The sequence below is a fragment of the Glycine max genome, chromosome 3 (assembly GCF_000004515.6).
Source record: "Glycine max cultivar Williams 82 chromosome 3, Glycine_max_v4.0, whole genome shotgun sequence".
Lineage (NCBI taxonomy): Eukaryota > Viridiplantae > Streptophyta > Magnoliopsida > Fabales > Fabaceae > Glycine > Glycine max.
Window position 1 is genome coordinate 36,877,896 of NC_016090.4, and position 72,089 is coordinate 36,949,984.

A 72,089-nucleotide genomic window follows, 5' to 3' on the forward strand; every position below is an offset into this window, starting at 1 on the left:
AAAATTTATATTATACTTTACTAGTTCGAAACTGATATTTTGTATCTTTTGTTTTTTTTATAATTTGTGATTTTCTTGCCTGCATATTATATTTTATAAAAAAAATGAAAATCACATATTATAAAAAGTATAAAAATTTAAATAATCTTTTTTTTATTAAAACATAGAGATGTTAAAGACTATTTTTGAATATATATATATATATATATATATATATATATATATATATATATATATATATATATATATATATATATATATATACCAACAAGTATTCGAATTTTGTTTATACTCAAACTAATTCTCTCTCCCACAAGATTGGTCTGTTTCAAAGCAAAATGATATTTACAATTGTGATTCCATTTTCAGCTAGGAATAGAACCTTAGTCCTTATTCCAAAAAAAAATAATAATAATAAATCTTAATCCTTACTTAAATGTCAAATCACTCGAGTAAAAATTAAAGACTTAAAATACATTGTATTCTTAAAGTAATTAAGTGTATAACGTACGAACGGATTAATAACAGTTGCAAGCTAAGATGAACATTTAATTTTTCATTTTTACAACCTGGCTGACAGTGGTGAATACAGGAAAATGCCAAATTTGACAGCTTCTTTCTTAAGAGAATTACTTATTTTTAAAAAAATAACCACTGCTTTTAATTTTTTATGTATTTGTTTCAAAATAATCAGAAATGGAATGTAAAATCTTAATAAAATCAGAAGATATTTTGAATAACTTCTCATGAAATATTTTTTTAAACTAATTTTTATAATTGCAAACAAGCATAAATTAGTTTCCACTTTTGTTTAAAATTTCTATAAAAAAAAAACTCGGTTATTTTACATCAGAATCACTTCTTTTTTTTAATCTGTAACATATATGACGGCATCTGGGTGGCAATTAAATCTCGTACGAATGACATTCATGCGTGTTTTAAAAGAAGAAAACAACAAATTAAGGAGACTACGCTGTGTTTGTATAAGTAGACGTTTATTTTCATTGAACGTGAATGATGCTAGCTAGTAGCTGGAGACTTGTGTCTGTTTGTTTTTTTGTTCAACGTCCCCCAATCAAACAAACGTTTAAAGAGAAGTAATAATTCGTTGTTTCTCACAAAATGCGTGCCCACCAAATGAAACGATAAAACAAACATAGCCTCTGATTCACAAGTGCTTTGAAAAGTGAGAATAAACGTTTAATAAAACGGGCAAATAAACACATGCACTATCATTGTCTTTGCTGTTCCTTTTACTTTTTAAACCAAGATAAAAGGGTGAATATCTCAGCATAGGGTGGGAAAGAGAGGAGAGACAGATACAAATAATGTACTCTTCTTTTCTATTCTTAAGAAAAAATATTGATTTGGTTACTGTTCTATATGTACATCTCAATCCCTTACTTCATATAAACTACAAAATAAGAGTAACAACTGTTATTATTATTATTTTTTGGTGCAGCTTTTCTGGTCTTCTCAGACAATCAGACATCATCAACTGAGTCAGATCCTGGGAAGAAAACTCTACTCAGACTGCATATATAGATTAGTAAGTAGGAACAGTTAAGTATGCGTAAACTCATTTAAAAGTTTTCATTCTACGGAATTATTTTTCCCCGTTATGATAAGAGTTCAATTCATTTACACGCAAGAGAACAGACAGAAAGGCTAGTTATGACTAGTTAGATTTTTTTAGAGCAAATTATAATACCTCAGTTTCATATAATTACATAAGCATTCCTTGTGTTTTTAATCATATTATTTTTGCCTCCTCTGTAGGTGGTATTAGTATAAGGTTTGAGGGAATATTACTATTTTCAAACATAAAGGATAGTTAGAATAAGAAACTCAAATGGATGAAATTATGTGTAAACAAAAACTCAAGGAATATTATTATAATTTGTTTTTTTTTTAACACGATCTGTATCAGGAGAATATCCTTCAAAAAAAAGTATCAGGAGAATACAGAAACCTTACCCACTACAGCCATAGGTTTAGTGTGTGATTAATTGATATAATCTATATAACTATCAATGTTATTTAGCCCCAAAATTTTAGACCGAAGTTGTTAAAAACATTTCATAATTTGTCATAATTGAAGAGAAAAAGTGAAGAAGAAGACATATTTTAAAATAAAAGACTAAATGATAAAATGCAACCTTTTCCATTTTTCTTTTCAAACGTTGTTTTACCAAAAACACTTTTTTTAAATCTAAAACATGCAAGAAAGATAAAGGGGTTAGCAAGAACTAAGAAGATATATATAGTTGTAGATTTAAGATGAGGAATGTAGGATATATACCATGCATTAGGAAATGGAGAAAAACAAATGCTATATATATATATATATATATATATATATATATATATATATATATATATATATATATAATGAAGTGGATGACTTCATTTTATTTATATACCGATTGTTTGATTCATTTGGTTCAATGTAATGTATTTGTTAAATTTTGAACCAGCCCGAAACTTGAATAATCCACAAAATACTAAACGAAATATAAAGATAAACTGTTGGTTTTAATTGTTTTTCATTTTTATTAGCGTGGGTATATTGTTTGGCTACTACCCCAAATTTTATTTTGCCACTAACTTTTAGAGGTCAGGTTTTACTTCCAGTTATGTTCTAGTACACGAGATAGGAGCACATTCACACTGAAATTACAGGTTCAATGCATAAATTTATATTGAAAGGTGATGTACCTGAGGGTTTTACATGTATGTATAAATGATAGTTTGAATCCTTCTAAAAGTTAATGCCTATTATTTGAGAATTTAAGGGATTTAAATATATTTAATTATCGTTAAATTATCTAAAGGAGAATATGATGGTTGTGGAGGCATCCCTTTAAGTTGAGTTCATTGGCTGCTATGGGATAAAAATCACCTTTATTTAGGGCTTGGTATAGAAACACACCCTATGAAAAAGTAGAGGAGAAAATGAAATAGATTTTAATGAAGGAAAAAAAAAAAGAGAAAGGAAGGAGTTGATTTTCTTATTTGATTTGGTTGAAGGAAAGGGAAGGGGAAAGTCTCCTAGCTCGTTTGCTTAGTAAGGAGAAGGATAGAAAAATGATAGTAATCTTAACTATAAATAAAACTGTACATGCCCTAACCACATGGCAAATTTTCCAGTGTTTCATTGTCTGCATTTCAGTATCCCTGGTTTTTACAATTTTTCCTTCTTCTTTTTTTTTAAAAAAAAAAGAAAGAAAGAAAGGATCACAACTTGTTTTGACAAGTAGCTGTTTATTCAAATTATTTGTTCGCTTACTAAGTTATTTTCGTTGATATCTTTAGGATTTCTCATAGTTATAAACAAGAAAGCAAGAACAAGATGTTTCCAAACAATTATGATATTTCATCTGTTCAGCCTATTGTTGCTGCTTCTGAAGGAACCACAGTTTTTGGTGATCAGAGGAATGTTAGGGAAGAGCCCCGTACATATCTGGGAGTACAAAAGTATATATACCGTACTCTTTATATCTTTGCGTTTATATGTCTGCATTATATTATTCTTTATGTTATGCCTATGAAACTTGCTAATAATATGGATTTTATGGGAATTCAGGGTCACGGATAAACCAATCTATATAGGTCTAGTACGTGAGAATGATGCAACCAAGAGCGAGCGAACAAGTAATGTTTTATGTACATTAACTCAGAATTTTCATTCCCTGTATATTACTATTAATACATAATTTTTCAGGAATAAAAACTATTCACCACTTGATAGGTTCAAAATTCTAATATTGTTTACCTGTGTATCTTGCAGTATATCTTGGTGAGTGAAGCAGCATGCTCAAGTACTTTTTGATGACTTCAAAAGGGGAAGTACAATAATTAATTCAACTCTGATAACTTGACCTATCGTTTTTGAATGGAAACATTCAATAAAGTGAAAGTTGTTGATGAAAAAAGGTTTACATATTGGTCTATATAATCTAACTGAATATTTTGTTTATGGTGAAAAATAAGTAATTTTCTTATATTGTTATCTCCAAATGCAATTAATGATTTTTATTGCTATATGAATTATACTGGTGATTAAAATGTTTTTCCTTCATAGATTTGGTCATTATGCATATATGGGTGCTTCGACTGATAAATGATTTGAGCAGGTAAATTTGACAAGGAGGTAAATGCAGCAAGAGCTCATGACTTGGTGGCTCTGAAACGCGGGGGATCCAGTGCAAAAACAAATTTTCCAGTATGCTACGTTACTGTTAGATTTACGTGTCATAACTCATATATGCATGCATACACGAATATAGTACCATAAGAAAATAATCTTTAGGCAGTGCTTAATTGACAATAAGAGAAAAATAGAGAAATATAGATAAATATGATATATATATATATATATATATATATATATATATATATATATATATATATATATATATATATATATATATATATATATATATATATATATATATATATATATCTCTCTCTCTCTCTCTCTCTCTCACTCTCTCTCTCACTCTGATCTTTATATCAATCTGTGGTGGAATATATCTCCAACAAACTTGTGTTATAATAAATTGTGCTAGCTAGTCTTATTCTAACAATGTCATTCTATCTTCTAAATCTTTTATCTGTTCAATCATCTCCTCTGGCCTCCTAAAATATCCCATCAGGTTATGTTCCAAACAAAAATATTAGCAATCAATGATCGGGCACTTCTAACATGAAGTTCGTCCTTTCCTATGATTCTTTTAGTATATTGTTTTCTTGATTTTAGCTTTAACACAGGAAGGATAATATTTTAAAAATTCAGATTGATTTTAGAAGAGATTAACATTTGTTCTTGTACTGAGTGTAATGATACGCAAACACATTCACATACAGAAATTAATTTCTAGTTAATAATTTTGGAAAAGTTTTAGTGTAAGCTAACTCTTTTACTTTCAAGAGAATTCTAAAAAATCGCTGCATATTTGTATGGTTTAAGATGGAAACGTTGGCTCGACAATGTGGTCTGAATAGAATGTACAAAGAGTCTGAGTCTTGTTTCTCAAATATTATTAATTGATATTTCTTCTACCTTTTAATGAGCCATGTGATAGGTGAATCAAGATTTATTTTAGAGCAAAACCTGATTTTTTTTATGCATCAATTTTGTCCTATAATACCTTGTTGCTCCAGGAAAGTCACTACAAGACAGCATTGGAGGCTATGTCGACTGATATGACACAAACGGATGTTGTGGATTCTGTCAGAATGTAATATCAGAAAAAACCCGTTCATATCAGTGAACCACTTAATATTCCTAGTTTTCATTGTAGTTTTAACTCAATTAATTCATTTTCATTTTGAAGTGTCTCTTTTCCTAGTGAAGAATGCGTATTAATCAGATCATATATATCATTTGATATCCCTATGTATGTATAGGTTAAGTTACAGCTTTGTGAAGTTCATATCCAAGTATCGTGGAGTCATCAGGTATACACAAAAATAGTGTCTCTTACTTTCTAGCTATATATTCATCTCTCTCCCTCTCTCTCATTTTTACTTTATTTTTAAGCAGAGATTCATCTACTGCGAAATGGGAAGCAATTTTTGTTACAAGCAGCGACGACAACAAATCCCTTGGATTATTCGGTGAAGTCATTACCCCATATATTCTATGTAGTATTTTTAAAACATTTATCTATTATTTAAGCTATTTAAAGCATTGATTAGTTTCTGAGCTTTTAATTGTGATTTTTATAATGGATAAATATTAACTATTAATTAATTTATTAATTTTTATTAGTGAAAAAATTTAAAATCATGACCTATTCCTTTCTTCTTTCATCCTAACATTTATCATCAAGTTAATCATATATCTCCTTTTAATCATGTAAACAGACACAGAAGAGGAAGCAGCAAGGGCATATGATGTTGAAAGCATAAGGTTGAAAGGGTACGACGCCATTACCAACTTCAATATCAGGTTTTACAACGTTGAGGCCATTTTGAAAGGAGTAACTGATCCTGAAAAAGTAATATATCAGTCACAAGACACTGTCCCTGTGGAAGCAATGCAGCCTTTGGAAGTGCTTCAGAACATTATTGACCAAGGCTCCTCGAAAATGTTGTATGGTACTACTACTGATACCTTCGGAAGCAATGTATTTCAAAGGCCAATATCAGGAAACACAGAAGAACAGGAAAATTATGTGGCCTTTGCCTCACAAGGCCGTGAAAATGACCCTAATAGAAATTTGTCCTTAGTGACTGAGGGGCAACCTTTGGTCTATGGAAGAAGTGGTGAGGACGATGGTCAGGGAGGCTCATCAGCCAGCAGCATGTGTTTTGAGGATGAACTGACCAATGCTTATAAAAAATTCATAAAGAGGAGTTAAGTTTATAACCTCCTAGACCAAGTTGATGATGTTATATGGAGAAGTTCAGAATTATGGTTGTGAATTAGTTAGTTAATTCTCTGGATTGGATTTTTACCTTAATTTCAATATGTTGAACAGGTTTCACTGTCAAACAATTTATAGTCCATTGGTTGAAGTTAAACATTATTATAGCACCGTAGCTGTGGTGCAAATGCATGCTCTTTTTCTATGTTAGCTTGAACATTATACTTTCATATGGCAATCCTAGAGGGGATAGAGGGTCGTTAAAGCTTTGGCTTTCATTATTCAAGTTCGAGTGATTTCATTTAAAAAAAGAATATTCCTTAATTAGGCTGATTTGAACGCGGTGATCCTAGTGTTAATTTGCATGCTCTTAATTTTCTTAGTGGAATTTTGATTCCTGTTTGTATGTGGTAACATACTGGCTAAAGCTTAATTTGTTTTTCTCCACTTGAGGACACGTTGAAGACCAGCCCCCCTAACTCAAGAAAATCTCCCTACAACAATAAATAAATATATCTGGAATATGACTTACGTTACCTTGTGTCAAGTCATGCATCCAAATGCTACCAAGTATATATCGTGCCCCGAATATGAACATTGGCTCCAAAAAACACGAATTATATTGTTGTTGCAAACATTACACTATTGTTTGTTTCCATCATAGAAGGCCAATACATGCTCGGGGGTTCATACACCAAAGTGATAAAGGGTAATGATCAATCTCACCCAAGGCTCTAATCCACTGCCAAGAGGAAATCGTTATGGTTTCCAGAATTTTTTCCTCACCCTTAGTTGTAGCTGTGAAAATCAACGAATTGTGGGTCAAACATATTGCCCAAACCACTGCAAACCATATTGCCCGCAACACTTTCTCTTACTCCTATGAAAAAAAAAATGTGCACTATTGTGTATTATCGAACTGATACATCACCAATATAACAGGCCTTCCAATTTATCGAGGAGATTTGACATTCAAAAAACAAATTCCTTGTACTCTCATCTTCTCTTTCACAACCTTTAACATATGCTTTCTTCATGGTGGATTACATTTCTCTTCACCAATATTTGACGGGTCGTCGGAATTCAGTCCAAAACCATTTTCCAAGCACATATTTGTACCTTTGATAGTATACTTTTCACCCATATGCTTTTTAAAGAACTCTCTTGGAGCACCTATATGATTTTCTTAGTTTAGTGGCTAGAATTCTTTTAGCCTTCCAAAGTAACGGGGTTCAACTCCCATCAAGAATAGATCTCAAGACTTTTTGATAAAAATGAGTTATTTGGAGAAACTAAATACCTAACACAGCCACACTTTGTCTTCTTTATTTCTCTCCTTCCTCCCTTAACCAAACACAGCCTAAGTGTCAAGGAGGAGAAGTTAGTCCTGTCGGATGTACAAGTTTAAAGTGTATTTAAGTTTTTTTTATCAATATTAATTATTAGTTTATTAGATTTTATTAGTGGGAGGATTCAAACCCATAAATTATTTCTCCCTCCTTTCATCCATTATCACTAACCCAACCTTATTATATCTCCAAAGTGCATTTAAGTTACCAAATCGAACTAGCAAAAGATTTTTAGATGATGCTGGAAGTAAAAACTCATAAGCCTTTACCACAAGTGCTCAAGTTGAGTTCATAACTCCAATATATCCGTGAAAAGAATAGACCAAGGCAATATCAAGTTAAACAACAAATAACATTCAAATACGTAAGCTTTGTAAACTATAAAGAATTTGTATACAATTAACAACAAATAAATACTAAAATTTCTATTACAAATATATCTTGCATTCTAATTATAAAGCAGACACAAAGATGTAAACATTGAACATAACAAATTTTTTAATGCTACACTATAATGACTTATTTTTATATACAAAAAAATAAATCTGCAAGCTTAAGCTCTGCTATTGGTGAAGATTCTCTCAATATCTAAAATCTTTCTATTCCATTTCTTTTTAATTTTCTTTCAATTCACAATTCTTTGCAGCCAAATCTCTAACGTAGTATTCATTTTTCCCTTGGTAGGTGTAAACATGTGGAACTGACAAGGTTTACATGGACCAAACTTCACGTAGGAGTTGGTATCTAGCATTTGTGGTGGGGTTGCCACCTTGCTCTTTATGATTATTACCTTTTCCATTTTCAGTGACAGTTGGAGATGAAGGAAGCTTATCAATGATGAATGTAAGAGGGGAATCTAGTTCCTCTAGCTCCTCATCACTGGTATATCCTCTTCTTTGAACAGCTGATACATTTCTTGCCAAGTGAGACTTTCCTGCAGCCTCTGCAACTTTCTCTGCCACATTAGCAGAAGAGGGAGCCATATACACAACGGGCTCAGCCACATAGGGAAAGCTTCTTGCAGATTCTGCTGACAATCTTCGCTCTATAATAGTCTGAAAGATGAAGTTAAAAAAAAATCAATAAACTAGTTTCCAGAATTACTGCATTATTAAAGTAGAGCAGAAAGTTACAAAATATATGCTTCATGAAATTACATAAGGCAATATCAATTTTAGAATTTAAATAATTTAGAGTAAATTGCACTAATTGTCCTTGAGGTTTTCTTTAATTCCACAAACATCCCCTGCTTTTGTAACCATTACAGTCACCATCTTTGTAGGTGTTAATGTAACATATAAGGTGTATAATCTTTTCAAACATATAAGGGGAGGTCAATGTAATGTTTTCAAACATAAAAGGAGGTTAATGTAGGCATAGAAAAAATAGTAATGTTATGCATAATTTGAGAAAAATTCATGGGAATGCAAGTGTAGTTTGCTCAATAATTTATTATTATTTCCTTGCTAATGCAAATTAGTTATTATAGCCAAAGTATGATGAGAGAAACCAAAATTTAATAACCAGGTTGGTGTTCATAACAACATACCATAAAGTAACAAAATTTAATGTTCATTTTTTTCTTTTGGACCAACTCTTAAATTCTTCGAAGCTGTTAAATCTAGCAACAAATTGATGTATCCTCCTGAACAGCTTAAAAATGATAGTGATGTAAGGTATACCTCTGCATTCAGGGCCTCCAAGACAGTTCCTGGAACAGGATCTGGACAGAACTCATCCGGAGTGAAGTTACAGAGAACCCGTATAATCAATGAAAGATTGATGGTTGGACACACCTGTACAACAATAAAAGATATGGAATGAAGACAATGACAAACCAACCAAAAAAGTGAGGGTGGCATGCCACTGAAGAAAATCAGCATTTGATTCATGAAACTAACCTCATGTCTGATATTTCTATCTATAAGCATGTCTTTAGGTAGCATCAGAAGGTCACTCAAGTCATTAAGGAGAACAAAAGGTTTAGGTTCACTGTCTCTGCCCTGCTTTTCATCATTCTCACTGTTCTCCTGATCTTCTTGCAGCAGACAATCTTCAGCATCAATGCCAAACATGTCAGTAAGCAATCTAGACCAATTGCCAACCTGCAGTTCAAGTAGTTCTTCCATAAGCATAAACACATATAAACATAACTTTGCTACATGATGAATCCTTCATACTTCATAATAGTCACATTACTTATGCCAACTATGCTAATTGATAATCATATTATCATTTTTTTTTTCAATTATAACACTTTTAGTGGCTTACTTTGGACATTGGCACAAGAACAAGATCAATACCACAAGGCATCCGAAGAGTTCCCCACTCCCCAGTATAAAATCACAAATTCAAACCACATGATATCATCTAAGCAGATGGTTTTTTAAGATTATGTATGAAGTTAGACTATAAAGGGCGCTCAATACATCAACATATCATCGACAATCATCGTGCTTTTCTTTTCCAAAGAAAGAAAGCATATAAAGTAATCAATTAAACGCTAATCAGATCGGTTGAACAAGTAAACCAAACAGTATTTCTGAGAAACAAATTTTCTCATACACTACAAGCTTTAGTTTCAACACAAGCAGGTTGTCCAAGTTATACAAAGCAAACATGCTCCCATCAAGAACTGTCCCTCCGAGAAGTTGACACTATTTGATGATGAATGTTTACTATAGCCAGATAAGAAATTCAAATATTCAAATTCAACTTTTTAAACAATGTGTGTGAACACCAAAACCAGTGAAAGGGTTAAATACATACAGAATTTTTTAGCTGTGCACCAGACCCAAAGCTTAAATCTCCAGCTGGAATTGGCAAAACCTTTGAATCCACAATAGGGTCTGATATAGGATCAGTCGGGATATCAAGGGCCGACTCCCGAAGAAGAGCATTGAACATAGCAACATCTAGTCTAGCTATGCATTGTTCCATGACCTGGTAAAAGAATTTAAATCTACTTAATCCTGAGCAAAAGAAAAGGAAATTATAAACACTGCAAGAATGGAAGGATTAAGGATATCATTGATAATAATAAAAAGCACACCATTCTAGCCAATACAGGCAAACAACCACACTCATGCCCTCCTGCTCGAACAGGACAGAGTCGTTGAAAAGCATCTTGGAAAGCATTTCTCCAGAGATTGATGGAAAAGTTTCCTTGATTGTGATCACCAAGAGCAGGTCCCATCAGCTTCCCAATGGATTTATTTGAAGAGTTCCCAACTGGAGACTGCATGTAGGGAGTCAAAGCCTGAAAAAATAACATGCTTCTCAAGTTATCAAAAATACTGTGAAGAATGATACAAAGATCTACTGTATCAATAGCGTACTAGAGTATATGAATCATCAACCCTACTAATGATATATCAACTTTAGAACATATAATGATTAATTCCTATTTGGAGTTAAACCAGTAGATAAGCTAAACATGGGAATAAGATGGTTGGAATAGACAATGTACTCCTCCCACTGTACTGGACAATATGCAAGAATGATTATTTTCTTACATCAGTGAATGCATCAAATATCTAACACAAGAGACAACATCTACCTGCCACCACACTGACTCCACTATCCGAGAAAAGATCCACGATTCTACTCTTTCTAAAGCAAATGTAAAGGTTCCTGTCTCTTGCCAATCTTCAACAAGAGGCATAAAACCATTTCCTGCTTTACCACTGGAGCTACCTTTCCATTTCAGCGCCATAGACTTCCCATCGTTTCTCTTCCCAGCAGCATTTGACTCGGCCAACCTTTTAAGGGGACTAGCTTGACAGGAATTCCCAAAGGCTTGAGAAATTATCTCTCTCAGCACAATGGTATTTGACAGCCAGAAAGTTAACCTGAAACACAAATCAAGAAGAGAATATTTATTGTTCATATTCAAAATCAGTAAATGACAGAATTTGAATAAAGCACATGTGCATACCTTGAAACATCATTACCACAAGACCTGGCAACCAAAATAAGACCAGAAACAGTATTCTTGGCAATCGTTGCTCGCCTTTTCTGGGTCCAATGCTTACAAGCATGTATATAGAGCCTAGAAAGGCGTCGAGCAGGTGTGTGCACCTTGTGTGCTGAGCTTCCATGCTCTGGTGCAATGGAATAAAGTGACACTTCAAGAGCAGCAACTTCTCTAAGCTCCTCTTCGAGCTTTTCAATTCGTAATTCCATTTCTTCAATTTTTAATTCTGCAGCTGTATCATCCTCATGTTCACCATTTTCTTCAGCATTAACTGTTTCATGAATTTCATCTTCACTTCCTACACTCTGAGCACCATTGGAGGATCCATCCACAACATCAGGTTCCTTGACCTCTTGAACAGGTTTTTCATCTACACCTTCAGAAGATTCTGATGATACATTTACAGGAACTTTCACAGTCTTGGAATTGGTTGAGGGAGTATTTTTGTTTGTAACTTTGGAGGGCCCTTTATTTGAGTTCATAGGTTTCTTTTGATTGCTATTCGATACCTTCGATTGCAATTTATTAGTTTTTCTATCAGATCTCTCCTTTGATCCACGGTTGCTTTCTGAAGGATTCACTTTAACCTTACTTTTAGGATCTTTTGAAGCCTTTTCTGTTCTCTCATCCTCATTTGTGAAAGAATCACCTTGGGAAGATACTGAATCCTTTACTGTCTCAGTATCTGAGACTTCTTCATTCCCTTCCTTTTGCTCTTTCTCCAAATCACTGGAACGATCACCAGCCACTTCATTTTTGTTTTCATTAACTTTCATCTCGGCAAGTGCCTCCTCAGACCTGTTGACATCATCCACATAATGTATAACCACATTTTCATAAGTTTCTGAATTCTCTAAGGCCGTGTTTGAATCACTTAGAAAATTATTTGCAGTTGGTCTACTATCCTGGGGTGTCTTAGATTCAGTTCCTTTTTCATTCAATGTTTTGGAAGAATTATCTTGATGCAATTTATTCTCTCTCCTTTCGGTTCTTCTTGAACCCTTTGTCTGACTATTCCTTGAAGCTTTTCTCTTCTCAATTTCTTTCATGCTTTCAAATTCCTTCAAATATCAATCAAATAAAGATGATGTGATAGGGGGAAATGATAGCAGTAACTAACCTTAGCGAGCTCCTTAAGCCTTAGTTCTCAAATCCTAAAGTCTGTTTGTTTGTAATCACTAACAATACCTACTCCCTAGAATAGTGTTTTGGCTTCCACCACCAGAGAAGTGCTTGTAAAACCTCTCTATCTTTCCAGAGGCTCAAAACAACAATTGTCTACCTGCAAAAGTATTGGTAAAATAAGTGGCTTGATTCTCAGAGAATAATAGACAAAAATCGTATAAGGAAACCAATTTTGATTATCGGGATAAGAGGTGAAGTGAAGACATTTGAAACATTCATCACAAATCACAATGAGTGTCAAAGAAATGGAAAGCCCAGAAAGATGACTAGTGCAGAAAGTTCACTAATATAGCATACACAATTTGCAATAATTGAAAGGGAACCAAGTTCAATTTCAGGCCACAAAAATTATGCATAAAATAGATCAAGATCTCGTTTAGAAAGTATCTAATAACTCTTACTCCATGAGGGTAGGCAGCGGAAGAAATCAAAATGTGAACATATACTATAATAAATAATAATAAAAAATACAACATGAACAAAATTACAAAAGGCACGGATGGATTAGTTCGAGTTCTTTGATAAGAAATTCTGCATCCATTTTGATGTTGTCCACACTAGTGAAATTTTAGTAAGTTCCTAAAATTAAGCAAACATATGATATCATCACTTTTTTGTTTTTACTCTGTGCAGGAGCAAGACATGCGCCATTGCGGACAAAAAAAAACTTATTTTGTGGTACCAAGTCGAATTAGTATGGAGTGACAGGGACATAGTGGTACCCTGGAAAATATTCTCAGCAAAAAAGAAAAACAGCCAAACAAACAAGATGCGGCCACCAAGTTAGAGTAAAAAAATAAACAAACAAATGAATAAATAAATAAAAGAATCTCTCGATCGATTTGCGATAAACCAAGCATAACAGAGACCTAGAACAGAACTAGAGGGGGTTTAGAAAAACAAATATGATCACCAACGTCATCACAAATCACATACATCAAATATGCCAGCTGGCTATATTCCAATAATTTCAATGAAGACCCCTTATAACAACTGTCATTAATCAGTCTAAAAACGTTGTCTTTTTTTACTAACTATTAACTTTGACCAACCCAACCCATCAAGGAAAAAGAGTAAAATTAATAGTGGAAGAAGCTTAGGCATTCAACTGCTACGACATTTCCTTAATTTCCACCAAAACCAAAACCGAAGGAAAAGGAAGTTGCATCACAGTCACTATTTAATAAGCAGAAGCATAAATAAACAAACAAATAAATGAAAAAGGCAGAAAACGAATGAAGATTCAATGCATTAGGATTAAAGACAAGTGGGTTCTGAAGATTTTATATTAAAAGACACCTATAACCGTACCCAAAGAGATTCTACGTTTCTACATAGAGATAAGAACAAAAACAAAATCGTGAAAATGGGAAACGAAGAATTATAGAAAAGCCAAAGAGGGAAGTTGAGTAGAGAGAAGAAACGAGCACGATGTAGGAGGAGACAAGCGAAACAGGAAACGGGTGAGTGTGTAGTCAATTCGGGAGTTTTTCGTGACGGTATGATGTACTATCTCTCACGTGAAACGGACAGAGAAATGTAAAAAGAGAAAGAGAAAGAAAGCATAGAATAGAAGAAAAGAGAGAACAATAAGTAGCTGATCCGAGTCAATCTTTTAACATATTAATTTTTTAAGTAAGTTTTTAAGTGTGAATTTTATAAATAAGAAAAATATGATTGGAAGAGAAGATTTTCTTAAAAATATCAATTTTCCGTACAAATTATTCATTATTAAAACTAATTGATATTCCATATTAATGTTGATGAAAAAAAAAGGAGTAAAAAGCTGTAATGTAACCCTAATAATAAAGGATGATGGTATGGAACAGTTACAAAGGTTGAAACTTAACTTACCAGTGAGTCTCAAACACGCGGTTTTGTCTTGTTGAAGTGGTACGTACGCAAAAATGATGGCAGACAAAAGAATCCTTGGGAATAGCAACGTTGCAACTGTTGTTTTCTTTGTGTTGTTTTTGTTACATTCAAACGCTCGATGAGAGGTTCTGGAGAGTTGTGGGAGAAGAAGAAGAGAGTGCGGGAACGTGCACGCATTTTAAAACGGAACAGGGAGTCGTGGAGGGTAACCGGGAAAGGGTGTCGGTGACCGAAGTTCACTGGGTATAGCCGGTCATCATAGTCAACCTTTTCGTTATCTGAATGGGTGCGATGTGATCCTTGTGGGGGCCCTATTTTCCTAACACGCACCGCCCCTTCCCTCGTCCCATTCTCCATACTTTAATTACATGATTTAATTCCTCTTTCTTTTCTTAATCTCTTTAATAATTAGGTTTAGGACCCAGACATTACAACTTGTCAGTATAATTAAGCAGGAGTATATTTAATAATTTAAATTTAATTTTATTAAAAATCAATTTATTAAAAAATCGGTACTTTCAATACAGGTGTTCCTAAAAAAACTAATTCAGGAAATTAAAAGCAAAAGAAGTATACAAATATTACTATAAACATATTGTTTCGTAATTTTTTAGTACAATTTTTTTGTAATTTTCAATAAAAAAAATATTTGGTACTTAATTACTATTTTAACATATTAATTAGCAAGACAGTTGTTCAATTTCTTTTACCAAACTCAAGTTCTAGACATAGAGGCATCGTGCCTTTCAGTCAAAAAAAAGTAACACTTATTTTTTAAATTCCTTCAAAAAAAAAATATGATTACAAAGATATAGAGGCAGGTGATAATTTATAGTAGTATATTCTTTTGGCAATAAGGTGATAATTTATATATGATACTATTATGAAAATAGTAATTCTCAAATTTGTATTTTTTTTTTAAAAAATAAAGTCACTGATTACTTATTTCGTGATTTAAAGAAAATATAAAAATAATTAAAATTATAAATACTTCTTATTTTCTCATTATATAATTACAATTCACTTTCGATGATTTTTACCACTGTATATTTCACTAACGAAAATTAAAAACATAAAATTTGGCAGTGGCATTAGGCCATTAGCATTAGTGACTATATTTTGAGAGAAAAATATGTTCTAAAAATTAATATGAAGAAGGCTCAATTGTATTTATAAATTTCTCTACTATCTATAATAATTTTTAACTCCACAATATATAAATTTTCTTCATGAAATATTGTTTATTTGTAATTTTTGAATCCTCATTTTTCTCAAATACTTTAAAGTTTATGATGGATTTGGGATACGAAATGTTTTTAAATGTCGGGAAATGAATAAATATATATAATTTAAAATATTTTTCAGAAATTAAAATTAGAAATATGAAAAAAGAAGATGTTAGGTAAAATTTAATATTTCATTTCTAAATTTTAGAGAAAAAGAATTAAAATATTTTAAATGGTTCAATTTACAAAGGTTTTACATAGTAAAATAAAGTATTTCAACGTTCTGAGCAAATAAAAATTTGATAGAAGAGCTTAATTATATAAAAAAAAGGGTAAAAACTATTAAGAGAATTAAAATTGCACATTAATTACAAAAAAAATATATTAAACCTATTAAAATGATATCACACATAGTTAAGAAATATTTTCAACCAATTTCGTACGGCATTTATTCAGTGTTAATTTCCTTAAAACGATATGAAAAGGTTAATTAATTCCTTATGGTTCCATGGTCGTTTTCATTGGCTGCTCTCATGTTCCATTAGGCCCCAATAAGAACATAGGAAGTATCCCCTAACAAAAAATAAATAAAATCAAGGAAGTAGTTTAACTGCTGAAGGGTCAATTTAATCTCTTTATTTCTCCAACCAAAAAAACCCACGCATTACTGCTTAAACGTTAATTGCAGAATTTCTCACTTCATGTCAATACATAATTATGTGCTGTATATATGATTATTTTCTTATCATGGATGTATAATGTCATACTCCAAATTGAATTGAATAAGCTAGTCCTCTCTTTTTTTGCTACATTTTTATTATTTATTTATTTATTTTAATTAATTTTGTCAAGTTATTAGTTTAGTTACGATCAATATCGATCATAATTTACAAAAACATTACAACCAAACCAAATGACAAGTCAAAGAATCAAATAAATATGATCAAGTTAACTTAATCTATTTTTTTTCTTCAAATTTTGTTATATCTATTTTTAGTATTTATATATTATCATATAAAGTGGCACTTGGAATGTCAGGTATAACTAATTTAACATGTTAAAAATTATAAATCTCGTTATTCTATGTCAGCTAGCATTATTTTCTGCAAGTGCAATAGAGCAGTAATTAGCTATTTTTCGTTTTTTATTCGCATATTTTTGTGTTAATGTAAATCTATATATTTCTTTGATGAGAAAATAGGTTATGTACTTACACTTATTTAATTATAATTTATTATATATGATAAATTTATTGGTTTTTATAATAATAACTTTAAAAGTCATATGATAATTTATAATTTAACAAAAAGTATATAATTATTTTACATTATAAGTGGAAGATCATTATTTTTTTATATTTTTATCCCACTTCATTCACCCATTAACTTTTTGTTAGGAGTTTTTTAAATGCATCCAGGTGCTTTTATGTTCTTTGATCTCTCTTTACTACATTTTGTATAATTATATATTTATATTTAACGAAAAGGGGGAACTGAAGAAGCATGCATGTTTTAGCAAGCAAAAACAAAAGCAGCTTTTTTGTGGAGGAAATAAAAGACTATTGTGAGTTGGTTTTATATGATTTTTTGGAAATATATATCAAAAAATAACGAGTTGCCTGCTCTGAGATAACGTACAATTCTCAGTTCCTCATTGTTTCATTGTGCTGATAAATAGATAAAAGAAAAACACATTCTTTCAATGTATTCATTCTTCCTTTTCTTAAATTCTGGTTAGACTATATATATACAGTAATATTAATTTGAAATATTTAATAATTTCAAATAATTTGTTTAATTGACTTAATTTTTTTTGTCAAACTAAAATTAATCTAATTGAAATCCTTTAATTTTTTTTTAAAAAAAAATTACCTTTTCTAACTTGAATTAATTTGATCCATTAATTTTTTATTTTTTATTTTTTATTTTAAAAGTTATATTTTTAATTTTTTCGCATGTAGTATTTGTCTTTAGAGACAATCTTATTCAAGACGTAGAACACTAAACATAAGTACACCTCTAAACAAACATTCTAAAAATTTATACATTTTAGACTTTAATATTCAAAATTTTCTCTTATTTTAGTTTTTTTTTTCATTTGTATTGATATTTCTGTCTAATGTTGTTAATAAGGTAAGAGGCTTAAAATTTATACATTGCACAGGTTTACTAAAATTCTAGTCAAATTTAAATATATATATATATATATATATATATATATATATATATATATATATATATAATCATTATTTAATCATAGTGGAATTACTATTTGAAAAGAATTTAATTTACCAAAAAAAAATATTGTTAGTAATAAGAAAAATAATTTATTGGTAAAATAAGAAGGAAACAAGTTTTTTGAAGCTGAAGAAAGAAATTATAAAATGTATTTAAATTAAGATATAATATTTTTGTATTTGTTAATTATATGTGATATACTAATATTTAAAATTTAAATTTCAACTTATATTAATTAATTTTAAAATATATTATCTGAGAGGAATTAAATCATATATATAAAGAGAGAGAAGAAACAGTAACAGAAACATGAAGAGGAGTTAAGTTATTCTAGGAATAACTCTTGATAAAGTTATACCTTTTAATAACACTTTGTATATATTAAATTATTAATTAATTCGGTAATGATAAAAAAAATTACTAATTCAGCTGTTGAATTATTTTTATTAATTCAACCATGATTCACATCAAATTTTAAATAAATTGTTCATTTGAAGTGATGCAATTTTATAGTTAATATTTACTTAAATTTTAAAATACATATTATATGTTAATTTGAATTAATTTAATGACATGTATAAAAATTATAAATGTTATAAAAGTTGTGTATTTGATCTACTTATATAACTTACATCAATTCTTCAATATTAATATACAATATGATTTTCACTGAGTCAATGTTGATTTTATATATATATTGATTTTTCATGCCACATTTTACAAGAAAATGAACAATAATATAAATATATTCAAAATATTATATTTATATATATATATATATATATATATATATATATTAAAAGTATATACATATTAATTTAATTTTAAGGTATATAAATGAAATATTAAATAATTTTAAATTAATATAAAATTTTATGTATATAATATATGTGAAATAAAATTTCAACTTCATAATAAATTTTAAAATAAAATTATTGAATTTTAAAGAAACAGTATTACAAATTACACCCGTATAGTATGATTTGTCATAAGAATGGTAGGTATATAATGTTTTTATGGGATTGGTAGGTATAGTGGAATCGTATTATATGAACAAAAAAGTAGAAAGCCAGGTTCTAAAGAGATAGAAAATCAGTAGGTAAACAAAATAAAATCCAAGGATTTTGTCATTTTGTGTGAATGTTTATGTTTATTGTAAAGTCTAAAATCTGCTAATGATATTTCACCATAATTTTCTCTCATATTTTAAAATAGAAAAAGGTGTCTTCAACTATAAATTTTTAGATTATATCAAATAATTCTTCAACATTAACTATTATCTTGATAAAAGACCAAATATTAAAAATTAAAAATATGTGAGTATTTCAATAAATTAATATGTATTTTAATTTTATAAATACAATTAAATTTATTTCTATATAAATTAGAAATCTATTTACTCTTTTAAATAATAATAGAAAAAGATATATATAAAAAAGAGTGAAAAAACCATGGGGCTCATTTCAATAATTTGGAAGGGTTAATGAAAATGGGTGGGTTGATGGGACCACACCACACTTCAACACCAAATGCTATAATCAAATGCTGTCAGGTGAAAATGAGATCAACGCGGGCCCCTTAAGGAAAATAGAACTCTCTTAACTCTTATTCAGCATTTATAAGACTAATGATATAGAGAGACTTGTTATTCTGTTTATTGATATTTTTTTTCTATTTTCTTTTTGTCACGTTATAGTATTTATTACTACACTAGATGGGTAATATATATAATATTTTTTAGTTCTTATAATTTTTTTGTTTTTCTTTTTTATATAAAAAAATTAATCCTTAAAACACTTTAAATAATAACAAAAAAGTGTTATCTAAAATATTATAAAAACAAAAAAATAAAATAAACATAATTTATAAAATCTAAAAATAAAAAATAAAAAATTTTAAGAACTAAAAAAGATGGTGGCTTTATGTTTTTTTTTTTTATACATATACTTTTCTCGGGTCATTGCTTAGTGGATGTTATACTAGTTTGAGTTTTTGTTGATCAGGGATGGTGCGTATGTTTAAACCAAATGTGCTTGGGGCTTTGACGATGGATGGAAACTATGTCGTGCTCATGAGTTATCCTTTGTGTTCATAATTTGGTAGAGAAGCACAAGGAAAGGTTAATGATAATTTTGCATATTCTTTTATTTTAGTTTTAACATATTCATTTAAAATACTATTCAAAAATATTTAATTAATTAAAATGTAAGAAAAAATAAATATAGACTAAATTTAGAATTTAATCAAAATCATAAAATTTTAGAAAATTAAAAGACTAATTATTTCTATTTTAAAATGAAATGACTAACATTAAGAATTTTAAAAAATAGATAGATCAAAATTATATCAGAATTATCGAATGATGATTCTGAAATAATGATATGCATTTCGAAATTCAGTAATTGAACAAAAATAGCTATGTGATTTTAGAACAAGCGTGTAAAAAAGGTATGAATAGTAAAGTGAGATTGATGCAGGGTGTGGTGGGAGCACAAAGAGTGGACCAAAGCTGTGAAGCGGAAAAAGAAAAGAAGGGAAGTTCCACCGACAGGCATATATGGCACTTGAGAGTTGAGACAAACAATAGAAGATCACAAAGGAGATCATGCTGTTTGTGTTTGTGTCACCATAAACATCTGGCAATGCGCCTTTAGATCTCATCTATTATCTATTATAGATTTATAGTATAGTACTACATGTGATATGTAACCACATACATAAATAAAAATAAGATTATTTTTAAAATATTTTTTCTTAAAATTTGATATTATGAATAAAAATAGTCATTAAAAATAAAATTGTAATTAAATAAAAGATATTTTAAAAAAGATAACGTTAAATAAAACGAAATTAATTATATTTACTTAAATTTAATATATCAGATGACTTTTTTTATTTATATATAAATATAGAGGAAGTATATGATTTAATAAAAGCACGGGTGTACGGTTTTCTTCTAAAAATACTTATAGGCTTATTATAGGTAGCACCGATGAGATATTAGAAAAAGTATAAATGGCCTAGTTTACATTTCATTTTGGGGTGTTTGGTTGCCACATAATTTGGCTGTCTCTGTTTTTGCTTGACCAGACAGTGACATATCATAGGAGGGGTGTGCTTCATAATTCACTGTTAGCTAGGTTAACTAGGTTAGGGTTGAGTATTTGAGTAATGTATTGACTATCTCAATATTAAATATAAAATCTATCTTTAATTCAAGTACCTGTAAAGTAGAAGAGCTACATGAGTAGGGTGATGTCAGACCAAAACAGTGAATCCTTTACTTTTCAGTAAAAAAACTTTTTGTACTAAATTTTATATTAGTTCTATTAATAAAGAGTGAATTAAGTTATTTACAAGAATCAAAATGTAAGTTCATTAAAAATAAAGTATTACAAATATAATGTATATTATTACTACATTTGTCTAAAATATATATTGTTCTTATTCAAAAACATATCCTTAGAACCTATTTGGTTGTCCAACAAATTTGATTGCCCAAATAATGACGAGATTTGATTTTTTTTTTTTTATTGTCAAGATTACTTATGTGATCAATTGATTTTGAAAGATGTAAAATTTATAAACTCTAAGAGTAGATTGATTCTAAATGTAAGAGTTATCAGTCTTATTAAAGCATGCTCATATTTACATTTTCAAAGTTATTCTTTATTTAAAATAATTTTTTAAATTAAATTTTAAAACATTATTTTAAAACATAATTAAATTTTCAAAACCAATCCTTTTAAAATCATTTTCAAGAATTTATTAAAATTTAAAAGGAACCTAACTTTAATTTCGGACAAACTGCTTTTTACTCTCTTTTTTTCCCCTTCTCCATTACAGCAAGCTGCTTTTTTACTTAACAGATCTAGTTAGCGAACGATTTCCACACGATGCTGATCAAAGGCCTTCCCGTTTGGATGTTGAAATTGGGCTTTGGTGGGAGGCTGATCCACCTATTATAAGAACAGTGATTTGTGTTGGGCTTGCGTCGGCCGAGTTGTCCAGCAGTTGGGCTCTGCTCACTCCAGTTGGCAAATTTAGGGCCGTTGCTTCCTGCACCTCTTATCTTTTTTGGTTTCAAGAATCGTCAATCCAGAATATAAATACACTTTTTTTTTTTTTTTTTCTAGAATGACCAATCCTAAAGATATGAAAAAAATATTCTGAAAATGCCCTACTGACATCGACCATCCTTGGGGCTTTAACAGTCCGATAATTAAAGGATGATTAAGCATTAGCCTTCTGGAGTGCTCACTGCTCATAACATAAATTCTTATTTTAATGTTGAAGTATGTATATAAATTTTTAATGTACTTGACCTATATTTTTAAAAAAAAAATAGAAACATGAATTTTATGAAATAATTCAAAAATAAATATTATCTTTGTATTATTTAATTAGAAGACAAATATTATGATATTTTAGAAAAAAACGAACCTTATAATTATAATTAATTAAAGAAAAAAATGTGTTTTTAGTTACTGTACTTTATAAAATTCTTAATTTGTCCTAAGAAATGTCAAGAACCCTACTAAAAATATCGTGAAATCTGTTTCTTAATTTTATAGTTCTTCAAATTAATTTGATACCCAACCATCAATTACTAACAAATAGTGGTATATTACAAAATGTGAAGGCACGAAGAAGCCTACTTAATACGTACCATTTTTTCTTAAAAAGTTAGATAATTAAATATACTAATAAAAAAAGGTCTTGATATTTTATAAATTTATATTATTATTAATTTAATTATAATTTATTATTTTGATGATAAACTAATGTCTTCAGTCAAAATTTTAATATTTTATCCAAGTATATGATTAAGAAATAAACTACCTGGCTTTTGAATAAAAAGTTTCTATAATCGATTAAATCAATCCAAATTTCACAAATCAATGACATTCATATTACAGATGCAGAAAGTGAAGCACTAGAACAAGATTTAACAATTGATCTCTCTCTCTCTAATTTTTTTATAGTGCAGAACAAATGCTCCTCCCTTCTTTTGAACTGTTCCCCCGTTCCCTTGATGGTTAAGCAAGCAGCCAAAGATTTGGACATTCTCCCTTTGCAGACCCAAAGTTTATAACTTGATTTACTATTTGTATACGAACCAGAATTAAAATTAAGGAAAGAGATGTTATTCACAGTAGATGGCCTAAACTCTAGAGGATTATTCCACTGCTCTAGTTGACTGTTTGACCATCTCATTTCAACTTTTTTCACCTCAAGCCCTTCAATGTGCTCCATCATCATCCCTGCAGTCCTGTGTTTTATCAACTCTTGGCATCCTGGCCTATATAGTCCAATAACCCACCAGCATAATTGGTGAACCTTCTGTAAGTGATGTCCATGTTGATGAATCTCAAATTTCTTAACAATCCTCTCTTTGAACCAGACAGGAAGATGCCATTTTCAGAATTTGCAGTAATGTTAATGAAAACTATATTTGAGATTGAAGCCTCCTTTCAGGTTGAGTCTCGTGGGCAACTCGTGACATAGATAGACTCCGCTCTCCCCCAATGGATCATAGTATCTTGTGCTGATTCATGTTTGAGAATACAATGTCACTTACATTTCCTGCACAAGGAAGTTGAAACACTTCAAATCTATGTTTTAAGGCTAGGTCTTTATAAGCACAACACAAGTTAGTATAATAAAAGCGCTCATACTAATCAGGCTCAATAGAAGTAAGAGGCTTACTAAGTCAAGAACAAGTTACAAAAATGTTCCAAGAGAAAATAAACACTGTGACACAAGGTTTCAATGCTTGTTATTTGTTGAAATATAGGGTGAGACCTACTAAATCGAGAGTAGGAACCATTACATAGGAAGTGGGACTCCCATAAATTTCAATCAATAACAAGAAAAAGTATATCAAAGAATCCATTAGTAACATTCCTCAAATGTTCAATTACAATTAAGAGATTAAGAATATGTTTGAAGAGATATTAACACAAGTTAGAAAGTCTTGTTTCATAACGAACCAAGTTAGTGTTATAGATACATGCTTTGCATTCAACATTTGGAGACAAGAAAAAATAGCATTCACATAACAAAGCAATAGTTTCTGATGCAATCATTCATCCGGAAGAGAAGTAAGAAGAAACATGTTACCTCCATCACGGATCTGGAATCCAATCCCTCTATGAGAATCAACAATAGCGATATTGTCAAACACAAAATGCTTGAAATCAAACCAACTAGCACTGCCGAGTTTAATTGCAGTCGGTGACTGTAAGGTTGTAAACAGGGCCCGTGTACTACTTTGGACAGATTGCATCATCCCCGGTATCGATGTATCCTAGATTTAACTTGATGTATCCTAAATTTAATGACATCAGACCAGATTATTTGTTTAATCTATTTGTTAAAATTAATTTTACAAAAAATTAAAAAAATTAAAATTTGTAGATTTTAATAGATTCTCTTATATTACAACACATTTTGTTTCTTTTAATACTAAGTTTCTTAAAAATGAAATTTTTTAGGAGATATATAAGATAAGTTTCGAAAATGAATTTGTAGTAAGAGTCGAGTCTTTTATTACAAATTATCAATAATTACTTTTTATCAAAAATATTTTTTCATATCTATAATCTAGGTATTTTATTGGTGATGGATTCAAATCGAATAGAAATAAGGAGATTAAGAGTGTATTTGATTTGTATTTTTATTTTTAATTTTTATTTTTTGTTTTTATTTTCTGAAAACTATTTTTATTTTTAAAAGATTAAAATTTTAAAAATATGTTTGGTTTGATTTCTTGTGCTTTCAAGAAATAAAAACACTTAAAATTCAGATTTGCTTAAAATTATATTTCTTACCACCGTCTTTTTATTATTTTATTATTTTCAACGGTTGGAAATGAGATTTTATTATTTTCAATATCTAATTTATTTGAAAAAATATTTTCACTGAAAATGAAAACAAAAATTCAACCAAACATATTTTTATCACTATTTTCTATTTCCAGTAAAAATGAAAACAGAAAACAACTAAATCAAATACCCTAATGTTTTTATTTTAAAAAATTACATTGAAGCCCAAATTTTAGTAAATCTTACACAGTGAAGCTGTAAGTTTGGATGAGGAATAAGGAGGAGCAGGAATCAGAATTTGATTAAATGAAGATGCAATATTAGTAAGAAATACGAAACAGCAATAAGCAGGTTGATTGAGAGTAATGTTAGAGAGTTCAACATTGTTGCAATCGAGAAAACCGATGAGCCTAGGTCCGCATTCATCTCCTGAGCAAGCCCCAGTTTCGTTCCAACTAACCATAATGTTCTTCCTCGGATTTTCCTTCACCACGACTCCTCGGGGTATTCCTCCAGCCTCGTGCCGCCCAGGATGGTGGCCCCAGCCTCCAGCGCCACGCCGGATTTCAGGAACACGATGGCCGTCAGGTATTTTCCCGGCGCCGGGAAGGTGACGTGGCAGGGACCACCCTCCGGGCAGGAGTTGATGGCCGACTGGATTGCCGCCATGTCGTAGCGGAGGCCGTCAGCGGCGGCGCCGAAGTCGGCGACGGAGAACGTGTTGGGATAGGTGTGACGTGGCGAGAAGGGAAAATAAGAGGAACCTGGCTTCATTTCTGGATTCTCACTCTCTACGCTCCACTACCTACTCTTCTTTCATAATTAATAATTTGTATATATTATATACTATAGGTTCACTTCTTCTTCTTTTTTTTCTGGTGAAATACTATAGGTTCAGTTGACTCAAGGTATATGATTTTTTAATTTATCATATGAAGATATTATTATATTCATAATTCAACGCGCAAGACACAATTAAAAAAATTTCTCGGTCCATGATTCCATCTGATGTATTGGAAAAATACATATGCTGAATTATCATGTTATATCTTACATGTGTAAAGTGATAAATGACTAATCCTTATTCTTCGATGGAGAATCTATGATCCAGTTCTATTCAGATGAAGCTAATGTCATTATAATTAGATATATTGTCCGTATAGTTAAACAAATGAATGATTTTTTAGCTTTCCATCTTGGTGCCATTTGGATTCACAAAATGAGTAAACGGATGTGTCAAAACCAAGTCAATCAAAAAGGTAATGGGAAATGATAGGAAAATTTCTTGCAGTGGAAAAGATTTTCAAGTTTCCCCAAACAATCACCCGGATGCACGGGAAAAGCTCTGTCAATTGCCTGGTCAACTCACAATTTACAAATATGAACAATTTTGTACACTTCCTGACACAAGTAAATTATAAGTTTACTTACTTATTTAATCCTTATAAGTAAATTTGTTAATTTCTCAATTTTACATTTTAATTCTCAAAATATTATTGTTATTAAAAAATTTTAACCAACAAAATTAAAAAAATTTAACAATAAATTTTTTTTGAGAATTAAAATATAAATTTTGGTGACTAATTTTTTTTTATTAAAATTCATGACTAAAATATTCACTTATGGACTAAAAATGATAAGTTTAACAATTATAGAAATTAAACCTAAATTATATTAGTTTGCTTGAAAGGATTGAGTAAACAAAAATAAATCAAATTTGCTGAAAACCAACATAAATCAAAGGACGAATCAGTGTATTTATGGTGTCCTATTGTGGATGTAATTTGGAGCGTTAACTTTGCATATCTGATTTTTATCAAAGAGATGAAAGAGGTATTAGGATCATTGAATTTGCCAATCCCCAAATAAATAGATAAACTAGAGACTAGAGTTAGTTAACAGAGGTGAGAGCAACAATTTTTTCGATTGTATTTGAATAGTAAATTTTAACTAAGGAAAATAATTTATTAGAGAATTTAAATGTATGTAATTTAAAATTTATTGTTTTGGTGTTTTTTTATGAAAAATTTAAATTTTTGAAATTTTAAAACAGAATTTTAAACAACTAAAAATATGGAATTTTAATTTCCTCCTAAAAGATGAGAAATTGAAATTCTTTTTTTTATATAAGATTTTCTAAAACGTTTAGGTATTTCATTTATAACTTTCATCCTCTTTTATCACCTTAAAAGTTCCCGAAATCTAGTTCTCGAATTACTATTCCCTCACACCAATGATCCTCTTCTTCCAAGAAACACCATCTGAACTCGTGGAACATCAATTAGGTGTGGACGTAGGGAGACACGTAGAACTGCATCCACTAGTCTGGAGAACAACCGTCGTAATCATCACACGACAGAGGTGCTCGACGGCAAGGCCTGAGTCTTGTCTTGCACTGTTGACTGAATGTTGTGGTCGGATGTGGTGATATAGTGGTGTATGTCGATATGTCCCTATTTTCTTGCAACTTTTCATATTGCATAAGTATTTTTTTTTGCAAGTACATCAATCATATTTTTTTTCACTCTCACAATTTTTATTTTTTTTGTCTAAATATAAAACTTTAAAAATAATAAAATTTCAATGAAGTATTAAAAATTTCTAGAATTTAAAATTTTTTCCTCATCGAAAGACACTCTGGTTTCATGCGGTGAAATAAACATCTTACTATAAGCTATGTAGTCATTGAATTTACTGATGCAGGAGAAGTCGTGCGTGTTCGTTTGCGGCGATTTGTGAAGTGGCACTTAAAAGTTAAAACTATCGCCATAAAGCGTCCGCGCAGTCCCTCTTGCCTCCAAAATTTTCCACTCTTCCTTCTTCGATCTCTGGTCCAACGTACAAGTGAATTAGGACTTCGGACTTTAGTGGAAATGGGTCATGAGTTTCGGTTTTAGTTTCTTGGGCTTCACTTCAATCCACTTTATCTTCTCTAATTTTTATTTTTATTTCAATCGTAACATATAAATAACTAGTAATAATTCTTCTAAAAAAATAGTAATAATAAATTAAATAAAGCATAACATATAATAGAATAAATTAAATAAAAATAACATATAACATAATAAATTAAATAATAATAATAATTAATAATAAAAAATAGAATTGGGGTTATTCTACTCTCCAGCTTTAAGATTATGGCTTATAGTCCAACAATAATGTGCATGAGTCCATTTCAACAACATTTAAATTTTGAGATTAAAATAAAAAGGGTACGAAAACTTACATAGAGAAAAAATAGATTTAGTTCAATTAGTTAAATATGATATTTGAGTGTTGTAAATCTTTTGATATCATATTTAATTTTTATGGATAAAAAAGACTTAACAGATTAAATATTACTCAAAGTCAAAGTAGCATCTTGCTACAAATCAATGATTATAGGAGCTCAAATATAGCTTCATCCGTAAGTAGAAGTCAAGTGTCAACTGTATATAGTAATATGGCTTTGGTTGCTATTTTTGAAAAATTATAATCCCAACTGTTGAACAAAATAATAATATATCTAACAATGAGAAATACCAGTGCACCATGCGTTTATGAGATGTTTGGCTATGTGTTTATATGAAAAGTGCGTATTTAACGTGAATTATAGACTTATAAAGAGTATTTTTCATTAGACGTGAAAGAGCTTATCTACAACTAATTTAAACTTATTTTGAAACAAAAATATTTTTGTAAGTGTTTAAAAAACTTACATAATGGTAATACTTATTTAAACAAAATCTTAATTAAGTTATCTATTCATATGGGACCCGTGTCTGGCTCTTGTTCTTGCCAACATTTCTTCATGCAAATTTAATTATTGTTTATTTAAATGTAACAAGCGTTTTTCACGACATTTTTGTTTTTAAATGAAATTCAAACTTCATAAACCCCATCTATTTTGCAATTCAATATTTAGAAGTTTCTTTAGTAAGGTTATTAAATTTGAGAGAGTTTACGTAGATTCGTGAGAGTTTCATAAACTCAATTCGTGGACTCGTAAAAGTCTACTTCATATAAAAATAATAATAAAATATTTATAAATAACATATTAATTAAACATTTTAATAATGTAATAAAGCAAAACAGTAAATCATGAAATTCAGAATATTTAAATAATCAAGTCTAGTAATAATACATCATTATTGGATAATAACTTGTAAAGGTTATAGTAGTGATATATCATTCTTATAAAGATTTGATATTATTAAATGTGAGAATTTTATATTTGAAAATAACATGTTAAATGAAAGTATGTTGAATGCTAAAAAGACAGAAAACAATAAAAAATAATTTACATTTTGATCTAATTTTTTTAACTTATTAACTCGTTAACTCAATAGTAAACTCGAGAGTCTATCGAGTTTACTTAGAGTTTGTAAAGTTGGTCTAGAGTCTACTAAAAAAGAGTTTACTCAAGAGTAAACTCACAGAGAACAAATTAACTTGTAAACTCGTAATAGTTAACGAGTTAACTCGAGAGTTTGATCACCATACTCTTTAGTCCAACGAAGAAAGCAATGTCTCATAGTAGAACTGAGGGGATCCGAGGGTAAGACAACAATATAAACCGGCTGCACTGCCGCTGGAATCAACAACAACCAAGAGAGTGAGAGACTTAATGCTTTGTGATTTGAATGGGAAAAGAAAAAATGCAAAAGAAAGAAAATACTGTAAGTAATTCAGAATTAAAGTAGCTTGTTCAGGAAAATCCTCGTAAAGAGCCAATCATCTAAGAGTAGCATTTAATGAACAAAGCACTCACTCCCATGATAATAGTTCAGTAACAGTCCGTTCTATGATTTTACAATCTTGAATCAATCACCTCATGGATTGAATAAACCCTATAGTTAGTATACATAGTAATTTATATAAGAATAGCATGCCAATTATTCATCTTACTTCCGGGCCAAAGAAAATCCAGGTTTCCAACCGCCTCTGACAAATAGAAGACATGGAAACCCTGCTAAATCTGGAGAGTTGAGACCACTCAAATCACAGCTAACTGCAAATACTATATTTGATATATACACTACTAGGCTAATAGCTACTGGTACGACTTCTGTACGCTTTCAGAGCTCCATCTTCAATTGATTTGAGTGCAGAGAAGCTGCAACACAATTTAAATTGAACTTGAATACATTTCAAATTTTCTTGTCCAGAAAAAAAAAAAAACTTTAAAAGATCTCAGTCCTTTGTATGTTGTATTTGAATTAACTCCTTTCTAGCTATTTGTAATTTCAATTAAGCGACTGGAATGCGTAATTTATTATCTATGAGCAATAAGTATCCTTCCAAGATCCCCATATGATTTTCATTATCAGAAATTCAGAATATCCCATTCAAAGACAGAAAACAATTCCAATCGCTATCTATTTATGAAGTCGAGGGCCAATGGCAGTAGGAACCATGATGCGACGGAGTCAGAAATTTTTTTCGATCTTGTGAGGTAGTAGACAATAATAGAGGCTAAAATCATATTCTACCTGAGTTTGCCGACGAGTCATAACTCAAAAGTGAGTTTTCCGGAGTCATGAAATTATGGTTGACTTCTTCCCTCTCCCAGAGAGGTTGGTGGAATGCATCCAATTGCCACTGCTGTTGATAATGCTGCCGGTTGCCATTGAGTGGGATTTCTGGCCACATGAGAGGTGTCACCATGCTAGGTAAGTTATTATCCATTAGAGATGCCCCCTGTAAGTTACAAAGGATATTTTAATTTTTATCAGCAGTTCTCAACATTGTACTTCATCAAAATTACACATGCCTAACTCTACGGTTCTACCTTTAGGCTTTAGCTGAACACATTTGAAAAGTCATTTTCAATTCTGTAAACCAAGCGGGGCAATCCCTACCCTGACTTAAGGATTAAGAAGTAACGACTTTAAAAATATGCCAGAGGATTTGTAATTAATGGCTAGGATGCCAGAGGATTTGTAATTAATGGCTAGGATGGATTTAGGCAATCAAGCATTCGTCTGACATGCACATTGCTCCTTAGTGCCATGTTCATCATACTGTTTCCTAGTTTCTCTGGCATGACATTGACATCCAACAGAATGGCATAAATCACAGTAAAGCATCACTTTCGGTGTCCCGCATGTACCATTTCAATTTTCAGACAACTATTAATTGAGCAAAGACAATTAAATACAACGATAACAAAATTTTGAATTTTTTATCAATTACATTTCATCTACATGATGGATAAAGCATAGAGCACCAATGGCTGCAATGGAGGCAGAATAAAAAGTGCATTATCCCTCAAATATAGGCTTTTAGCTACGCCGAGGACATTTAGAGTCTTCAGAGTTCAGATTACTCCCCCAGTCAAAATAAAAAGATAAATTGTAATTTTTTCAACAGATGATAAAATTGAGTAAGTTCAATTAATTTATAACTTACATCAGTAGCCAATAAACTGTCGAGGCTGAAATCAATTCTAGGGTTAACTGCTGCCAGTTTCATTGATAAGATCTGCAGCCAGAGCATAAATCAGTGAGATCAAAATCATATTGATGACAGTTAAAGTAGACAAAATATTTTTACAAGAATATTGTAACTTTTGAGCGAGGGCGAGCCCTGGTGCAGCGGTAAAGTTGTGCCTTGGTGACTTGTTGGTCATGGGTTCGAATCCGGAAACAGCCTCTTTGCATATGCAAGGGTAAGGCTGCGTACAACATCCCTTCCCCATACCTTCGCATAGCGAAGAGCCTCTGGGCAATGGGGTATGAAGTTTTTTATTGTAACTTTTGAGCATACTCACTAAATAAACAGATGAATAGTTCAAGGAGTATGCAATTTCAAGCCTCAAGTCCACATTAGGAGGTGAGAATAGTAGGTAGACCCATTAGGAAATTTGTAAGTAGATTACAAGTCATATAGTCCAAAATAATATGACCATAACTGCTAATGCTTAATGCTTGCTTACAGTTACAGGCAACCAATATTTGTTCCAAATAACCCCCAAATCCTTCTAGTATACCACACTAACTTAAGAAGGCAAAATATCAAATTTTAAGGCACCAAAAGAATTCAGAATTTGCAAAGTAAACCAGACCCTTTCTTTCAAAAAAACTTAAGCATAATCCATAATTTTAATTGAGAACCAAATAGATAATAATTAACAAGCATAGCCTGCTCATTGTAAGAATATATATGCAAAATGTCTGCAATGTGAGAGTCTGACCTCCACTTGACGCTGTAGAGATTGCACATGGTTGATGATTTCATCCAGAACCATTGCCGTCCCTGATATCTGCAGAGTAAATCAATTCATGTCAGCTATACTTGACCTACATTAGCTATTTCGAGAATATTAACACAATCCAAAGGCACTACAAAATGTCAAAATCGTAGAGTGTCTCTGTAATTAAGGCTTCCATATCAAACAAAAACAGGGGCTCATTTATGGAACAAGCCTAAAGCCTGTATGCAAGTGTGATGAAAATGGTAGTACATGGTAATTGGGCCAGAATGAGAGAATAAATTTTTGGTAATAACTTATTAACTTATACTTATACGAATATACCCGATTATTCATCCCCCATGCTCCGAAATATTACAGACTAGAATGGTTTAAATAATACTTCAATATCATCAAGAAAGAATGAAAGATGCATGGTAAATTTTCATGCATTGCAGCAAAGCCCTCCAATCTCTATTTATGGCATCATATTGTTCACAACTCAATTTAAAACCAACCCATAAATGTGATTTCAATCTGTTAAGTGTTTGATGTTGATATAAACACTTGAAATTTAATTTTCCATGTCATAACCTGTTCTTTTGGGATAAATCTTGAGGTATGTATTTCGTTTATGTTAAGGTGACATTATTATTATTATTATTATTATTATTATTATTATTATATTAAAAATGAGTTTAGGTGACATTAATTTGATCGTACAATTGACCCCAGCCAGTTAGGTGAAAGGTCTGCTGGCTGGCAGTTGCACTCCAAAAGTACGCATTCTTTTCTCGACCATTTTCTTCATCCCATAAATGATGGATACCAAACTCGTAAAGATAACGATACCATCACCGCCAAAAGATGGATTATATTTTAATATTTCACTTGCCAAAGGGACCCATGGTTATGGATACTATACTAGTTAGAAGTTCTAGTAGAACCTCCCCCTGCCCCCCATTCTCTGTCTCTTCCGCCCCACCCGCCCACCATTCTGTCTCTTAAATAAGCCAGAAGGCCGAAGAAAGGAACGATAGGGGACTACCAAAATTGTCGTGTATAATCATCCATGACGTGTTTTTGTGTATGCATGTATTGTCCTATTCAATGAATGACAATGACCTTATCACCAAAAAATTACCACTTTAATATATGTATTATTCTACTGCTACATGCAATTTTTTAGGAGTACTAACTATTTTTCTGCATTTTGTTAAATTATCTGTTTTAAAAATATTTAAGTCAAACTTAAACTCAACTATTTAATAAAATACATTTTAGAAAAATAGTAATGGAAAAGCTGAAGAGAGCAATAGATACTCCGTGTGGAAGAATGAACAGAGCGTACGCCCAAAACAAATGTTAGAGGAAATTGTTATGTGGATGAACGAAGTTATCATTACTTGGGCTTTTTTTACCAAAGTACACCGGAATATTCTCAGCCTATACCGAATTGTTTGGCATAGGTTAATATTTCGGTAGTTACAGAGGTAGTTTTGAAACAATTTGCTAGTAGGATGTTAATTTTCCAATGCTAGCAACAGACAACATCTTTTGTCATCTCACCTAAAGCACAACTACACTGGCAACAGTGGAACATAACAAAAGGAGTCACGTCTTCTTGCAAGAGTGCAATTGATTAAACGACTACTGGTGTTTTGATTGTCATTTGGCAAACCATAATTGAATCTAACCGAAAAGTACCTTTTTCCACTTCTACTCAAAGTCTCAAACTATGGTCTACGACCCAAAATCATGTTAAAAAACATGACTATGCCAAACATATTTGTGGATAAAAGTCAATTTTCTACAAGCCAAGGTTTTGGGCGTGCAAACTGTAATTCAAATATGCATCAAAGCAGGCTAGACATAGGTCCACGTTGAGTCAGATTTGGAAAAATAAAAATTAATTGATCCAATAAATTGAGATTGGGTTGAGTTAGATAGGGTTCAACATATATTAACCTAATAGCTTACTCAATTAGATTGGATTTAACATAATTCAACCCAATGCAACTTGTTGAACTAGACATAATTCAACCTTTTTTAGTTGGATGCAACTGGATTGATTGGGTTTGATGAGTTAGTCAAGTTAGTCCAAATTGATAGTGTAAAACAGTTTTATACTATAAGATGACCATTAAACTCTAATTTTAATATTAGAATAATATCTTATTTTACTAATTTGTTAAAAAACATAAATTAAAAGCACAAAATATTCCATTCAACCAAAAGGCAAGTAATAAATCCATGTCTACAGATACTAAAATTACACTATCTTGAAAGTATGAAATTAGTTACATTTTCTTGAGCTTGAGTATGAACACCAATGCTCTATTTCCTATTTAAACACTACCAATTATCATCCCTACCAATTATTCCACCTTCTGTATTCCTTCCTTTATTCTTTCCTTTTTCTTTATTCAACCGGCAGTGGCCCATGATGAAGTAAATCAGCCCATTTATTTATTATTTTAAGGTTCACTTTGACATTGACTGAGATGCATGTCCAAGTGTTGGCAGCTCAATCACCACCCCTACTAACTATTGAAAACTCGAATAAATTCAGTTTAATTTACTAATTGTTGTTTAAATTAACTCATTTTATATAAAAAAATCCATAAATTCCTGAGAAATATTTAAAGTACATTTTTAAATTATTCTTTTTCAAACATTTATATATATACACACACAAATAATTGCCAGTGTTGGGGCCTTCACCACGTGACAGCACTTGGTGAAAAGCACTAGTGCCGTTTTGTAAAAAGCCATGTGGAGTTAAGTCTTTTCTTAAGTACTGCTTGCTACATGGTGAAAGCCCTATTTTTTTTAATTTTTTTTTTCTGTTTTTCCATGCATATCAGGCTTTGATATTTTTTTCATCACATAAAAACTCAAAAGGTGGTGCATTAATTGTATGAAAAAAAAAGTATGCCTTTAACCGAGTGACAACACGTGTCCCATTATCTTATCAAGCGTAGTCTTGTAAAGACGCCAACTTCACGTGGCTTATACATGATTACACATGAAGCTGCGCCTTAAGAGTTGTCCACTTAGACTGTTCAATGAAACAGGAAAATAAATCAAAGAAAAAAAATAATAGTAGAAGAAATAGAAAGATAAAGTAAAATAAATAAATAAAATATTATTTCAATTGTTAGAAATATAAAAGAAAAAGTGATTATTTTACTTATTTAAATAAGTGGAAGAGTAAGTAAAAATAAATAAATTATACGAATTTTTTAATACTAATTAAAAAATAAATTTTTAGTATATCATGTAGTTTATTGACATAAATTTATTTATAATTTTTATATTACAAAAAAATCTTTAATTTTAAAAAGTTAAACAATCCCACTTTAGAAAGAAAAGTTTTATATGTGGAATTCACACAAAAAACTTTTTTCCTTCTTATTTTTCATATCAACCAAATAATAAAATTATTATTTCCATCCTAATTCATTCTTTTTGTATTTGGTTTATCTTTATTTACACTCGAGTAAAGATAGAATAAGAGAATATAAATACCCTCAACGTCTCAGCTGACGAGAGACTCTTAATTAGCAATGTTTAAGGCTTGCTTATCCGTGAATAATCCATCTTTTTTGTCTGGGTTCAAGGTATGTAGGCTAAGCTCTATTTGATTGGATGGTACACAATATTGCATCTTAAAGCTCAGCCTATGAGCTTCCAGACTTTTTTTTGGGTCAGGACTAAAATATGGGCTAGGGTACACAAGTGGGGTGCCTTCCAGCCCTTCCTACTGTTTTTTTTTTTAATAAAAAAAGGCCCCAAATTATTTAAAACAAATTTAAAATTATTGTAATTTGTTATTTCCGAAAGTGACCAATTTGTTCAAAAAGCCCCCCTTTACTTACCTCGCTCGCTCTATTCAGGTTAATATCGTAGAAGATCTTAAAGTAAAGAGTTTAACTAAACTAACCTTCGAAAAAAACTTGTAACCACTAACCAGAAAGAAACCATCCAAAAAGGCAAAAGAAAAAGAGAGGGTGAAATTACACAAATGCCATGTTTGACACTAGGTGCCAGTGGTCGCTTCTCTTGATGTAAAAGCAATCACTTTGTTTAGAGGGGTTGAAAAGGTGACAATGACAAAAAGCGTTGTTTTAGCTCGTAACCTAGATACATAATTACACTTTTGGGAGAAAAATTAGACGGAAAAGGATGGCATAATCCAAAAGAACGAACAAAGCACAATTAATTAATTCTAGTAACTAAGGGTTTAAGGTTTTAAGGTTAAGACCACAAAGGAAGAGAGACCGACCTTGTCGCAGCCTGGGACCAGCTCTTGCAAAAGCTTCATGCGAGCGTTGATCTTCTCTCTCCTAGCCTACAACAGAAACGCAGTAGTCAGTTATACACTTATACCATAAAATAATAATAATTAAAAAACATTAAAATTTGGCAAAATTATAAAATACACTAAAGTGATCGAAGTTAAGCAAATTAATTAGTGATTAATCAAGCGTTTACCCTTTCTGCCAAGCTATGGCTATCAGTGGCTTGACCTCGACGAACTCGAACATGAACGTAAGGAAGCTTCTCGCCGTCACCGGAGGTCTCATCGGCGATGCTTTTACTCTTCTTCGACGATCCTTTAACCTGGATTCCACAAAATCGTGTATTAGTTCACGTTTTGAGCATTCAATTCTACGGTGAACAGAAACCCTAATTCTCCAATTTGCTGCAATCAGGGAAAGTAAGTAACGTTACTGTTAGCTTCTTCTCTCGCTCCTTTCTCTTGGCGGTCCTCTGATTGTTGTTCTCCACCGCGGGATCCGAAATGCAACCCAGCCTCGAGCTCGAGCACGGGTTCGAATCGGTCTCCTGTGGCTCGTTCTTCACTCTATCCAAATTCGAAACGGAACCGGTCCCGGCCGGAACCAGGCACGCCTCCTCCGGCGGAAGCGGCGAGTTCTCGCCGGCGAACACAGAGAACTTCGCGGCGCGTTCGATTAAGGCGGCGTTGGAAGGGAAGGTTAAATTGCTGCCGAAAGAGTTGGGCAGGTAGGGTTTCTGGTTCGCGCTGACGTGGCAATTAGGCGGTTTCCGAGCGCTGTCGGATTCCGGCGAGTGAAGGAGCTCCACCGCCTGCGTCGGCGGGAGTTCAAGCAGCGCGGTGAACGAGTTAGCGTTTTCCGGCGCCGGCACCGGCGCCATGATTCCCTGAATTTCTTCGTTGAATTGAATTGACTCGAGCGTAGCGCCGTCATGCACGGATCCGCGCAATCCTCCCGGAGCTTGGTCCATTGAGCGAACAAAACGCAGCGTAGAAGGTCCAATTGAACCGTACACACCTCAAATTTTGTCTTAATTGGAAGAATTATGAACCGTAACAGTGTTGAAATTGGAGAGAATGAGAAAATGAAGAATGTGTGTGGGGAATTTTGTTATGAGTGAGAGATAGAAGAAGCAAAGCTTCAATGGCGGTCAATGAAATTCTCTCTCTCTTTCTTTCTCTTTCTCTCCGGTTCTGTGATTCTGTCTCTGAGATTGCTTCTCGGCCATTTGAAGTACTGCGAAAGCAACGTTGCTACGCTACGGTTACTCTACTACTGTTGAATCATACGAGTACGGTTCCAGCCATACAGTTTCGTTGAGGTAAGGTTAAAGGGTAGGTTGGGACCACCACCCATTGAGGGCCCCATCATCTGGGAATATCATTTTATTTTATTTTTTATTCAGAAATATTATTGATTTCAGTTCACCGTTGATTTCGTTTCGTTCTTTTTTTACCGCACAATCTGTTTCCTCCTTTTTACGATTACGGAGATTCGACAGACCAACAGGTCCGTGGATGAAAAAGAAGCCCGTTGGAGCATTCCGTATCCTAATGTGATTGACATTGTAGAGCAGTTTTTGCTATATTTGGGCCATTGAAAGCACTTCTTAATTCATTCATTATTTCTTTCTGGAAGTTTATCACCTTGCCTAATCTCGTTCCTTCAATAATTTATTGTTTCCGCAATAACGTGCTTCACATGAGCACAAGGTTAGCGCTAAGATTCGTCTAATCAAAAGGTTTACCTTTGTTTTTAATATAAGGGCTCAATGGTAAATTTAATTTGATTTTAATGTTATGAAATTGTGTGTTTGAATCTGATTGTAAATTCACGTTAAATGACTAAGTGAGTATCATTTTGCTTCAAAAATAATGCATCATCCATGTTAGGACACCCTATCAAACACTTACTATTTGAGTGTAAAAAAGTTTCATATTATCATTTAATATCAATTTGATTATGTTGATATATTATTTAAGACTTTATATTATATGCACTTTTAATGTAAGATGTTTCTTTTTCCTTCTTTTTTTTTAATAAAGAGCGTTCATAGGTTGTTATTCATTATCAAAGTTTGAATAAAATTAGGAATTAATTAAATCAAAGGCTGACTAGCTTTAAATTTAGCACCATCCCTAAACAATTGACAACTTCATTTGGTTGTGCATGAGCGAATATAACAGTTTAAAATGTTTTTCAATTTTTAAAAACAAGATTAAGTGAATACCCAAAATTGTAGTCATTTTATTTCTATCTTTCCATACATAACCGAAGAATGGAAAAGATTCTTCAAGAGTCTCAGGTTCCAAAAGTGCATGATAAATATCGCCAAAGCCCAATACTGCAGAGGAAATTAAGTGAAACTCTGCTTTACGTAAAGTTGTCAGAGTACGCTTAACCTCTGGATTTGAAATTACTGCTTATATACCCGATATTGGCCATAATTTACAAGAACATTATGTAGTCTTAGTAAGAGGGGGAGGGTTAAAGATTTACCCGGTGTGAGATATCACATTGTTCGAGGAACCCTAGATGTTGTCGAAGTAAAGGATCGTCAACAAGGGCGTTCTAGTGCGTTGTAGATTCTTATCCAAGACTTGTATCATTTGAAAATGCCATGTGAATCGCTAGAAACATGTAAAGTGTGTGGCTAACCCAATAACGAAAGTTTCGTAAGGGAACTGGAGCAGGCTACCATGAGACAAGATTTTCTTTCTAAAGAAATTCGATTCGGAACTACGATATGTCCAAGGTCCAATATGGAAAGAATTTCAGAGGTTTTCCTTGACTTTGTCTGTGTCAACAATGAAGGACGTCACCAAATTCATTGTTTATGAAGTTTGTTGAGATCAAGCAATCCACCATTTGCTTGCGATCTAACTCTATAATCACATGGTAGAAGTTTAGCGTAGAGACCTAATTGATAGTTGTTGGAGCCCTATTGTTTCAACCTCTTGAGGTGTCGGTCGGGCTTCCATGAAAATAGTGCCATTGCTTTGAGAAAATGGTCTTGATGGTTCTTGCAACAAACTAATACACCATAGATACTTGCATCACTAAAGACAATTGCATTAATTAATGTTACATTTTATGTGGTCAACAGTGGATTTTGTCCACCTATCAACATGCTGATTTTGATTGCTGCAAACACGAGTAAAATTTTAAGCTTGCGCTGATTTTCATTTTTGAATAAATTGTGTTGCCAAATAGAGTGATAAACAAGTTGGCTTTTGAATATTCTCCCACAATTTTTCATTTCTTCGACGTGATATACACCAAAATAAAGATGTCACTTTAAACATGTGATGAGTAGAAAAAATTCTGAGTAGGAGAAAAATGACACTCTTTAAATCCTTAGAATTGTGAATTGGTTCATGTAAAGATGACCAGAGTCCACCTTTAACTCTTATTTCTTGTGTATGCATGTAGCCAATAAACTGTGAGTAAGTTTCAATGCAATCTATCACAATAAAGGCATGTGATTGGACATATAACTCCTTTGGTAGTTAATCTCATTCTTATGGGGAGACATTCTCTTGCAATTCTCCATATTTAAGATCTTCATTTTTTGAGAGAGATGCATTTGCTAAAGAGAATTTCATGTCACCAATTTCATTTGTTAAGGACGACCCATCGTACACCATGAGACAACCTCAGACACCCAACCCAACTAGGATTATTACACCCTGACATGTCAGAGCAAAACAATACTACAATATGAGAGTGTGGTGACAAGACGGGGGACACAATATTCTAACATAGAAGAATGATCGAGTCGCATTTTCTTGCAATTTTCCATATTAAGATCTTCATTTTTTGTAGAGAGATGCATTTGTCAAAGAGAATTTCAGTCGTTTTCATTTGTTAAGGACAACTCATCGTACACCATGAGACAACCTCGAACATCCAACTAGGATCATTACACCTTGACATGTCAGAGCAAAACAACACTACGATATGATAGCATGGTGATAAGACGAGGAACACAATATTCTAACATCTCAGACAACAAAAGAATGATCCAGTTGCGCACAAAGAAATATACTTCCCAAATGAACAGTAGTCACTTGATATTATAAGAAGAGGAGAAACCACACTCGGCCATCCAAGACACTCAGATTCACATTAGGGCATAGGCTTGTGAGAGACTTCTCCAAAGACACTCAGACTCTAAGTCTCCTCTGTAGTCAGTGACATTCTCTCCTTGTGATTTTAAGTAAATATGATTCTAAAGAATTTTAAAACCAATATCATAGCCTTTTATTTTAATTGGCTAGACTTGGCAAGCAGAGTCAAGTCCTATTCAGTATGTTAGTAATTGGATAGGACACATTGGTGTACCCCTATATGGCTATATCACGGGAACAAGCTGTTTTCATTTAACAAGTTTGCATTGCAGTTGCTGGGGGAGGAATTGGTGCATTCTCTCGGAAGACCCTGACCTCACATTAGTATAACGAAGCCATTATGAAAGTGAAATTATATTGGTTTTCCTTTGTGCGACACTAGTATAATCCATTTCCACAGTTATAAAAGCGAATAATGAAGATCTCTTTGTTAGAGAGACAAGGCTATACCTGTTATCTTCTGACTTTAGGGGACTCTTCGATCAAGGACAATGGACAATGTACCATTAATTCTGCCATTCTCCTGCAATGCTACTAAAGAGTCACTCTACACACATGAAAGGAAACGAAACCAGAAAGTTATAATTAATTGGTAACCAAGGTTAGGTAGTGGACACCATTCATTTAGTTTCAAATTGTACCCATGTACTCACTTAACCTCCCATATCCAGCGCTGTCTACAAAACAAAATTTTGGTAATGATAAGTTAATGTATGTAGGTATTCCCATAAATGTCCTATGACACATGTGAATAATGTGATATGCAAAACTTGTGTACCTTTTTATTTATCATGATTAGAGGTTGGAGAAATAGTGTTCTATCCTCTTTAATTTTGCTCTGCTTCAAGCGGCGATAAAAAAAAAAGGTAAGAGAGGATGATGAACACTATACCTATTCACGTAGGATTGAAAATAATCTGAACTAGATTACATGTTACTCAAAATTAATTCGACTCATCAATATTTGAAGAAGGAATGATACGTAAAAAGGTAATTAAGTAGGGTCAACAGTTTTTTAATCTTTCCGTTTTGGGGAGAAAGAGATAAGAAAGATGAATTTATGCATTGAAAAATACTAATTTATCCTTATTTTTATATTTTTATTGAAAATATTTATGTGATTTTATATACATATTTTTTTCTTTCTTTTTACATTTTATCCAATTTTTTAAATAAGAAGAAAAAAAATCTTTCCTTTTTATTTTCTTCTATATCAAACATATTAAAAATGATCTCACTTTCTACTTATTTTCATTTTTCGTTCTTTCTTTTCACTTTCTTTCTCAGAGAAAACATACCCTTAGAAAAATTTATATGAAATTCATATGAATTTATAAAATATCTTATAAACTCTTTAATTTATTTCAGTAAGTTCCATGTATAGTTAAATTTAATATACAAATTCTTTCGTGTTAAGATTTTATATAAAAAATATTTATCCTCAAATGTTATTTAAATAAATAAATTATTTATTCTCAAGCACGCCCCTAATCATTTTCGTTAGGCTCTCATGAGTTAAATAAGTTAAATTTGAAAATCTTAGTTCATTTGTCAAATAAGTCAAACTTCGATATGTTCAACTTTTACATTTAGTATATATTTTAGATTTTAGATATAGATGTAGTTAACTTTGTATGCTAGTAAATATATTTTTTGATTAAAATATATATGAATTAGGATTTTGTCATATGTATATTAGTACAAAGGTTAAGAAATAAAAAAAAAAATCATTAAATAAAATATAAATATTTAATATCTTGAAAATGTAAACAAAATGTTCTAGACTTTTTCCGATCAAAAAATTGTTCAAGACTTTCTTTTTTAAGTCAATAGCATGCTTAATTTGTAAATAATACTATTTTTAGTTAATCTGACAAAAGAAGAAGTGAATGAATTGATTGCGTATTTTATTTTTATTTTTGTTGAATGAATTGACTGTGTATCTGGTATCGAAAAAAAAAATAGAGGGAAGGGGAAAGGAAAAGGAAAAAAGTGTAACGATTTTGGAATTTGTACGTAAATTGGTAAAGCAGAAAAAGAAAGAAATATTTAAAATTATTTTAACTTTTGCCTACTTTAATCTTTAATGATAATTCGGTCCTTCCAAAATAATTTTTTCTAACAATCCAATAAAAAAAATTTACTGATAAAAAATTATATTCCTATTCAGGATTATTATATACTTTTTTCAATAATTATGTGAGAAATAAAAAAGAACAGAAACAAATTGTGAGATTAAATGAAAAAGCTAGCTATGATAAAAAGATAATGAATTAATATAAAAATATTGAAAGAGAATATTATAAAAATATATTGTATCGCACAATTGCATTAGATTTGAGTTCCGAGACTCTCACTTGTTTCCTAAAGGTAGGTGAATATTTAAGATGTGAATAAAAAAAAGTATAATTTAGGTTAAATTATACTTCTCATAGTTTCATGCATTCTTAATTTATAGCCTCCTATTTATGAAATCCCCTTACACTTTATTATACAATTAAGTTTTCTGTGCCTTATTTTGTTCTTAATTACCTTATTAATCACAATTTTAATGGCGATTATAAGATTTTTGCTTCAATTCAACCTTTAAGACGATTAAGAAAAGAAAACAAAAACGTAAGAGACGACTATACTGAGAAAGTGTAAAAGTATAAAAAAAAAAGTATAAAGTGCCATTTGTAAGTCAAGAGTGAATTATTTATAATAATAATAATCAATTGATATGAAATTGTTTAACGGTTACGGGCTAACATGGGAAAATAAGAAGGTTCCTATAATGAAAAGGATTTATGGACAGTCAATCATATATCTTTACCAAATTATCCCTAGATGTTGTCTCCCATAACCCCTTTCTCTTTCACTTCCAAACATAACTCCATCCAAATCCAAATTATGCACAAAATACAAATCCAAATTTTGCAACGCACAAAGCAATGAATCTCATCCAAGCTCAATTGGTAACCATATATCAACATTTTCCTTAATATATCAACATTTTACACAATCTGTAAACTGTAATCATATAAACAAGAACGAAGTATACATCAATTTCTTTCTACAATCAGTTTTTCTTTTACAATGAAATTTTAGAGTAAAAAAAAAAAGACAAATCAAGAAAAATCCTTCAAAAGGGGGAGGAATCTCCCTGCACAGGCAAGATGGGGAGAAGAATGAGAGGAGATAGAAGAAGGAATTGAAGAGAATATAAAAGGGTAAATTAGGAAAAGAAAAGAGGAAAGATAAAGAAATTTGAGCCTTAAGTTAAAGAAGATCCCACTACTTTTCTCATGTTAGCCGTCACCTGCAATAATCAATAAAAAAAGGTCTTGAGAAAGATGATAATCAATTATATTTTATTAAATCTAGTTTAATTTAATGATAAATTAATTTTAAAAATATAATTACTGTTTGTCCCTTGACTCTCAAGTCTCCAGCTTCTAGCTAGCTGATCATTTGTAGTTACAGAATAGGCTATATGACATGGAGTGAAATAGTGGGTTAAAATGTAAGTAATACACTAATTAAATTAGTGTTTAAAATTATAATCATCAATTAATTTATTTCTTAAAATAAATAAATAAAATTATCATTTTAGTCTTTACAATCAATAAAAAATAAGTATTTTGGTTTTAAAATTTATAAACATAAGAACTAAAATTGTTGATATTTGATAACTTTAGAAATTAAAATAACATTTTTCTAATTTCCATAACTTAATGAACTGAATTTTATGATTTTAAAGACTAATTTGCTTGGTCCCCACAAAAAATAAAGCACGGTTGTTTGTACCATTTAATGTAGGAAATAAAACCATATAAAAGAAACTTTTATTATGCAGTTGCAGCTGGCCATTAAGGTATATTGTCACATATGAGCAAGGCCGTTAGGCCGAATTGAAGAGATATGATCGTGATATAATATATAGTAGTACATATTCTCTGCGTAAAGAGAAGGGGTAATAGCTTGAAGGGGAAAACAGAAAACTTATCCATTCAATACAGAAAAAAAAAATATAATTTTATATAATCGCACCACCCAAACAAATATTATCAACGAAAAGATTATTAATAAAACATTATTAGTTATATGAAAAGCATTTAGCTACGTACCCTTTTGTTATTTAGAAATTAGTATTAACTATTAAGTATGTACTGGTATAATATTAATAAGGGGCATCGACGAAAAGATTATTAATAAAACATTATTAGTTGCATTTTTATTTAATACATTTCTGTTTATTCAAACCATGAAACTGTAACTTGTTGAATGCATTATCATATATGTTTCCAATCTGTTTAATCTCTGACAAGCAGTAAGATCTGTCCATCGTACTGTTATGGCAATAGCACTTACAGGCTTTGACATTAATGACAAAAAATTGTTGAGGGCAAAAATTGCATAAGTGCATAACAGATTATGTGAGTTTGACCTGACACATTTCAACTTTGTAGCTAGCCTCACACTGCGACCTGGTTTAAGTTACCATTGGATCAGTGAACGGTGGACTCTGTGTGGCTCCAGATGCAAAAGGGTACGTAGCTAAATGCTTTTCATATACAACAGTGCACTCAGTTATATGTGGTCCTAAACCTTAAAATATATTGAAAAACGTGACCATTTTTATTAAATATTATTGATTATTGATGAAAGAAGTAGAGTTACCCACTTACTGCTCACTATTCAGTTTAAAGTAGTAACTAGTTGTTATAGAGCTTTGATTACGACTCAACCATGATGCATACATGTACCTATATATGTTGTTCACGGCTATTAAATACTATCTCAACTCTGATGAAAATCTGGCCAACATACAAATGTACAGATGACAGTTCTCAGAAAATTGGTCAAGAATTATACTCTTCCATTATTCAATACTTTATTATAATTAGACTACTTATGTCAAATCTGTACACATTAAATTAATTTATTTAGGTAGAACATCAATTGTTTTTATTTTAGTTTTAATTATTAAATAATAATAAAATATATGGTGACTATAAGGATGACTAATACTCAGAAAAAAGCTGTGTTCCTTAATGAGAGCATGAAATGTAAATGAGGTTTGGTGGATAACAAAACATGAGCTGGTTTGGTTAGGTAGCTGTACTGGGTGGAAGATTGATGCAAGACAGACAGCAACCAGACATGTGCTGACAATACCAGTTGGGCTTGTTCCATGGAAAAGGGCAGAGCCTGAAGAAGAAGCCCATGAAGCTCTTTAGAATTTAATTTTAGTTACAAAAGGGCCTAATCCAACCATATCAACGGAAGCAAGTGACATATAAGCTAGTTCCAGTTTTACAAGTGTTCTCGAGTTTGAGTTTAAATATGGAGTTGTATTAATATAAATATGCGGAGAAATAATTATGTTGTTCATAATAGTCTTATTTTACTCAAACAAGATTATATATGCTAGAGATACATGTGGTTTGTATTTAAAAAAAAAGGCCAAATCCAAATTGTAGACCCTCGAGCTTTGTGTTGCATATAAGGTTGTAGTTTTACTTTGCAAGTGTTCTCGAGTTTGAGTTTGAGTTTAAATATTAGATGTATTAAATATTCTTAGAAACATTTTTATTCTCTATAATAGTCTTCCTCTATTTGAACAATATTATCTTTCATAAAAATACATGCGGTTTGTACTAAAAAAAAAATCCTAATCCAAATTGTGGACCCTAGAACTTTATGATGCAGCTCTGATCATGAGTAATCTCTTTATCTTTTCATCTTGTGATGGAGATTCCTCTGGCATTGGATCTTAGAGAAAGTGTTCACTTACCCATCTATGAATTGTAATTGCAAGGATTATAGGCCCCAGGGGAGAGAGAGAAAGAGAGAAAACAAAGGGAGAGACAAAGATTGGCAGTTTGACAATGGCATTTGTACTTGGTGTTGTGGTTCGAATCAACAGTGAAATGACAATTGGAAGGGTACCTCAAATTTATGGACTTTCCAACTGTGTAAAGCGACACAAGGGTATAGAGAGTATTCCCAGTTTCCACTTTTCAGTAATATGGCCACTGGTCTACTCAGAGCTCCAATATGCTATCACAAGATATGTTATGTTTTGATGGTATCTTGTGCAAAACTTCAAATTCATCCACTGTGATTTTAAATTTTGTTTTGGTGCTTTATTAGACACATGCTGACAAGACAATTTTGTCTAACTCAATTTTCTGGCTTTCACAGAATGCAGTAGATAGATAGTTAGCCAGATACAATAATGCAACTTCATTCTATGATTTATTCATTTGTTTTCCCTTGCGATAATAATGAAGGTTCTTTCTGGTAAGCAAAGATAATTCGTAGAAGGGAAAGAAAGTGGCTCAGCAAGAAAACCGGGGGCAAGTGACATTACTCGTACCAAACATATGGAACATCTTTTTAGCCTTTTATTCGTTTCCTAACAAAATTGTAGAGAATTTTGTTCCATTCTTGAAAAGTGTTTGGGCTTTGGTCCCCCTCTCAATATTCAAAATGCTAGTTTTAATAATTTGTATGTATCAATAATGTAAAGAGTTTACTGTTAATCAACAAAAAACATAAAAGTAAATATGACTTTTTAAGGTATTTATTGTAAAATTTAATAAAATTATTATGCATTAACTTTTTTTGTCAACAAAAATATAAAAGTAAATATGACTTTTTAAATATATATATTATTTACTCTTTATAAATTGGCTAGAAATTATTTCTGACTTTCGGTGATTAGTGATCACTTTTATAGTAGATGTTTGATTTTTTTTTTCTTGCTGTATATAGATGTTTGATCTTTCAGCCTTAAAATGTTTTTCCTTTGGATAAAAGAGCCATATTTTAATAATATTAGTATAATATTTTATCCAATTTAACACTGATATAATATAATCGAACACTGACATGTACTTTGAGTTATGATAACAATTTTTTATGACCTGTTTTATTATTATAAAATATTATTGAAAAGAGACACAAAATAAGTATTTATCTATGTTTTCTCCTATTTCATTTTTTTTCAATCACATCACTTTTGTTAGTTATTATATGTTGTATATTATTTTTTCTTTCTTCCCTCTATCTCTTTTCTTTTCATTTCAATCCACTCCTAGATGAGATTAATGAATCTAATGTTGTATTTGATTGAAAGAATAAAAATATAAGAGAAATACTTGAATTAAAATATATTATAAAATATGTGAGATTCACATGAAACTCATTATTTCTTCTATATTTCTTTTCCTCTCCCTTCAATGGAACACTAGGTTTCCTTATTCAAATTTACATTTAAATTTTTATTCAAAGAAAAATTTGACTAACAACTTCACAGTTACTCCTTTTAATAAAGTTAATTGAAATTTTTTTATATTTAAAATAAAAAATATTCTCTTATATTTGATACAGAAAGGAGAAAAAGTATGTTTGTTGTATGAAAAAGTTTATCAATAGATGTCATACTACTTGCACAGTTATAGCTGACATCATCAACCCACTCTCGTTTAGCCGTGTATATTATTGTCTAGCTAATAATTAAAATGTGAGAATAGCTTGTATTCTATTTGTTTTAAAATAAGTGTGCTTATTTTATATTGATAAAAAAAATTAATAAATAGATGATCAAGAATAATAATTTCATAAAGATAATAAATAGATTGAAGATAATAATAATTTTATAAAATAATATATCACTTATTAGAGGTACTAATAAAAAATAAGTAATATTACATTAAAAATTAATATAACACTTATTTTGAAACTAATTTTTTATTATTCAAATGCGATACTTATCTTAAAGTAGATGAGTATTAATCTTAGAATCATAAATGAAAAAGTTAAGAGAAGTCATTTATTAATAAAATAGAAGAATAATTAGTATTAATTAATCTTTTCATCCCTAGTTATAATTTTTTTTAATTAATTTATGTTCCTTAAAAAAATAATTAGTTTATTTAATTATATTAATTATGTTAATTATTTGTATTATCATTTCAAAGTTATTCTTTTATTATCTCTTTTTACTTAATTGTTTTTCTTTAATATTTTGAGAGAAAATAATTAAATAAAAATATATAAGAAAAAAATAATTAATGTATCTAAAAAATATATATATATATAAAGATACAAATAAAGTTCAAAAGGATATTAAGTTAACTTTTATTGTGTGTTGGATCATAATCGAAAACAACTTTCTTCTCTTATTGTAAATAAATAAATTAAAAACAACAACAACAACTATTTTTCTTCCCCCAACCTCCTCCTAAAACAAGATAACATGTTAAAGACTAGAGAATGTCAGCCTCAGAGTGCATGAAGGAACTGCATAGCCCACGTGGCACGTGACCGATTGACCCAGTGATATTTAATATTTTTAATTGAAGACTTAAAACAGTGGTAAGGGCCATTCATTAATTCTCATGCATTACTTGGATCATATGAAATTAATACAAAAAATATTAACAACAGTTGATTTAACATAAAGAAGTTAGCTTTTTATAAAGTAATGAATTGTAGTTTAAGTTTTTTTTCTATTAAAGAACCATTTATATTTAGCATTTAATTGCGTCTTGAATAAGATAACATTTTATTAGAACATACTTGTAAAAAAAATTAAATAACATAAAAACATACAAAAATTAAATTTTACTATTAAGTACGACACTTGAAAACCAAACTAACATAGCATACCTAAAAGAAAGAGTGTAACGTACAGGTCACCTTGTTTTTCTTCAATTAGATAACAACAGTACCATTTAGGTGCTTCCTACTTTTATGCTCAATGATTGGTTCATAAGTCATAACTACTCGTATATTTAAATAAAGAAAATAATATTGTTTGTTATTTTAAATAGTAAAAACTTCGATTCACTTAAGTAAAATATTAGCATGTAAATAAATAAAAAGAGCATTCAAACAGTTTTGGTTAGTTTTTTAAAATGAATCTCTCTTACTATTAGCATGTAAATATGACAATATTGAAAGTTTTAGACAAGAGAATAATGAAAATAAACAAAGGAAAGTCAGGTTTTTCATTTTTGACAAGCGTCACATTTTGTACAAAACCCGATAAAAACACAGGAAGCCATTCTTGCACAAATAATGTTGGGTATGTGCACAATAGGAATCATTCAGTAAAAAAAATACAAAGGAATTAATTGGGGTTTCAATCAATGGCTTGTGTAGGATTTTTTTTTTTTTTTATATACACCCATAATATCTCCTGATCAAAGAGTTAGAAACTAATTTACGTACTGAAATTCATTTAAAAAATTAACATTTCTCAACAAATATTCTTTCATTTAAAGAATGAACCTTATATCATCTCCTTAAGACATGTTATCTACCGAATATAACACACCAATGATACCATGTTAGTTGGACAATAGTATGTGAGGAATGTGAGTGCATGCATCATTACTCAGTTATTCAGGTCATGAAATGATAGAAAGACCGAAGGTAATCATAAAATATTTACCCATGGAACCTCACAAAATTTATCAACTTAGATAAGTCAAAAACTTTTTAAAAAAATCGTATTCTTGCTACATTAGAACTCTTCGGGAAGCACGGTATGGTCCATTTATGGTCCCCATTGAAAAATGAGGATGAGGAGTAACCTGTTCATAGTCTTTCCTAATTTCTCTGCGTTCATTTTATTAAATGGATGCTCAAGGAAATCACCGTCAATGCAGTGATTTAATCTTTTAAAGGGAAAACAAACTCAACACCATCATGGCAACATAAAGTCTTTAATATCCTAATTTCTTCGCATTGCACAATGTTTTCAACCTGCCAGTGAATCTTAGAAAGGTCATAGTCATCAATTTACAATTGACAATGCTAGATAACAGTGGCATGTCTTGCTAGCTATTTCAACGAGGATTCTTTATTCTTTTTTTTTTTTTATGTTGCCTCGAAAAGAAAAGAAAAATAAATATCAAACCTAATAACGTGCAAGATGTTGACCATATGATGGCTGAAACTAACGATCTTTTCATAATGTAAATAAGGGTATTAGGGTAACTAACTTTTGGGCTCCATATTAAACGATTCTTTCATTTCTTTTGATGTTTTTTCTTAGGTTAGATGATGTGACACAACAATTATATTATATCCTCAGCGCGAAGTTTTATCAGCAAGCGCTGTTCAGTGTTCTCCAATGTCAGGTTCAGATTGTCGTTTCTTTCTTTGCTGCTTTCTTGATGTGAACCATTCATGTGTGCTTCAGGGGATTTCAAGTTTCTGACTTCTTTTTTTAGCTTAGGTGATTATATAATATAAAGGTTGGACTGTCTAGTTTGCTTCTACAACAATAATATCTTAAATTAATTTCTGAAATTATATTATATGAATTGATTCATTTATTTACTAATATAATAGAAATGTAAATTCAATTCATTTTTTATAATAGTTAATTATTTAATCCTCAAAATTAACATCAACATCATTATATTAAGACTTGTGCTACTCAAATCTTACATCAAATGAGTAAATTCTTATTTTAGAAGGGGAGATTGTCAGTATTTATTAGATAAGTCTCTAATTATGATCAAAAGCTAAGTCTCTAATTTTATAGTATCTTTTTTTTTAACAACAATTTTATAGTATCTTCAGTTATATAATTTATCGGAGTTACATAATTTATTTTTTGTACTTTATATAGTTGTCATCATGATACACTATTTTTAAAAACTTTTTCTAACTTAAGAAATTATTTCTTTTAATGGGTCTCACGCGTTACATCTACAACTATTTATTTATTCAAACAAATTATCCCTTCTATGCAATTACCATATCAACTGGCCCTAATAGTGCAATCTAATTTAATGCTGTTGATTATTAAAGCAAGTTTACTTTATTTTTTAGAAAAAGAAAGTTTACTTAAACCCTTAGTTGGATATGCTTTTATAAATTTCCACTTTACTCTTTGACTTATAAAACATTATTTATTTTCAATCCAATTTAATCTTGAGAAAAATAAGAATTAAGGGTGTGTTTGATTTAACAATTAATGATAATCTTTTATGAGAGAGTGATTCATATTCTACGTGCATTAAAAGGTGAGATTCCAGTAAAACAAACACGCACTGGGAAGTAACCAGGTAAAGTAAGACAAACATGAAACACCAAACAACACCCGTGACGTGATTTTTTGGGCTGAGATTCATCATACTTAGCTGCTTCTCATTTGTCAGGACCATGGAGCAACATAGTTTTCTTCCTTAGTTTTGGAGCACTAATAAAACTAAAACTTAAGAATCTCTCAAAAATCCAAACGGAAGCTTCAACTATGGGCTCCAATCCGGTGAATTTACCTTAAAGCCCTTAACTTAACCATCAAGAATAAATGGGTAGACAAGGCTGAATAGGACTATTGGCAGATTGCAGTTGCCCAAATTAGAACTTGATGGCGAAGGACCCACATAAAAAAAAAAACAGGCAGACACGAGAATGACCCAACATTTTGCTTAATGTCACGGACAAATGTGTAGGGTCAACACATCAAGTTCCTTAAGAAGAATCAACTCAGACATTGGGGAGAAAAGGGTGGAATAGGGAAAACGGGCATTCATGAATCCGTTCGAAATGGACCCAATGCATCATCAATGTTATTAGCGTCTTTTGTTTTAGTTTTATTTTAAAGATCAATGTTATAGTTATTAATTTGTTAGTTTTTTTATTAGTGTGAGATTCTTTAAAAAAAAATAATGTGAGAAATTTGAACTGATGATCTTTTTTTCTCTTTATTTTTTAATTACTAAATTAATCTTGTAGCTTTATATTAGCATCTTTTAGTTGAGAGAAAAGTTAAGAGCATAAAGGAAAAAGTTGTGGAAAGAAAGGCACACTGTTTTGAAGCTGTTAACAGCCTGTCGGGTCTCCCAAGATGCTTGTTGCCTTCAGTCATTTTCAAAGGATCACTCAACCTAGCTACTCAGCCACAGCCCCTATCTATCTTTTCATCCCTGGCCAAAATATATCTTTCAATTAATACCATTTGTATCATTTCCCTTGGAGAATCTTCCTATATTTAATACTTTGATAGACACTTGATATGAAAAGTATTTGGTGAAAATGCTTCTCAAAAATTAATTTTAGACAAGTTTTTTTTGTCTTTTTCAGCTCAAGGAATTTAAATGATGAACCCTTTAAAAATCTATTACAGTTAATTTGCAAGTCATTTTTTTTTTGGCTTTGATTAATTGTGTAATTGATTTAGGCCTGCTATTTTTCTTTTTATTTGTCAGTACTGTGAATTTTTTTATCCGTAAAAATCAAAAACAAGTACAGAAAATTTACAATAACCCACACACTCTATTCAATTAACTGAACTAGACTCACCCAGTTGTTAGTATTATGATTATTGAGTATATATATGGCTTCGTATTCATCAGGGTTTGGTAATTGAGCATAAAAAAGCTTACTATACTACTAGCTTTCTGTAATGAGTATGAGGCCCATGTAACCCAGTCTAACTCAACACACCTACATTTTGGGCTCAGACATAGCAAGTATATGCCAGGTCCAAAAATACCATTGGCCCCATGTTGCCTTAAAAATTATACTGTTTTCAGCACTGAACATGATGAAAAATATATTTATCACATTTATCATTGTATTAAAAATTATACTGTTTTCATTATAACATTATGTGATTGTGTAGCTAACACAACCAACACATTATTCTGTCCCTTTGAGTGCAGAAAACGTGCGAAGCTCATACGAGTATATATCTCAAGGGCACGAATTTCTTTAGAAACAACCTGCCATGAAGTTGAAATTCAATATGAATCTTCTCACACTAATTCTAGACCTCCTTGTAATTAAAATAACTAAGATGCATTTTCCACATAAATAGAAGAAAGATTAATCTTTCACACTGAAAATAAAAAATAAAAATAAAACTTTCACACTATGTTCATGCTAAATTTACAGTGTGTTGTTACTTTATAACAAGTTGTAGCATTCTTAGGACACCCAATGACCCAAATAATATACAATTTTCAAATCTCCCTTGCCATTGCCAAATATAATCCTCCAATTCCATAATAATTTGTTACCATAAAAATCTAGTTGGCAAGTTATTTCAAGGGAACATGCTTAACAGGAGTCAAATAATGTTATACCTGAGTTGTCGATACTCATTCAAATTAGTGACAGATTTTTGTTTCCTCCTAGAGCTGTGATTTTTAAGTACTAAATCTTATGCTATAAAACTCAATCACACCCTCAAAAAAGAATTAACAAAAAAAGAGAAAATGAAAAAGAAGCACCTCCTTACACCATAGTGCACAAGTAGTGGGTATTTAAAGGTTTGTGCACCTCATTCATCTTCAGAATCTAAATAGTAGACAAGCATCAATACAAGCCTGCAAATGGAAAGTAGGTAGAGAAGTTGACCTTCAGGTTCCTTGAGGAAATGATAAATAGCAACTCTCATGAAAAAAGTTGCTTAAGGGTGTGTATGAGAGAAAAGTTTTGGAGAAGTATGGAAGAGAGGACGTATTTTTCATTTCTAATCATTTTTTTTATTTGATAATTTTTTAAAAATAAAATAAATAAATAGTAATAGAGTCACATAAATTTAATGTGTTAATCTCTTGTTTATTTTATAAACATTACACTTTTTTTTTTAATAAAATAAAATATTTATCCTTCCCCTCCTCCAAAGCCCAACTCCAAATAAATAAATAATTGTAAGATTTTTTTTTATCAACAAATGTTGGTGGTTAATTGTTAGTTTTTTTGTTAGCAGGAAAAATAGAACCCACAACCTTTCCCTCCCTACATTCTCCTTTTACCACTAAACCAACCTTATAATTCCTATAAAAAATTGTAGAGTATTTCACATGTGAGAAAAAACATCCATCTTATTTTCTCGTGATAAGATAAAAGGAAAGAACACTAAATAAATTTGAAAAAGCAAGAAAGCAAGTGAAGGCTAGGTGCTTTCCATCGTAATCCATTCTGGAAAGGTTATAAGAGAGAGAGACTACTGTTCACCTTCACCAATCTAACGCCCCTCACTTAACCTTCCTAAAAGGATTCTTAGCTCACACACAAATTAATATAGCAGCAAAGATCTTTGAGTTCCAGTCAGCTAATGGTATATGAAGCACATACTTGAATGTAGTAAAAACTCTTAATTTTTGTTTTTGTTTTTTGGTGTTTAGTTAATCCTAAAATTTAGGTCCAGAAGTGGAATGGAATAGGAAGCAAAGTGAAATATTTACAGTTTAGCCAAAAATATGTTGTCAACACTCAATACCATATAATACAGATTACAGGATTTGTCATATTTCTAGAATCCTAAGAAAGAAAATTCAATGTTCTCATGTGATAACCTAAATAAATGTATGCATTTAAAGACCCAAACAGGAGTTCCCAATTGCAATTGATGCAATCCATTGGAGCCTCCAAGGTGTGTCATTGCAATCTAGACTAACTACAATCATAAGACACTACTATTGCCAATTTGGTATGATTTGGAAGGAATATCAGGAACCTGTTCAACGATCCATCCTCATCAAGAAGCAACTCTGCCTTGTGATGACAAGTATGGAAGTTATTTTGTTTAAGGAGGTCGACACAAGGTACATAATTTGCGCATTCACATAAGGCCATGATGTAACCTTAATTAACCTTAAAGGAAAACTTAGTACACCTTATTTGCCCCAGAAATGTATATATGTAGAAGGTTTTAATGGCCACTAGACACATGGCTGATTACAAGTGTCTTGACTAAAGTATGAATCTGATACTGGTTCGGTGATCAGAGAAAGAATGTGAAAAGATAGGACTTTAGTGATGAAATCTCCCTTAGCATTGGATGAGTGACAAACACAGGTTATGAAGAAAGAATGAATGCAAGTACAAGTAGTTGCTGTAAGGATTTTGAAAGACTGAGATCTTTCCCTCCAAAACCTGATCACAAACTAAACAGAATACCTCCAATCTTCTCGCATTATTTAAACCTATCAACTCAACAATAACAGAATACCTCAGATCTTCTCTCATTAACAATAACTAACTCTAACCCCTTCAGCTAACGGTGACAGAAACCAACCCATAGGGTTTGCCTAACACAATCCTAATTCTTCACATTACCAAGGAAAATAGATATACATAAATTTAACCCGTAAGAATGTAAAACCCAAAGCACAGTAGATAAGCATATGTTACTTTAAGGGCATAAAAAACTAACCTGAAGATAGATATAAAGATGATTGTTAAGTAATAAGCAAAATTTTGGCTATCCGAAATTTCTTCTCAGCGCTAAGTAACCTAAACACTTCAGTAACATCAATGAGATGCGTCTGTTTCATGTACCTGAATCATTGAAATGGAACAATAATGAATTGAAAAGAGAGCATACAAGTTCATAAGCTAAGCCATATATGGGAGTACAGAACAAAGTATGTGCATAATGATTCATTTAATTAACTCTATTTCTTGTCAATGCAATTTACTTTCGATATTTATGTGGACAAGATATATATATAGTCACAGTATTGTAAATTCACAATATGTCAGAAATTTTCAAACATAAAACTAGTTACCATGAGTTTATTTTATTGGCACAACCAAATGGCAGGATACAACAAATTAAAACCTCAAGAACACAACTAGTAATTCCAATTAATTGAACAATAACTCTCAATATAAACCAACAGAGTTTACAGAATTCCAGCTAATTTATCAGCATGAATAATCCTAAAATTAAAAAAGAAAAATATAATCTGAGTCAATGCAGTTTCATTCATAAATTCATCCTACCCGGATGACAATAAATAAAGAATAAACCAATAAGTTAAAGCTGCTGGACAGGGCAGTCAAAAACCACTATTCCATGTATCATTCCACTCTCAGTTACGATGCTAAAATAAAATTGATAATCAACAGCATGAATAACTGCTATGTTTTGAAAAAATTTCAATGTCTTTAATATCAATTGTATAACAATATTGAAAAATGAAGTTGAGTAGACCCATATTCTCAAATGAAAAATTGTTGCAGATAACTTTTTATAAATCATGACCAATGAAAGATAATAAAATGAAGAGTATTCCTTCAGTGACACAGAATTTCTTTGGATCAATTACTTATTATTTAAATGAATGCATCTAAGTTCCAAGCCTCCAACTGTTATACTATCCTTAGTTCTTCGCTCCCTTTATTTATGCCCCAAAACAAAGTAGATCCAGGCTTGTAATTTATGTAAGGAAGAAAAGAAAAAGACAAAAGTCCAATCCAAAATACTAGTCCATTAGGTGGGAGAGCAGGGAAAGAATCACATCAAGCTTAGACTACCCCCAAAAACAATCACTTCAGCAAATTTGCAAAAGGGGGAAAATCATGTAATGCATTTCATGAAATTTGAGCTGCACATGCACATTGGTGACCTTTTTGTTGCAAAATTTTGTACCTACAGCATCACATGATAGCATGTAACAGGAAGCGTCATAAAAAACATGATCCAATGACCGGTTAAAAGGCAGAAAGCGCACAATAATCCCTGTCCAATAAACTCAGGAACGATGAAGTAGTTAATCCGAGAAGAAGCATCATACGGGTTGATAAAGTCAGCTTCCAAGTCAGACAAAATCAAAACCTTCGACCCAATAAAAAAAAAAAAAAGCAAACATTTTTAGATTCATCGAAGCTAAAAAAAATCAGCATGAACGTGACTCGTCTCTTACTATTCAATCGCATTGGAATAAAATAACGAGCTTTTGGAATGGAAAGAAAAAGAAGTCAAATACCTGGTAGAACGTTGAGGCTAAAAGGGTAAAGTTGAGAGGTAAACAAAGCACAAGCCAAAAGAACAAATCCAAACCCATTGTTAATTTGCAAAGAAGATATGGATAGGTGGAGTATATTGATTGGAGGAAGGTGGTGAAACCTCAACAAACTGAAACAGTTGACAATGTTTGAGTTGTTGCCTTGTTGGAACACTGCACACGGACAAGGTGGTGATGCCTCGACACGACAGTTGTTAATTCCTTGTTTGGTTTAGGAAATAGAATATTTTCAACAATAATTTTAAATTTTAAATCTTCCTACAACATTTTGCTATTAATTATTAATCGTCTCATTTTATACGAAAAACATCTGATGTTTTCTCCTACAGCAAAACCATCAGACGAGAAAATCATACTCGAGTGAAATACACTTATTATGGACAATAAAATATTTAACTTAGTTATATATTTAAATTTTGAGTTTGATATCTCTTATTAAATTAGAATAATCTCACAACATTCATTGTTGATTTATGTGTTTAAAAGTATTAGTATAATATTTTTAAAAGTTTAATGTTTGCGCATCAATACTGTAAAAATAATTTTATAATATCATTCAATCATAAATAATCGTTTGAATTATTTTAAAATGATTATTATTTAAAATAATAATAAATTTATCATACATAATATATTATTATGAGTATATATCCTTTTTTACGAGTATATATCCTTTTTCTCATGTTTTAAGGGGTGTAAATATAACATTTTAAAATAATTAAAGGAGTATATATATGTGTGTGAAAAAATGAGAAGTATCAGCAGAAAAAAATTGATGAAATCAGGGAATATTTGATTTAAATTTAGTTATATTTTTACGTTTTTGTTTTAAACCGTTGTTTGAACACTATAATTCATGAGGCTGAAAAGGTAAGCTGACCCAATATATCCATAGTATTCGTAAAACATTATTGTAAAATATTTTAATACATAATGAATATCGGTGGTCGGTGAAGCATTTAAATTAAATAAGGATAAATAGTTAATTTCGTTTCTTAATGTATAGTTCGCTGACACATACATCTCTGGAAGATGAAAATACACAATTTAATTCATAAAAGTGTAAAAAGTGCACAAATATATTCCGCCGTTAACTTACATCCGTTACCGTTAATAAAATAACCTACGTGATACAGATGGACAAATTTATCAAGTGAAATGATTGTTAATGTGAATTGTTAGCATAGGGGCATATTTGTCATAATATTTTTTTTTTCGTCTTCCTACTCCGTTGACAAATGTATCCCCTGAAATATGAAAATACAAAATTTAGTCCCCGAAACTATAAAAAGTACGACAAATATATCTGAACGTTAATAATGAATTGTATAAAAGAGAAGTTAGAAAAAAAGAGATTAAAAAACTCTAAAATACAACTTAAGATTTGAACTCTTATACTTTAATTATCTATCTATTTATCCATCTATCAAATTGTTAATTAGTTTTTTAATTAATCAATATAACTACTTATTTTCCAAAATAAAATAATTTTCTTTAGTTTTATGATATAAAAAATTGAGTTACCATTTAAAAAAATGAAAACCTTTTATTTCTTGAAAATTTTTTTTTCAATTAATTATTAATCTTTATTACGTACTTTGTCACAGTATGTCAAATGGAATGTAAGGTTGATACAACTCTTAAATCAGCAAGAGATATAACTCTACGTCCCAAAGGCAAAGAATAGACTTTTGTATTAATTTTTTTTAAGTTAACCTCTGTATTAGTTTGAACATTATTGTATTTTTATTTAAAGTTATTTGAGTTATTTATTTATTAGTAACGATTTTCATTTCATTCATATTATGTATAATAAGTATTGTCTCGAGTGAAAACACATGAGATTTATTTAAGGGATTATTTCATATTTGAGGTATATATATACATTTTATTGATTAAGGAGAAAAACTTATAATTCCACTTTAACTTTATCTAGTTTAAATTTTGTGAGACTTTTTTTAAAAAAATAGTTGATTAAATTCTTTTTTTAAAATAAATTTGGTCCTACGACCGATTGTGTTTATTTTACTCAAAACTCTCGACATATTATTTTAAAGATTAAAAGTGAGAAATTTAGTAGAAATTTGATAAAATTATAAGATATAAGATAAAAATTTTTTAACAGTAAAGATTAAGGTTTGACAAGAAAATCAAAATAACATAAATATATGTATATTAAAAGAAAATTTAAAAAATATATTCTATAAGTACTAAACGAATAAGATGAGTAAATTATAAATAATAATAATAATAATAATAATTAGTCACAATCTATTATTAATGTCCAGATATATTTATCGTACTTTTATACTTTTGGAAACTAAATTTTACATTTTCATTGTTGAGGGACGCATTTATCAACGGAGTGGGAAAACAAAAAGTCAAAAAAATATTATGACAAATATGCATTTATGCTTGCAATCCACATTGTCATTCATTTCATTCACAAATTTGTTTCTCCGTGTCACGTAAGATATTTGATTAATGGTGATCGATGAGAGTTAACGATTAGATATATTTGTCGCATTTTTTATACTATTCGGGACTAAATTTTATATTTTCATCTTTCAGATACACGCATTTATCATCGAATTACACATTGAATGATAAAAATAACTATTTACCCATTAAATAATCTTCCATAACCATAACCATTCCACATAGATTCTTCTGGAAACGAACTAATCAACCAATCAATATTTATTTCTGAACATTAGTTAACCAAAACCTCGGATTAGCCATCACACGATAATTTTCATTTTACCTTTCATCTATTAACTCTGCAATGGATTAATACATAAACTTATGCATCTGAGTAAATCTTGAGCTATGGCCGGGAACAAGAAGACTATCGTGATTCGCGGAGGAGCAATATTTTAAATTCCCTGCAATTATAAGGCATGTGAGCATTCCACTGTGTATGAGAACCGTTTTAGATAATTAAAAAAATTAATTTGCAATAAACAATAGTTTGGCATGCGATTTTACACAAGGCGATTCAATCCCATACCATTCTCTGTTAATTTTTATTGAGGTTTGTACTTTTAAGTTTTTCAATCATTAATTGTGCTCTGGCTTCGTCAAAACTAGTAGTAGTATCATTCTACATCTGAGGTTCAACTAATAATCATTAAATAAATAATGTTTAATTATTTATTTGGTCTTATAGTTTTATCATTTATATATTTTAGTATTTATAGTTTTAAAGTATTTTTTTAGTCTTTATAGTTTATATTTTAATTAATTTGTAATTCCTGTATTTTAAAAATAACTTTTTTAGTCTTTATAATTTGTATTTTAATTTTTTTTAAATCTCTATAGTTTGAAAGTGATTTTTTTTAGTTTTTATACTTTGAAAGTGGTTTTTTTAATCTCTATACTTTATATTTTAATTCCTTTTTAATTCTTATTATCAAAATATAAGTAATATTATCAATTATAATTAACTAAAAATATATTAGCAAGTAATCCGTAACTAATTTATCGCAAGATAATTTGTAATAAAAAAACTAGTTGATAATTTATAATTAATTTATAACTAATTATTTTATATATTTTTTTGTAGTAAGAACTAAAAAGTAATTAAAATTAAATTATAGAGATTAAAAAATCATTTTTAAACTATAGAGACTAAAAAGACTAATTTTAAATTATAGGAATTAAAAATATATATATAAATTATAAAGACTAAAAAATCATTCTCAAACTATAGGGATTAAAAAGTACGAATCATCATGTAAATAATTTAACCAATAAATACTTGGAAGGGATACCACAAAATATGTAATAGTATTCTGACATAAATTATCAATGAGATATGTTTAACTCATACTAATCAAATTGAACATTTTATATTGACATCGCGATATTATAATGAATTTTTTTTTTAACAATATCATAAGAAAAATTGCATTAACAAAACCAACCATATAAATAATATTATGGAGAAGCTTATTTTATTTTATTTTTTTCTAAAAATACTTTTGGAAAACTTATACAAACAGGTCGATAGCATTCAAAACCTTGGATGATATTGACTATTATTAGTTTATTACCAATCACTATTTTGAATAATTGATATTTTTGGTAATTTGAAACTATAGTGTCCACTAGTTTTAAATAATATTGATACAGTTTATACTAATTTCCAACTAAAATCAATTTTAGTGAGTATGATGAACATGTTTTATGGACGTAAAAATCTAACGAAGACACCATTAAACAAATTTTATTCGGTGCCAATTTCAAACTAATTAGTGGCAATTAATTCTTTTGTATGCAGGGAGATTAATGCCAATGTGCATAGTGTCGTATAGCTTTAGGAATGTTATTTTGGATATTTGGTGTCTTCTTATGTAATGCTCAACTGCTGATTAGTTAAAATAACTTAAATAACAGTCATTTTAAAACAGAGAAAGTATAATCATACCTCTCAGAGTATTGAATTTTATTCTTTCCAGAATTAAGTACAATGTGGGAACAATGTCTTGGTCGTGCATTTTTTGGATTTACTTGTTGATATGCAAATGTAATGTAAGCTCTGAACCCGCACCGCACATGCTAAGGTTCAAAATTTGAGACTAAGATAAATACTACCAGTATGAGTCATGTATTAAATTTACAGAGAGGAATAAAATTTACACTGAATAAAAATTGTTGAATGGTAAGGGAACTGGGAACGTATCTATTTATGATTAAATTCAATCTAACTTATTTATTTCAGAAAACAAAAATAAGTTGAATGGATGAGTTAAATTATTGCACTTAATGAATGGTTAATGGCCTTTTTTTTTTTCAATCCATTATAACATTAAATATTAAAAATAGGAGTAGATCAAGTATTTATTTCTATTGTTATTAAAAACTTTTTTCTTCTTCTTCCATTGTTCCATATACTTTTCCATCACTGTGTGAGTCACTCGCAATAATATTGTAACGAGTAAAAAAATATTTTTTAAATATAATGAACATTTACTAGGATGGATCAAATATTCATCCAAAAAAATATATTAATAATTGAAGTAAATAATTTGAGGTAAATGAAACATTTATCCTATTGGAAGGTAAGAAGAGGAGGGAATTGAAGGAAGTTTTTAAATAAATAGTGTGATCTTACACTTTATTATAAGAGAAAGGTTATTTCATAACGATATTTGGCATCGACAAATCTAAAATATCGTTGTGAATAAAATTTTATTGAGATATATTTTGAATTGTTTAATATTATCCCAAAGAAAAAAAATCTTACATTAAATGTTGTTGGCATAAAGGTTATTAACATAAAATAGTTTTCTTTTGTCATTAACTAATATTTTTCTCAGCAACATTGTTGACATAGAAAAACACTTTTTTTACGTTGACATTAAACTTTAAAATTAAATAGTAACTTTTGCATTGATAATGAACATTGTTGACATTAAAAGTAGTATTTCATGACAACAAACATGTCGGCATAGAAATACACTTTTTGCAATATCATTGATAGAGATAAGTTTTGTTATTGGGATAAATATATTTTTTCCTATAATATTGACCTTGACAAAAAGAAGATATTATCTTAATGATAATCAAATATCACTATCAAAATGTCTATCTTCACCAAAAACTGAGAGAACATGTTTGTAAATTAGGTGAAAAATGATTTTTGAAGAAAAAATATTTTTACAAAAGGATCAAAATCTTTAATTTTGCTTTTACTTTGATTTTATCCATTGAATTTGCATTGAAACATGTATTACAACAATTTCAATTACAAATAAAACATGCAATTACTTATAGTTGAAAAAAAGCCATTACAAATTTGATTTTTTCTTGTTGTGTTTCCACACACACACACATTAATTATTTTTCATCTATCTTTGTTTTGGGAATTTATGAATGCCATACTACACCGCATTTAAAATTTGCTTAGTTGTAAATAAGTTCAAATTGTCTTTGCCCTCATATGCTAACACAGAAAAGCCTTGTTAATCATGATGGAGCACCGATAGACTAAACAAAAAAAACAGTAATTAAGGATGAATTCAATGTATTACTATTAATTAAATAGTGGACTTTAGTCAGTTTCATTTGATTATTTTAAAAATCATTGATTATATCAATTTCTTGAGAGAATATTTTATTTTTGAAAAATAATTTCTATTCAAACATGTGCTCATTTAATTAAATTCATTTATGGGACGTAAAGAAAATTCAAAAAATAAAAAGAATCTTAATTGCATACTAGGATATTTTTGAATCCTGTAAATGGATTTGCTGGATCTAGACAGGTAGCACAGCATAAGCCCATTTTGGTGGCAACTGCAAAGTAAAAGGAGACTAACAGGCGTGGTGTCCTTGAGGAATGATTTTCTGACACCAAATAAAAATACGCTAAACTACAAACTGATAACTGATGAGTGATTTTTCTGACACTAGAAAAAGCCAAAAAATATGCCAAATTACCAACACACTACACTGCACTGTATGCGTCCACAGCAGGAAGTCACTACTATAACATTACAAAATATTTATAATCATTTTAAATTTTCAGTAGAAACAACCTTTATATAATCCAAAGGCTTGATATAATATTGTAAATTTTTTACTGTATTTAGATGTAAAGTAATCATCTATTTAACCTGTTTGATTTTTATCCCTTAAATTTTGTTTAAGCTAACAATAATCACACATTATAAATCAAATTAATCTTTAATTTAGTGAATTGAACGTGACTCAAAAAAAAAAGCTCTCCATATTATTATAATTATAATGTAAATAAAAGTTACACAAGATAATCTACTAGTACTATCCAATTACAGTTTGAGATTTTTTTAAAGAAAATTGAAGCACAGTAGCACGCACTTAATTTTCATTTAAAAAATAATGCTATTGATCAGTCATTCCTCTAACCAGATCACAGAACAACTGTTGCATGTTTTTTTTTTTTTTTCTTTTTTCTGGATGAACTCAATCAATAATCTGAATTTGAAATGGGAACCCAAGTTGACTGAACCCACTTGAAGACATAAAGACCCGACACCAATTTTCCAATATCACAAATATTTAATTATTCATTTAAGAAGTAGTACTTGTACTACTGTATTTGTTTATAGTTAGCGTTACAGTAGTAGAGTATTAAAAGTAGAAGAAGAGGGAAGAAGCAAGGACGATCAGAGAAATTCAAACAACACAACAAAACCTCGAGAAGTAAACCAATTTCAAAATCCACACCATTCTCATTCCCCTTCTCCTTCTGTACTTTCCGTTACGAACTTGCCTAAAAGCAACTAAATGCTTCAACTTCACTAACGCTATAGTATCGTGTCAACAATGCCAATGCATCACCATCTTCTTCTTCTTCCCCTTCTCTTCTCTCTTGTTTCTCCGATGACCTCCCTCAACTCCGACGGCCTCTCCCTGTTAGCTCTCAAAGCGGCTGTGGACGCCGACCCCACCGGAGTTCTTACTTCCTGGTCGGAAACCGATGTCACCCCATGTCATTGGCCGGGAATCTCCTGCACCGGCGACAAAGTAACCCAACTCTCCCTCCCAAGAAAAAACCTCACCGGTTACATCCCTTCCGAGTTAGGCTTCTTAACCTCCCTCAAAAGACTAAGCCTTCCGTACAACAACTTTTCAAACGCGATTCCACCATCTCTATTCAACGCCAGGTCACTCATCGTTCTCGACCTCTCTCATAACTCTCTCTCCGGTTCCCTCCCTAACCAGCTTCGCTCTCTCAAGTTCCTTCGCCATTTGGACTTATCCGATAACTCCCTCAACGGCTCCCTCCCTGAAACACTCTCCGATCTCACCTCCCTCGCCGGAACCCTCAATCTTTCCTTCAACCACTTCTCCGGCGGGATTCCGGCGACTCTAGGAAACCTTCCGGTCGCCGTCAGCCTCGACCTACGCAACAATAATCTCACCGGGAAAATCCCGCAAATGGGGACCCTTTTGAACCAGGGTCCCACCGCGTTTTCTGGTAACCCTGGACTGTGCGGTTTCCCATTGCAGAGTGCTTGCCCTGAAGCGCAAAAGCCTGGGATTTTCGCTAACCCTGAAGATGGTTTCCCTCAGAACCCCAATGCGCTTCACCCGGATGGAAATTATGAGAGAGTGAAGCAGCACGGTGGTGGGTCCGTTGCTGTTCTTGTTATCTCCGGGCTCTCCGTCGCGGTTGGCGCGGTTTCGCTGTCGTTGTGGGTTTTCCGGCGAAGATGGGGGGGTGAGGAAGGGAAATTGGTGGGTCCAAAATTGGAGGATAACGTGGATGCGGGAGAGGGGCAAGAGGGTAAATTTGTTGTGGTGGATGAAGGGTTTGAGTTAGAGTTGGAGGATTTGCTGAGGGCTTCTGCGTATGTTGTTGGGAAGAGCAGGAGTGGGATTGTGTATAAGGTTGTCGGTGTCGGAAAAGGGTTGTCCTCCGCGGCGGCGAATGTGGTGGCTGTTCGAAGGCTGAGCGAGGGTGATGCCACGTGGCGGTTCAAGGAGTTTGAGTCTGAGGTTGAGGCCATTGCCAGGGTTCGTCACCCCAATGTCGTTCCTTTGAGAGCTTATTACTTTGCGCGTGATGAGAAGCTGATTATCACTGATTTCATTCGCAATGGAAGCTTGCACACAGCCTTACATGGTAATGGTATCAATTCCTTGTCTTTCTTTGTTAAATTAAATTAAATTTCCTGACTTTACTCATTTGGGGTAGTTTACTACTTATTTAATACTTCAGTTAATTGTCACATATGATGTTAATGTAATTATGTATGCTTTTTATGCCAAGTCGTGAATATATTATGGGGTTTCTTGTTGCACTTTAGATGGGACGAATTTGCTGTCTAGTGTAGTGGCACAAGGCCAATGCTTAGCCTTGAACTTGCGGGGATGGTTTTTTGGTTTCGGGAAAGTGAAAACATGCTGCTTATTATGTGTGTGCGACTTTGAATTGATGATGGGCACCATGTGATGATGAATTCAAATTCTAACTTTTACTTTTCAAGGGTCAATTATGTGATCATGTGATCATTAGAGCATCGTGATAATTGTACTGGGACATAGTATGCAGGAGCCGGTGGATGAAACATTTACCTGTTGCTACTTGCTACTTTCGCATGTGGTTTTTCTTTTTCTACCCTTTAAGTGGTGTTCCGTATTTGCACTACATATTTTGAGGGGCCATGGCCATTGTGTTCTTTTGTGAATTGTGCCTTTGCTCGACAACCAAAGTCCCCTTTTTATGTGTCTTTTGTTTGTGATCACAAGAGCTATAGCTTTATGCTGGTGAATACTGGGTATCTGAAGCGATGCTGGCAACTAACTTGTGCATGACCCATTATTTAAGATGAGTCCTACTCCCTTTAATGAATCAAACATAAAAGAGTATGGTAGTGTGTTTTGCAAATTGCTTTTACCAGTGATAAAAGAGTAAATTGGAATAAAGTATGGTACAAATACAATGTGTCTTGCTAATTGCCTACCATTTCACTTAAAGATGGCTCGTATTAACTTACAGTTGTTTTAGGATTTCTTGTGGCCATTCAATCAAATTCAAATTCGCACTGAATATTTTGCACGGCCCTAGTTTTGTTGCAAAAGTGATAGCTGCAAAACTGACCCCATTTGGGTGATTGAAAATCCCTTGGTCCCAATGCAATCATTGTCATACCTCATCAGTGATTTGCCACGGTAGGTTAAGTGCAGCTGATGATCATTGTCTTCTAGTGATTCTGGCTGCATATCCACTGGATTTCTTTATGCTTTAACTTGTAGTGTGGTGGTCCTCAAAGTATAAAGATTTATGTTCTGCTCTGATATTTTGTGCATTCTAACAATGAAGTCACAATTTATCGAAATTGATGTTAAAACGAATGGTTATGTGGTAACTCTATTACATATGAGGTGCTGTTGGGGCAAGGTCATTGACATTATTTGCTCCATAACATGTGAAACCTCCCACGATTATGGATGTACTGCTTCTCATTTTTTGCCTACATACTGAATTTATCTAAAACTCTGCTATAGGTGGTTCTGAGGTCACTTTCAGTTTCCACTTTCCACTCATTAGGACCGTTTTCAAGCATTTTCTGCTCACTATTTGGTGTTTTATGGTTGCAGGTGGGCCTTCCAATTCATTGCCACCATTATCATGGGCAGTAAGGTTAAAAATTGCTCAAGAAGCGGCAAGAGGCTTGATGTATATACACGAGTTCAGTGGTCGCAAATATATCCATGGCAACATAAAGTCAACTAAAATCTTGCTGGATGATGAGCTCCATCCATACGTCTCAGGTTTTGGACTTACTCGGCTGGGTTTGGGCCCGACAAAGTCTGCCACAATGGCACCAAAACGAAACAGCTTGAACCAATCTTCTATAACCACTGCAATGAGTTCAAAGGTTGCAGCTTCCTTGAACCACTACTTGGCACCCGAGGTGCGCAATACTGGTGGCAAATTCACTCAGAAATGTGATGTATATTCTTTTGGTATAGTGCTGTTAGAACTTTTGACAGGTAGAATGCCAGATTTTGGAGCAGAAAATGATCATAAGGTACTAGAGAGTTTTGTAAGGAAAGCATTCAAGGAGGAGAAGCCATTATCTGATATCATAGATCCAGCACTTATCCCTGAAGTTTATGCTAAAAAGCAAGTCATTGTTGCATTCCATATTGCTCTAAACTGCACTGAACTTGATCCAGAGTTGCGACCTAGAATGAAAACCGTGTCAGAGAACCTTGATCACATCAAAATACAGTGAGAAACAAGAGATGTCTTAGTGTAGTGGGGTTGATTTTGTAACTCGCGGGCTAGTAGATGTATCTCTTTCTTCCATTTCTCAATGGAAATTGTTTCCTTTCACCTTTATTTAAAATCAAGGAACGGCCCAAATTGATTGGTGTGGTAAATATTTTCCTTCTTTTTACATCCTGTTTACTTCAAAATACAAATCCTACGGATTCGCATTGAACACCTTGCTTAAATTTTACACCCAAAATTGCTTTCAATGTAAAAACAACTGAACTTAAATCACTTCGTTTCAAAATCAATTTTAACTAGGCTACAAAAAGCATGTATTCAGAACTTTCTAGTGGTAGATGAACTATTGAACTTCAATATGAATGTGAAGCACTGAATCATGGTTAGAAATTTGTTAGGGATCTCGATTCCAGTAAAATTTGAACAATGATGCATTTTTCTTGTTACTTGTTAACTCATTTATAACTGCATTAAATTGTCTCAAGTAGTAAAATAAAATGAAAGTTTGAGTGTCGAGTCCAAGAGACACCCAGAAAAATAAACACTTGGGAGGTTATGATGGGAAGGTTAACTCAGAATATGGATATCTTAGGGCCTAACTTACCAAAATTACTCTTAATGTAATGTTAATGATTTTTTCTATTTAATATTATTTCAATTATCACTTACATCTAGTCATTTACTTTAACCATGATCCCTCAAGTGAAAGGGCCTAATATATACCTAATCTCTCTCCTAATCCCTTAAGAGAATAAATTAGTTAAATTACATGATAAACATAGATGCATAAAACATGTTAAACAATATCATTTTATCCCTAGATATGAATCAATTAGATGCCCTTTTCCAAATCTTAGCAGATAAGGGGGTGTTTGGTTTGCCTGTTTTTTGTTTTCATTTTTACTGAAAACAGAAAATGATGATGAAAATGTGTATAGTTGGATTTTTGAAAATATTTTCAGTGAAAATGAAAATAGATAACAACCAGAAAAAGAAAACAATAAAATTTCGTTTTCAGTTGAAAACATGAACCTCATTTTGGGTTAAATGAAAATGAGATGACAATGAATGTAATTTTAAGCAAATTTAAAAATACAAAAAAGACAAGAAGTCAATATATCATAAATTTTCAGTGTTTTTATTTCCTAAAAACAGAAAACAAGAAGTCAAACTAAACATATTTTCAGAATTCTAATATTTTGAAAATGAAAACAATTTTTAGAAAATGAAAATAGGAAATGTAAACAGAAAATGAAAATACAAACCAAATACACCCTAAACATTTCTCAATGCCTAAATCTTAAAACACATACATGAATATGGGTGATCAGACCACAATTAATGAAATTAAGCACAAAAAAGAGACAATAATAATTAAAATAATATTAAATAGATAGTAAGAAAAAAAATTACATCATGGTGTTTGGTGGCTAGGCTCCTAGTAGTGAGGGGTTTAGCCTCTCATTATCATGAGAGACTTTATAATTACAAGAGGGTGATAGGAAAAGAAGAAGGTAGAGAAGGATGGAGATAGGGGAAGGAATGACTCCTAAAGGTGGATTCCCCCTATTCTTGCACTAATTCTAGTCTTTGCTCTTTATGGAAAACTCACGGTTATTCAATGTCTAGTTATATCTCTTTTTCCTTTGCTTCCTCCTTTTTTTATAGGTGAATATTGCGTTGCGCTGGGCACATATGGTGCGATGAGCGAGCATCTCCAAAACTTTCTTATGTGTTTATATAATAAATACAACACCAAAACACTATAAATTCACCAATTTGAATGCTTATTGGACAAAAATTGAATGATGTTAAATTTTACTAATTCACATGAAAAGAAACAATAAAAAAGAGGAAATTTAATCATTTTTATATGATTTAATCATTATATATATATATATATATACACACGAGGGTTTGAAATTCTTGTAGGTATATCATTAGAGTTCAACTCATAAGAACTTATGGAGAATATGCTTGAATATTCTATTTATGAAGACTGGTACTGAACAGAAAAAATTTAGAACAATTCTTACGTTAATGAGTTGAAATACCAGCTAGCGATTCCTTTCATCCATGTCCTTGTTTGGTTTGGATTTCGAAAATTAATTCTCATTTTTTTTAATAAAAATTACATGTTTCCATGTAAATTTACGGATGAGATTAGTCGAATTAATACATTTTAATTATATTAAACAGTTCAAAATTAATTTTGTTGACATCAATTTTACTAGTTTACAACAAAGGGTCTTTTCTTCATTAGTTGGTATTTCATGCAAATACAGGCAAAGAACGAAAGTTGATTAACGATCTCTTGGTTGAAGACATGATGAGGTTGAGGATGCACCCCGCCAAACTGACCAAATAATTCTGACCACACTAACAATGGGATAAAGGCGAGACTTGTATCGTGGCATGGCTTGAGGGTGAAGGGCCAGCTCGTCACTTCAAACTTCAAAGTTAACCTGTCACTTCAGCTTAGTTTATTCCAGGATATATATGCTCTCAAATTTGATTATATAGTGGGATACATGCATAATGAAGTTGAGATACGACCATTTGATTTTATTTTGTCTTTGATTGGGTATTTCCACTTCTCAATAGCTTAAAATAGGGCATGAGATACATAATAAAATTTACCTGAATTTTTTTGCCTCATTTGGACATCCAATAATGTTTTTTACAGATAAAATATTAAAGTCTAGCACACGATTCGAATTTTTCTTATGCAAAAAAAAAAAAAGAAGAAGAAGAAGAAGAAGAGAAGCACTGTTGTTTTCAAATAATTAAGGTAAAATTGTAAAATTGGTCCCCACTTTATCTTTAATTACGAATTTGGTCCCCCTATAATTTAATTCACAAATTTAGTCTCCCAGTTTTATAAATTTCTGTAAAATTGGTTCTGGAAGCCCGATTTAGACGTTGACCGTTAACCTCAGACGTTGACTGTCACGTGTCAATATCTGAGTGGTTCCCTGTAAAGGCTTCATTTTTTGTAGGTAAATTTGCACTTTTGGTCGCTCAGTTTTACTCCAATTTTGATTTTGGTCCCCTACAGTTTAATTCATACATTTAGTCCCTCAATTTTATAAATTCATTTATAAATTGTTCCTGCAAAATTGGTCTTTTGAATGATTTAGCTATTGGTGCTAGAGACATGGTAGATCTTAATAAATCTCGCACTTCTTTTTCATCGCAAGTTTTTCACTCACTTAGAACCCAGAGAAAAATCACTATTTGTCTCTCTCCCACTTCTGGGGTTGTTCAACTTGGGAAAGTGACACATGAATTCCAACCTGGATAAAAAATTTTCAGATCTCTTACTTTAACAGGTTTTGTAATAACCCACTATTTTTTTTTCTTTTTTTGCTCCCCCATGTTGTATTATGTTTATAGGACTGTTTAAGTGGCCTATGTATGACAATGATATTTTTGTTTGAAATTTGAAATACAACTTCTCCAGTAATGAAATTTGACTGAATTTATAAAGGGATTTATAAAACTAGGGGACCAAATGTGCGAATTTAATTATAAGGGAACCAAAATCGAAATTAAAGTAAAACTTGGGGACCAAAAGTACAACTTTACCTACAAAAAATGAAGCCTTTACAGGAAACCACTCAGACATTGACACGTGACATTAACACGTGGCAGTCAACGTCTAAGGTTAACGGTCAACATCCAAATCAGGCTTCCTGGATCAATTTTACAGGGATTTATAAAATTGGGGAACCAAATTTGTGAATTAAATTATAGGAGGAACAAATCCAAAATTAGAGATAAACTGAGAGACCAAAACCTAAAGCCTTTACAAGAAACCACTCAGACATTGACACTTGGCAGTTAACGTCTGAGGTTAACGGTCACAATTTTACCAATAATTAATCATGTAAAAAAAAATAATCATTAAGTATAGCATTTATTGTAA

At 31.2% G+C, this 72,089-nt stretch overlaps 5 protein-coding genes and 1 pseudogene across 14 annotated transcripts; 2 read left to right on the forward strand and 4 right to left on the reverse strand.

The window, feature by feature from the left end:
* The first annotated feature begins 3,352 nt into the window (after positions 1-3,352).
* On the forward strand, positions 3,353-6,368 carry LOC102664631 (AP2-like ethylene-responsive transcription factor BBM). Its single transcript, XM_041013947.1, has 7 exons — positions 3,353-3,477; positions 3,587-3,654; positions 4,137-4,225; positions 5,167-5,243; positions 5,413-5,463; positions 5,549-5,622; positions 5,872-6,368. Exons 1-7 carry the CDS (start codon positions 3,353-3,355, stop codon positions 6,366-6,368), a joined length of 981 nt encoding a protein of 326 aa, XP_040869881.1.
* Positions 6,369-8,073: 1,705 nt separating this feature from the next.
* Positions 8,074-14,905, reverse strand: LOC100777738 (uncharacterized). 7 transcript variants are annotated; one of them, XM_041014048.1, is made up of 9 exons: positions 14,739-14,905; positions 12,820-12,981; positions 11,661-12,497; positions 11,283-11,574; positions 10,776-10,982; positions 10,493-10,666; positions 9,625-9,828; positions 9,406-9,519; positions 8,074-8,778 (listed from the first exon to the last, which is right to left on the reverse strand). In XM_041014048.1, the coding sequence occupies exons 3-9, from the start codon at positions 12,473-12,475 to the stop codon at positions 8,434-8,436; spliced, it is 2,151 nt and encodes a 716-aa protein (XP_040869982.1). In that variant the 5' UTR covers positions 12,476-12,497; positions 12,820-12,981; positions 14,739-14,905; the 3' UTR covers positions 8,074-8,433. The 7 variants fall into 7 exon arrangements, with proteins under 7 accessions (XP_040869982.1, XP_040869981.1, XP_040869984.1 ...); XM_041014047.1 differs by lacking the exon at positions 14,739-14,905 and adding an exon at positions 14,196-14,466; XM_041014050.1 differs by lacking the exon at positions 14,739-14,905 and adding an exon at positions 13,373-14,466.
* An 8,187-nt stretch (positions 14,906-23,092) lies between these two features.
* On the reverse strand, positions 23,093-25,948 carry LOC100778275 (uncharacterized; annotated as a pseudogene).
* A 3,356-nt stretch (positions 25,949-29,304) lies between these two features.
* Positions 29,305-37,829, reverse strand: LOC100814124 (transcription factor bHLH48). Of its 2 annotated transcripts, none has more exons than XM_014773771.3 (7): positions 36,958-37,829; positions 36,718-36,846; positions 36,509-36,574; positions 32,224-32,292; positions 31,440-31,511; positions 30,521-30,728; positions 29,305-29,619 (listed from the first exon to the last, which is right to left on the reverse strand). In XM_014773771.3, exons 1-7 carry the CDS (start codon positions 37,492-37,494, stop codon positions 29,498-29,500), a joined length of 1,203 nt encoding a protein of 400 aa, XP_014629257.1. In that variant the 5' UTR covers positions 37,495-37,829; the 3' UTR covers positions 29,305-29,497. The 2 variants fall into 2 exon arrangements, with proteins under 2 accessions (XP_014629257.1, XP_003521193.1); XM_003521145.5 differs by lacking the exon at positions 29,305-29,619 and adding an exon at positions 29,752-30,144 and having other exon boundaries at positions 36,958-37,827.
* A 12,016-nt stretch (positions 37,830-49,845) lies between these two features.
* On the reverse strand, positions 49,846-57,628 carry LOC100527405 (protein cornichon homolog 1). Of its 3 annotated transcripts, XR_005890755.1 has the most exons (5): positions 57,391-57,628; positions 57,058-57,239; positions 55,833-55,957; positions 53,902-53,997; positions 49,846-53,391 (listed from the first exon to the last, which is right to left on the reverse strand). XR_005890755.1 is itself a non-coding variant. In XM_041014052.1 (4 exons), the coding sequence occupies exons 1-3, from the start codon at positions 57,466-57,468 to the stop codon at positions 55,858-55,860; spliced, it is 360 nt and encodes a 119-aa protein (XP_040869986.1). In that variant the 5' UTR covers positions 57,469-57,628; the 3' UTR covers positions 49,846-53,391; positions 55,833-55,857. The 3 variants fall into 3 exon arrangements, 2 of the variants coding, with proteins under 2 accessions (XP_040869986.1, XP_040869985.1); XM_041014052.1 differs by lacking the exon at positions 53,902-53,997; XM_041014051.1 differs by lacking the exon at positions 49,846-53,391 and having other exon boundaries at positions 53,406-53,997.
* Positions 57,629-64,359: 6,731 nt separating this feature from the next.
* LOC100778816 (receptor protein kinase-like protein ZAR1) lies at positions 64,360-68,310 on the forward strand. Its single transcript, XM_006576781.4, has 2 exons — positions 64,360-66,043; positions 67,522-68,310. The coding sequence occupies exons 1-2, from the start codon at positions 64,741-64,743 to the stop codon at positions 68,160-68,162; spliced, it is 1,944 nt and encodes a 647-aa protein (XP_006576844.1). The 5' UTR covers positions 64,360-64,740; the 3' UTR covers positions 68,163-68,310.
* Positions 68,311-72,089: the final 3,779 nt, after the last annotated feature.

What these genes read in the sequence shown, in the direction of transcription:
- LOC100777738 (XM_006576778.4), bottom strand. Translation starts at nt 12,748, where the DNA reads ATGAAAGAAATTGAGAAGAGAAAAGCTTCAAGGAATAGTCAGACAAAG. An exon ending in TGCCTGTATTGGCTAGAATG is followed by an intron (nt 10,667 to 10,775) that starts GTGTGCTTTTTA and finishes TTCTTTTACCAG; the next exon opens with GTCATGGAACAATGCATAGC. An exon ending in GTGCACAGCTAAAAAATTCT is followed by an intron (nt 9,829 to 10,492) that starts GTATGTATTTAA and finishes CTTGAACTGCAG; the next exon opens with GTTGGCAATTGGTCTAGATT.
- LOC100527405 (XM_041014052.1), bottom strand. Translation starts at nt 57,468, where the DNA reads ATGGGTTTGGATTTGTTCTTTTGGCTTGTGCTTTGTTTACCTCTCAAC. An exon ending in TAGCCTCAACGTTCTACCAG is followed by an intron (nt 57,240 to 57,390) that starts GTATTTGACTTC and finishes ATTGGGTCGAAG; the next exon opens with GTTTTGATTTTGTCTGACTT. An exon ending in ACATGCTATCATGTGATGCT is followed by an intron (nt 55,958 to 57,057) that starts GTAGGTACAAAA and finishes TCAATGATTCAG; the next exon opens with GTACATGAAACAGACGCATC.
- LOC100814124 (XM_014773771.3), bottom strand. Translation starts at nt 37,494, where the DNA reads ATGGACCAAGCTCCGGGAGGATTGCGCGGATCCGTGCATGACGGCGCT. An exon ending in AGCGAGAGAAGAAGCTAACA is followed by an intron (nt 36,847 to 36,957) that starts GTAACGTTACTT and finishes TGTGGAATCCAG; the next exon opens with GTTAAAGGATCGTCGAAGAA. An exon ending in ACAGTTTATTGGCTACTGAT is followed by an intron (nt 30,729 to 31,439) that starts GTAAGTTATAAA and finishes TGTAACTTACAG; the next exon opens with GGGGCATCTCTAATGGATAA.
- LOC102664631 (XM_041013947.1), top strand. Translation starts at nt 3,353, where the DNA reads ATGTTTCCAAACAATTATGATATTTCATCTGTTCAGCCTATTGTTGCT. An exon ending in GTGCAAAAACAAATTTTCCA is followed by an intron (nt 4,226 to 5,166) that starts GTATGCTACGTT and finishes TTGTTGCTCCAG; the next exon opens with GAAAGTCACTACAAGACAGC. An exon ending in GTTGTGGATTCTGTCAGAAT is followed by an intron (nt 5,244 to 5,412) that starts GTAATATCAGAA and finishes ATGTATGTATAG; the next exon opens with GTTAAGTTACAGCTTTGTGA.
- LOC100778816 (XM_006576781.4), top strand. Translation starts at nt 64,741, where the DNA reads ATGCCAATGCATCACCATCTTCTTCTTCTTCCCCTTCTCTTCTCTCTT. An exon ending in CTTGCACACAGCCTTACATG is followed by an intron (nt 66,044 to 67,521) that starts GTAATGGTATCA and finishes TTATGGTTGCAG; the next exon opens with GTGGGCCTTCCAATTCATTG.